A 72089-nucleotide genomic window follows, 5' to 3' on the forward strand; every position below is an offset into this window, starting at 1 on the left:
AGCAATACTAAAAGTTTGATTGGGCTAAGAAAATGAATAGGCATTACTAAAAAAAATGAACTTCTCATTTCATTATATCCGTAATAAAATGAGCAACTATAAATAATTGCAAGAGATAATTCCACAAAACCTCGTTAATAAGTCAAGAAAGTTAAGGCATGTTTGTTTGGGTGGATATGAGCTTGAGATTGGACTAAGAGTCCAATAAAATTATTAATCCGATATTTGGTTAAACAATTGAAGTACGGATAAATTATTTTAAACTTGACTATTAGTTAAGATAGAATACATAATCCAACGGATTCGTAGTCGTAGGACTATTAGTCATGGGAATACTAATCCAGTCCGCCCAAACAAACATGACCTTAGGTTACAGCCAAGCAAGACATATGGTTAATTGGTTTTCAATTATTGTGTTCTGAGCGTAGGATTCACCACACTCCTCAATTTGAGTACAAGATTCATGGTTGGGCCAGTGATTTTTTGTATAAGAATACTAGTGGTGATATCAGTGGATGGTGATTCTCGTTTGGGGAAGATGACATATTGTGATGGAGGTTGGGGTAGGTGGCGAATGGAAAGTTTGGATTCAAAGTCAACTTTACTATTTTTTAAAATATATCAACAAATTCTATTAATTGGTTTGAGTTTTTTGTTTTTAATTTTTTTTTTGTTTTTAGTGAATATTTTAAAAAATTTAAGCATTTTTTTTTTTACTTTTTTAGATACACATTACTTAGATGTATCTAAAAAGTAAAAAATTTATGAAATAATATTTTAAAAAATTAATAAATACATAAAAATATGAAAAATATACTAAATTCTGGTATTTTTTTGTATTTTGTTATTTAGTGAATTTTTAAAAAAAAATTTTCACAAAAATTATACTTTTTATGTGTATTTATATTAGGTGTGTCTAAAAATTAAAAAAATTCAGTAAAAACAACAACAACAAAAAAAAAACACAAAAAATAAGAAAGTAAAATTTTTTAAAAAACCAAAAACAACCAAAGTCAATTTAAAATTTTGAAGAGCAATATGTGTTTCTGGGGACAGCCTAATCTCCTAATTTAGTTTAATTGGTTGGACTCTGGATTTGTAAGCTACTTTTATTATAATCTAATTATATAAAGGAGAAACATTTATTCCTGTTGAAGGGAATGTTTTCATGTCCTTTTTCCCGGGAAATCTTATGGTTTGGAGTAAAAAATTTTGCTAGGAATATTCACTATTACTAATAATTTGACACAATAAATTGAACATGGGAAGTTCCCCAACTTCCTTGATCTCAATTGGTTGATGGATAATTAACATTTCCACAAAGTCAACTACTTTTGAGCTACCCAAATCTAGTGCTGAGTAATTATTTAGGGCTTGTTTGGAAGTGAGTTTTTTTTTTTTTTTTTGGTAGCTTTTTAGTTAACATATGAGGTGAAAAGAATTGAAATGTTTGGAAATAAATTTTTGATTTTAAAAAAAGAAAAACGTTCAAAAAGTAGAAAGAATGTTTGACCTTTTTATATGATTTTTAGTTTTTTTAGTAACTTTTTGACTATTTTTTCATCTTCTCAAATGATCCCTTAGTCTTTTCAAAATATCATGTTGACTGTGTGTCTTATGTATTTACATGACCTACAAAAATAAAAATAATTGGGTTAAATCACAAAATATCATTGATACTATGCGGTTTTAAAAAAGATTGAATAACTTTTGTTTGTGTTGGGACGAGACGAAAGTATTTGATTTACTACGATGATGACATTCAATCGTAATACTCATTCTTATGTTTAATTTGATAAAAATGAAACAAATTTTTTTTGAAAATAGAATCAATATTTACCAATTTAAAAGAAAAATCTTTTCATTTAATTGTGACCAAACATTGAAATGTGAGTCATATAAATTAATAATTGCAATTGTACGTTATAATCTATCCAATCAAATAGATCGTAAAAGAAATGGTTTCCAATGCCTCCTCTGCAGCAACAAAGCATCCCATCTTTATTTTCAAATAAATGCAAAGTAGATGTGTCAACAAAACTACATCATATACACACGTTAATGTTTATTAAGTACATGAACATCTTGGCTAAAACTCATATATAACCTTAACAGCCAAGACTCACTTTGATCAACATGTACCTCCCTCTAGCAAGTCAAATGCCAGAGTTTTGTAAAATGTACAGTATATACATGACTCATTACAAGTGACAAGTTAAATTCACTTTTAATTTCTATATAACTATTGACTTAATTATATATCTAAAAAATCATAAATGACCCAATTATTCCAACTCTTATTATTCTAGGACCGGTATATAATGTCCTGGTTGAAATGGATCTTGCAAAATTGTCGAAATCAAATCCAAGATTGAATTGAGTAGTTGCATTTGAAGGAATTGACACCACTGATATGAGCAAAGATATCTGATGAATCGACCATGTATTCTTCTTCTTTCACAACCACCTGCAGAGACTGGAGAGCAAAATGAGCTAGACTTGCAATTGATATCGTTTTCAAGAACCGTTTTCTGTTCTAAAAGATATTTAAAATGCAGAATGAAAGGATGATTTTTTTTTTTTTTTCAAAAAACACCCATTTTGGAGAAAAACCTTTTAAGTTGTTTTCTAAAATTTGGAAAAACTGTTTTTTTAAGAAAATAAAAATGAAGGGTATATTTGAATTTATTGATTGTTTTTATTTCTTAAAACACAGAAAATGAAAACGTAAAAAACCAAACCAAACAAAACAGAGAACAAGCCAAGTAGAACAATTTCCATTATGGAAGGAGCTAGCTGCTGGGACTGGGGAGAAATGTGAAATCATTGTAGACTAGGATGCATGTTTGGTATTGTTTTCAAGAACTGTGTGATGTTCTAAAAGATTTTTTTTTTTTAAAAGGAGAATGAAAGGTTTTTATTATTATTACTATTATTATTATTTTCCCATATCAGAAAACACCCATTGTCAGAAAGCCCATTTAAGGTGCTTTATAAGTTTTTGAGAAACTATGTTTGCACGAAAAAAGCAATGATGGGTATTTTTGAACTTAATAGATTGTTTTTATTTCTGAAAACACGAAAAATAAAAACATCAAAAAGCATACCAAACAGGCCAATTAGAATAGTTATCACATTATATTCTGCTATGTGAATTGTATGTAAAGTTCATAAATATGTGAGTGAGAACTTACATCTTCATCAGTGTCCTCTTCATGATTGCTATAACCTCCTTCTCTTGGTGTCTCACAGAATTCATCGTTCTTAGCAAACCTTCCTCTAACTCGAGGCCTGCTGTCTGCCAGTGTTTTGCGGCAGGCATACTGCACGTTGGATTTCAATTTTCGTAAGCAATTGAATGTTCAAACCACCAATTTTGGCTAAAATGTATGTAGCTAAGGGTATGTTTGCATTTTATGTATGTCTACAGAGATCGAAGTAATGGCAATGTTGTGAACGCAAAGAATCATTGAACATGTAGCTACTAGGTTGGATTTTTGCAACTTGGTCTCAATTTGTTTTTCATAGAACAATTGTAACAAGGCATGCCTAGACACTAAATGATAATATTCACCATAATAAGGATATATATGTGTATGTGTCTATGTGTGTAAGTACACGTGCACTGGCATAATTGAAAGCAAACTTTTGCGCACATGTATAGTAATCCTACATACCGAGAAAGTTTTTATAAAAAATCATACAGACTAAAGTGTGGCAGCATTGCATTCATTCTGATAGAGTGTAAATCCTATCTAAAATAAATACAATGTTATCAGTGCAACATTCTGGACACTTTTATAGATCTGTTTTGTTTTTTTTTACGCAACTTATGTCATACTATAAACGTATGCATCATATGTACAAACACATATATATGTGGATGTAGAGAGAGAGAGAGAGAGAGAGAGAGTACCTTTATTTTCTTGCTAAAATTCCTCTCATTCCTTTTCTTCATGTATCTATGTATCTTCTTCTTCCTATCTTCAGGTGAGAGTTTGCCAACCTTGAATGTTGAATCCTCCAAACTTGAGATATCAGAAGCCAAAGGAGTTGAACTCCCACCACCATTCACACCTTGTTGACTCTCATTACTAAGTGCCTTTTCAAACAATTATCATCATGAACAAGTACAAAAAAAAAAAAAAAAACATTAAAATATTTCTGTATTTACCAACAACAAAAAAAGACACCAACAATCACAGTCCTAAAATAAAAAAATCCCACAAAATTAAAATAATAAAAAAAAAGACAAATTCTGCTCAAAATCACCTTGATTGATCTTTCTAATTTTTCATTTCGATTGCTTTTTGAAGCTTATTTATTCCAAAATTTATTTATGTCACAAGAATTCTATTGAATCTCAAAAACACAATCAAAATGTTTGGTTAGGTGCCAAAGATGCGAACTAAAAAATTCATTTATTTTTTTTAATGAACGTGAGAAGGGTTCAAGGCACGGATTGTTGGTACTAGTACCTGCAGCTCACTAGGGTTGTAAATCCTTGGCAGAGTGTCGGGGCAGAAAATTCCACCGTCAATATCTCCCTCAAATTCCAATTCTTGACTCTGCAAATCACTGCAATTATACATACTTCCACTGAAAACACCAGAACTATCTCCAGACAACACGGTGCTCAAATTTCCTGACAAGTGTGGTCCTATTGAGTGCTCAATGAAAGAGCAAGGCGGCGAAGAAGAGCTCAAAGGCATGTAAGAAGGCATCAAAGACAAGCATTCCTCTTCAAAAACCGAAGGCAGTGGAGGGCCCATGAGAGGGACTATAACAGGCTCAGAAGGGTACTGTGAAAGCCCATGAGGGGCGGTTTCTGATAAGGAAGTTTGGGATTGCAGAGAAGACAGATCAAACTGGCCTTCTTGGGAAATGAGGAAAGGTGGGACTAAAAATGGAGTTGATGGGGTGAAATTTATGGATGCTGAAATGTCATTCTGATCGATTTCTTCTGTGGAGTCAAAGATTCTGGAGAGGTTATTAATGTTAATAGTGGTGGTGGCGCTGAAGGTGGTGACATTTTTTTCTATGGTGTTATTAGGAGGGTTGTTTATGTCAGGATCAAAGGGAAGATTTGTGGTGGCGTATGAAGAGTTCTCTTCATAGCAACAATTATTAGGACTAGAAGTAACTTCAGAGTTTTGAAGTGCTTCTGGGAATAATTCAGGATCATATAATTCAAAAAATTGAGCACTCAACGGGCTCGAAAAGTCTTCCTGCAAAAGAAAAAAAAGACAACTAAATCATGAAATTTCATCTATATATGCGTGTGTATATTTGCTATGACAATACTAAAGATCAACTATTATTCTTGAAAAATAAAAATAAAAACTTTTGTAAGTAAAACCACCACCATGACCTTTTCTTGTAGCAAATGTGTGGCATGGTTCTTCATATTTTAGGTGTACTCTTATGGTACTGCTCTTGAAGATTTATGATTTTATAAGAAAACCAAGTAACTAACACATGTTCCCTAGCTAGCTAAAGTACTGATTTTTTTTTTTTTTAATGAATAAAGCATATATGAATCACTTTTATATATATAATATAATATAATATATATGTATATGTATATCAAGGCGAATTATACTCGTGATCTTTCTAATTTATATCTGGTATCAATTTGGTTCTTATAGTTCTAATTATATTATTGTTGTCAATTTGGTTAAATTGATAATATTCGTTAAGAAATTTTTTTTTAAAAAAAAATCAAGGAGAAAACGGTCTATTTAAAGGGGAATAATTTATTTCAAATTAAACGTCGATCCTTTAATCAATTTGAGAAGAGTGAATAAACTATTTTGCCCATTAAATTTAGTCTAATTTTTCAAAGGATGTTTCCAATTGGACTAAAATACAATATAAAAAATACAAGGACAAAATTTATGCAGTTAGAACTATAAAGATTATATTGACGCAAAAAGTAAACAACATAAAATTCAAGTGTAATTTGTCCTATATAATCCATTTGTGATATTAGGAATCTCCTAAAAATATGTGAAGGGCTGCAAAACGAAGAACACTACCCGAGCTTGAATTGTATTAAACTCGTTAAAAATACATAAATTAGGTTATTATGTAAACAAATCAAATTAACAAATAAAAAAAAAATAAAACTCATTAATCTTCCAAGCTTAGGTCAATGAACTTATTCTATACAACATATAAAAAACCATACCACTCAAATTAACTTAGATGTGATTGGCTTGATTAAAATTCTTTTAAGGTTGACTCTAAAATTAAATAAGTAAACTTTCAACTCTTCTTAAAACTTGTTAAATTTTTAAATCAAACTTGAACACACTATTCAACTCAACTCTTCTCATTTAAAACCCTAATTATGATTTGAAAATTTAACCATGCTTTACATACACTACTTATACTTCAACATATAAGCATTTTAGAGACAGTCACCTTGATTGTTTCCACTTTTCAGAAATTTTATTTTTTTATTTTTCATTTTTTTTTGTTTTTATTGAATTTTTTTAATATTTTAAGCAATTTTTTTACTTTTTTGACACACCTAATATAAATACACTTAAAAATTAAAAAAATTGTAAAAAAAATCTTTAAAAAATTCACTAAATACCAAAAATACAAGAATTCAGTACATTTTTTGTATTTTTATGTATTTATAATTTTTTAAAATATTTTTTCACAAATTTTTTACTTTTTAGATACATCTAAGTAAGGTGTATTTAAAAAAGTAAAAAAAATATTTAAAATTTAAAAAATATTTACTAAAAACAAAAAGACACGAAAATAAAAAAAGTCAGTTTTCAAAAAACTTAATTCAGAAAACTCAAACCAAACACACTGAGTTTTTTTTTTTCTCTAAAAATGTAAATTTTGTTGCAAAAAATATTTAGAGTCTAATTTCAGTTGTCACGAGGATAGTCACTAAAAAGTTGTTCCGAAAAGTCAAAAAATGAGTTTTTAAGAATAAAATTTTGGAAGTGTAGCTAATAAATGCACTTTTTGTCATAACAAAAGTTTATTTTTTGAGACAAAACTTTTGATCCCAGAAGGTTAATAATTCATTACTAAATATCAAATTTTGCTACAAAAAGTAAAATTATAACACTTATGGCGACAAAAATAGTTCACTTTTACTGTGCAAGTAGAGAAAGATGTGTAGATATTTGTTGTCCATGTGGGATGTAGGTGCTAAAATACCCAATAAGAACAAAAGTTCAACAAACATTGGCAAAGAAGGAAGTTCATTGTACATCAATAGTGTGCAAGATTTAGAAATATCCCAAGATTGGATAGACAATTAGAATTTAATATCACACAGAACCCTCCATAAGGTCATGCATGTGAAGTGCTGCCATTAGGTTCCTCCATCAAAAAATAACTGAATAAAAGAATCAATATTAGAAAACTCAAACATTAAGCATGAAAAAAATCTAAATATTCCACAAAAATCTAAAGGAAATTAACCATTAGGAGGAATTCATGATTAGGTTAGTGCAGGAGATGAAAGTAGCTATTGTAAATTGACACTTTGGTGGGAGCATAACTTTACTTAAAATTAAAATTATTGTTATTATTATGGGCAATGAAAAGAAATATACCTAAGAATCAACACATGAGAGTGGCAACACACATTTAGTAAACTTTTGTTCCACAAGAAAGAATGAGAAAAACCAAAACACTTGGAAAAATTATTGTTCTACTCCACTTTGAGACAAAATTAAGTGAGTCTCTATTTCCACGTAGTGGTTTTTTTTTTGTTCAATTCACACACTTAGGTCTCGTTTGGCAATCTTCATTTTTAGCTAAAAAGTCAAAAAGTTACTAAATTAATCAAAAAGTCAACAACCTATACAAAAAAGTCAAAGATTCTCTTTTCTCTCTACTTTTTGCACATCTTTTCGTAAAAAGCTAAAAAGTCATCCCAAACATACTAGTTTTTTTTAGCTTATATTTTAGCTAAATAGCTAAAAAGTTACTAAATTAGTCTGTTCTCAAACGGGGCCTTAGTGAAACTTCTTTTAATTAAATTTTATCTTAAAATAAAACAAAATGCTCTTTTTTTTCTCTTTTTTTTCCATCCCAAACCCTAATTCACAAACCACCACAGCCACCTACCCGCACCCAACTACATGCACAATCGCTCACCACCCCATGGACATCTCCTGCCATCATCATCCATTTCCCATCCTTCTCCCACTGCGTCGCTGGCCTCCTCAAACCCTAACCACACTCTTCCTCACTGTTTGGACTACTAGCCCTAAACCAATCACTGTATTGTTCAAATATCAACCATTGAACCAATAGTGTTTGTTTAGATATCAATTATTGAACCAATAATATTTACTTAGAAAACTGCCGTTGAATAGATCTGGTATTCTAGTGGTGGCTGATATGGCAACTTTCTAATACTTGAGCATGTCACGTATACGAGAGAGAAGGGAAAGAAAGGCAACAATGAAGGGTAGAAGTGAAGGAGGTGCCAAGGGTGGAAGGAAGGCGAGTGGTGGATGGGATTACAGGGTTAGGGTTTGAAGGTTGAAGAAGGTGGGTATATTTTTAACATAGAAAATGATATACAAATCTATTTATTAGACTTACTTTTTAGACCCAATAATGTGTAAAAGAGGTGTTTGGTTAATTATTAGAGAAGATGTGAGATAGAGAGTTGCTTTAAATATTATAAGAAACTATCTAATCATTATGTTTGAAAAATTGATCTAATTTTTGAATTTGAGTAGCACTACTCTTTTACGATAGTGGGAAACAAAAAAATTCAAAATTATTTAGCTGTAGGAGATAAAATACCCAATAAGAACAAAGTTCAACAAACATTGGCAAAATAGGAAGTTATGGTGTACCAATAGTGTGCAATATTTAGCCAAGATTAGATAGACAACAAAAATTTAATATCACAGAGAATCCTCCATAATGTCATGCATGTGAAGTGCTGCCATTAGGTTCCTCCATCAAAAACTAACTGAATAAAAGAATCAATATTAGAAACCCCAAGCATTAAGCATGGAAAAAGCTAAATATATTCCACAAAATCTAAAGGAAATTAAGCATTAGGGGAATTCATGATTAGGTCAATGTAGGAGATGAAAGTTGATATTGTAAATTGACACTTTGGTGGGCAATCTTCAGATACAAGATTAAAATATCTTCTCAAAGGTGTCCCATGGGATCAGAACTTTACCTAAGAGGAAAACGAATTTGTTCACATAATACACACAATTTCATTGATTCAAAATTGTGAATTTCATATTCAAAAAAGTGTATTAATTCCACTTAAACTTGTGGATCCAATCAAAATATGTGTTTTGTTCACACGTCTTGTCAAGTGCGAATTAAATGGACTCTACCTATGAGTAGAACTTTACCTAATTTTTTCTTCTTCTTCTAACCACTAATGAAAAGAAATATACCTAAGAATCAATACATGAAAGTGGCAATAAAATTGTACTATACTATATTTATAGCTAGAAGAGAAAATGAGAGGAAAAAAAAATACTATATGAATCTTTTTTTTAATAAAATTTTATTTAAAAATAAAATTAGTAAAATATCATTATCTTCTTCATCCAAACCCTAATCCAAACCACCACGACCTCCTTTTACCACCCCAATTATACCCACAATCGCCTATCACTACATCATCCACACTCACAAACATTGACCACCACCCCATCGCTCTCTCTTGCCATTGTCATCCCTCTTCCACCCTCTGGAATCACCAGCCTCCCACAAATCCTAACTACTTGAACTATCAACACCGAACAAATCATAGTCGTTCAGATATCAACTAGCAAACCAATAGCATTTGTTTGAATACCAAACTATCGAACCAATGATGTCTGCTCAGAAAACTACCACTAAATAGATCTAGCATCCTGGTGGTAATTGATATGGCAATGATCTAATGGCTTAAGCATGTCACATATAAGAGAGAGAATGTGGAAGGTAGAAGGTGGTGGTGGAGGGCAAAGGTGACGGAGGTGGCAAGGGGTGGGAGAGAGGCCAGTGGTGGCCAGAATTGCCAGAATGATGTTGGCCAATGGTGGCTAGGGTTAAGGTTAAGCTTTAAAGGTTGAAAAACGTGAGGGCATTTTTGAGATGGTAGGTTTGTATTAAGCTAAACATCAAATTTCAAGATCATTTCAAGATTCTCTTTTGCCGAAAAAAAAAAAAAAAAATTCAAGATCATTTAGTGTGTGTATGAGAGAAGATATCTATTGAGAATTTTTAGTGTGTGAAAATCAAATCAATCTAAACTTAACTAGTGGGGCAAATTGTTCCACTTGCACCATTTTTTTCGATTTCTTTTTTTCACATGTAAGTACTTTTTTAAAAAATAATAAATAAATAAATCTAGAGGGAAATTGCCCTCACTAGTCCCTATGTCAGTTCGCCTTCAACACATTCTCATTGATACTATCTAGGAACCCAACTTAGCCTAAGCTGAGCATGAAGCTTTAGAAATTTTATCATTGACCATGAAATTTGCATTCCAAGTTTGAGGGTGTGAAAACTCATTTTTCTTCTTCAAACATGTTGGTTTAGAAGGTGAAATGCAAGGACAAATGTGGTTTCTTTTCAAAATATTACAATGACTTGCTTAAAAGCACGTTAGTGTTACAAATTGAAGTGTAAACTTTTTAATTTTTAAAAAAAAAAATTCCAAAAACATCAAAAAAAATAAAAATAAAGTGACATTAACAATAACAAGACATTAAAAAAACATTAAATGAAGAATTTGGAAACGAAAATAACAAAAACCACACACATCCTAAAAGAAATAAAAGATATGCACAAAAATGGGTGAATTTATCAGTCAAATCGAGCTCATTAGGAGACTTACGCCATAAAAGTGTAAAAATTCTTAATACTATAAAATTAAAAGGAGAATAAAACAAGTTTAACATGCATGCACATAAACTTGGACATAGCATGAATTAAGTAATTGTAACTAACATGCATGAAAATGAACTCTTTTTCTTTATTTTGTTGGGACATGAACATGTATGAATATAACCTTAGAAAAGCTTTAGAGTTCAGAACATTACAATAAGAAGTTGTTCTCGAGGATTAACTACGTCTCGCAACATCATTATTCCTCTCAAAGAACCTTTAATCTCTATATGTATCCTAGTTACTCCCTAACACAAACATAACATAGCTTCTCATCAATACCACCATTTCTTAGCTCTAAATCTAAATGCATGAGTGAAACCAATGAATGAAAAAACTCCATAAGAATGGAGACATTTAGAGAGAAAATGAGAAAAAGTTTTAGAAAGAGAGGAAGAGAGAGATGAAAGACTAAATTTGTCTTAAAGGACAAGAAGTACGTTACATATTGGGACTCATAGGGCAAATCCGAGAGTTTCGTTGGACCATTCATTCACTTTGTGCCAGCATGGTGACTCTAACTTGCCCACTAGAGAAGTGACATGTGGAGGGTGATCCTAAGTGGCACACTGTTGACATGGCAAGTCCAATATGATGTTGGACTTTTAATTGGAATATCGTTGCTTGGTATAACTTCTATAGCAAGAGGTTGAGTGGACCAAGCCCTAACCCTATTAATTGCCTATTTTTTAGAGGCCGTACTACGTACATTGTGGGACGAAAGAGTACGTTTTTAGAAAAATGAAAAATTAGATTGTAAAACCCCTAAACTTAGCCAATCAAGTTGACTTTCTCACATTCTTTTGACAGAGAAATAATGTGAAGGTCAATATATTAGAATTGAGGAGTTTTCACTTTCTTTAATCCGATTCGTCTCTCTTGAAGCCATTGGCTCTTTGTGTTTGGCTTTAGTCTATCCCCTATATCTTAACCTCAAAAAAGATAATGTCAAAATTATCCTCCACTACGAAGGCCATTGGCATTTTAGATCAAAATTGAATCTTTTTTTTTTATTTAAATAAAAAAAAAACTTTCTTCTTTCGATTATTTTATTTTTCAAGTGAATTAAAGGTCCAAAAAGCTTTTTGTTATTGCATGCCTTTGTGGGGACCCATTGTCAATGACGGTAACAATTTTTTTAAATGTTGCGATTTAATTGACTTGAGATAATGTGTAGTGAATTTACAGGTCATTTGATCTATATAATTCCAAAAGCGTTATCAAATGAAAGTGTGGGGACATAATTTTTTAATGACAACAAGTGGCTGAGATGTCGTCGAGGTGTCGTCGAAGTGCCAGCCGAGGTACCACGTGTCCTGGTCATGACGCCGAGATGATCTCAGCTAGGCCGAGGTTATCTGTGAAAAAACTGGAATCCGGGACAAGTGGATAAGGGACAAAAGTCCTAGATTGGCAGAGCACTTCAGTTTGGATAAAGATAAGACTCTTAGAGAATTTATCTCAATCCTACTGAGAGCCCAAGATTAGCAGTAATCCTAAGTCCATTAAAATTAGGCTTCTACTAGGGCTATAAAAGAGAGGCACCCTCATGGGTTTAAGGTATGTTTTTTATGCTCTAAATAGTGAGTTAAGTACTTTTGCTATCTTTGAGAGACAACTGACTTGATCGTCGAAGTGCCCCCGGGTGGACGAACCACCGCTGGAATCTCTTCTTTTTGTGACAGGCCATTCAGGCTTAATCTATTCTGTTAGTGTTCTCCAGCTGAGTGCTTGATTGGCAGTGTGGTCGAAAATTGACATACACAATTTGGCGCCGTCTGTGGGAAAGAAAGGAGAATAGATGGCCAACGACAGATAGAAACAGAAGGTTGGGGATGACACTCTTACTGGGAGTGGGAAACATATTGACCTTGATGTCAAAGAAGACAACTACAACAAAGAGACTCGTGATAAGAATCATAGAGAAAAGGACGTCGGCCAGGAGGGCGACGTGCCAAAGAAGTCAGACCGAAGTGGATATTATAACGAAGACGACTTCCAGGTATAGAAAGAAAGATGCCTACGAAGGGATGATGAGGTGAAGGGAATAGCGAACAAATTGGCGGACTTGCAAACGGTCATTAATTTCATGATGCAGAACAACGTCATGCAGTCACCATTCCCTTTACAAGATACGCCGATTCCAGCGGCCAAGAAAGATACCCAGAAAGGGGGGCAGAACACAGTTCCTACAGTCCCTCAGCACGACAGGGCAAAGGGGCATTCTCATCGGCCTTCACGGGAGGTCGGGCATGGAGAATCAAGGAGAGGAGAATCCTAGAAGACATGACGAACCAAAGAAGACTGCACCAAAGAACATCGGGATGTTCAAGGGAATGAACTCTGTTTCGATGTAACCGATGGAGGGAAGTCCAAAAGGACTCACAATGACACTGGAAGTAATGCACCAAAGAGGCTGAAATCTGGAGATAGCCGAGCTCCTAGATGGACCAAGGAGGATCTGACGAATTACCTCTAGAGGAAGCGATAAGATGCCGAGGTGACTTCCCTGGTTAAGCCGAAAACACCGTTTTCGGTAGAATTGGACAAATTCGAGGCCCCGAAGAGGTTTCACATGCCGAGGTTCCAGATATACGACGGTAAGTCAGACCCAAACTTTCACGTCAATTTGTACCTGAACTCGATGGCACTATACACCGGGAACGAGCCGTTGCTCTGCAAGGTGTTCCCCTCGTCCTTTGGAAAAATCGCCTCAGACTGGTTTCACAAGTTGTCAAAAGAAACTGTGAAAACCTAGAAAGGCCTGGCCGAGATGTTTGTGGCCAGATTTGTGACAAACAAATTACAGTCGTTAAGGGTGGACTCCCAGATGGCTCTGAGAATCAGTGAGGATGAAAGCCTCAGGGTCTACACCAAAAGGTATTATGAGGTGTTCAACCGAATACCCGAGTGCAACCAAGAGGTGGCGGTCGTGTCTTTCAAAAATGGCCCGAAAGATGATTGTCCGCTTTGAAAGTCATTGGCAAAGACATTGACAAAAAATATGGAGGAACTCATGGCCAGAATTGAGAAATATGCTAGAGCTGAGGAAGATACGCCGGGGACTAAGGCGACAAAACAAGAGAAGGAAAACAGCTCGCTGAAGCGAGGCCGAGGTAACAATGGATCCAACAAACAAGAGACCAAGGTCATGTTTAACACTTGTTGAAATTTCAAGAAAAATTTACAAGTTGAAGTTAAACCAAGGTCATATTTAACACTTGCTGAAATTCAAGAAAAATTTACAATTTGAAGTTAAACTGAGGTCATGTTTAACACTTATTGAAATTTAAGAAAAATTTACAAGTTGAAGTTAAACCGAGGTCATATTTAACATTTGTTAAAATTTTAAGAAAAATTTACAAGTTGAAATTAAACCGGGGTCATGATTAAAGGAAGGAATGATATAGGTTCCATCATCTCAGGATGCCGAGATAATAGAACCTAGAGGGCAGTTATGGGGACATAATTTTTGAATGACAACACGTGGCCAAAGTGTCACCGAGGTGCCAGCCGAGGTGCCACGTGTCCTGGTCATGACGCCGAGATGATCTCGGCTGGGCCGAGGTTATCTGCGAAAAAATCGAAATCCGAGATAAGCGGATAAGGGACAAGAATCCTAGATTGGAAGAGGACTTCAGTTTAGATAAAGATAAGACTCGTAGAGAGTTTGTTCCAATCTTACTGGGAGTCTAAGATTAGCAGTAATCCTAAGTCCATTGAAGCTAGGCTTCTATTGGGACTAGGTTTGTGTTGGCTATAAAAGAGAGGCACTCTCATGGGCCTAAGTTTTGCTTTTTATGCTCTAAATAGTGAGTTAAGCACTTTTGCTATCTTTGAGAGATAACTGACTTGATCGTCGGAGTGTTCCTGGGTGGACGAACCACCGCCAGAATCTCTTCTTTTTCTGACAGGTCGTTCGGGCTTAATCTATTCTGCCAGTGTTCTCCAGCTGAGTGCTTGATTGGCAATGTGGTCAGAAATTGACATACACAGAAAGTATTCATGCAATTCATTTCGTTGGGACAATTGTATTTATGATCACAAAAACTAATTTCAAAATGAATAATGTTGTGCTGATCATATTTAAGTATCATATTTAGATACTATTTGATATGACACTTCACAAAATAATAATTACATCATTTGAAGAGTCTAATAGAATATTAATATTAGTGTTTTCTAGATAAAAATGAAACTAGTTATGCAATTAATCAAATATAAAGTATCGCACCAAATGACAATCAAATGATAATTGTAGCTCGACTTTTCGTGCCCCCTTTCAGAAGGCGAATAGCCCTATAGTATCGGACTCCTGCAGTTCTGAATCTGATTCCACAAGTGCAATGCGAAATAGATGAACACCAAAGAGTCCAAATCCAGTAAATTCTTTAGAAAATCGATTTTGAATTAAATTGTCAAAAATCGACTACTTTGCCAGATACAAAGTCGCCATTTAAATATTTTTTAGAAATGTAGGAAACTCATAACTCGTGCTAAATGCCATGTGTTCGTCATCACTAAGATTGTCTCTGCTTGGGAACTTAGGTACGAGAGGGAAAGGTCATGAATTGAGCACCCCCGCTTACCCGATCAAAGATCGGCATCTACTAATCATGATATGAATCTTATCTACATTATATGCTCTTGTTTCAATTATTAGGCAAGCATTACTATGTGATGCGCGCACACACAAGTATAGACTAACTTGCAAAAATTAGAACACTTGATCTCATGTTTGTTTGCAAAATTGTTTCGAATATGTACCACTTGAAGAAGTGATCACATATAAACATTACTCAAATTATCCCAATTCAAGCAACTAGCCTTCATCCACAAGCATTCAAATAGTTTATCATTTAAGCAATTAGCCTCATGGCAAGCATGCTAAACATGACGACAATCACATTCATGCAATATGCTAAACCACAAAAGAGCTCACCTAGTACTCTAAGACAAGCCAAAAGAAAAGAGTTAGAAAAATGTATGCTCTAACTAGTGCAACATAACTAATACAACACATGCAATATGCAATTACTAGGCTCAGCTACTAATATGGCATATAAATCAATTTGATAGTATGCGATCTAAGCACGTTTTCAATGAAGTATGTAAACTAACAATACAAGTTAGCATGATGTGCCAAGCCTCAATGCATGGAATACAAATGGATACGAACATGGAGTATGATAAATAAAACAGGATGCTCTAAACTAACCAATCATAAGCTAGTAAATAAAAGGGAGAAAGACGTGGGGTTAGAAGACATACACATTATTACAAGTTTACGCCCTCACGCAAAAGGGTCTGAATAAGCTAACCAATTAAGCTAATTACTACGAATTAACTAATTATTACAAAACGAATTAAACTATGCTAGCTTAATTATTATAACATCACAACTAATTAACTATTCTAACTAATTATTCCAAATTGAAACTAACTAATTTCTAATTAGTTAACTAATTAATTATAACATGAATACAACATGAAATAAAGTAACTAAATTAACTAATTAGCCCCGAGAAGTGAGTGATGCACATGCATGCGCGGATTTTCACCCGAAAAAACCAATGTTCTGCTTCCAGGAAGCCTCTGTTGAACAGTAGAACACTTGTACTGGTTTTCACCTCAAAACTAACTCTGTTTTGCTAGAAAAGTACACTGCTAGGTTTTGCAAAAGTGGTCGGCAGGCTAGAAGTGGTGGCCTGCCAGCCACAAATGATGGTCTGCCGTCCACAAAAGTGGTCTGCCGGCCACTGATGGCTGGTTCCTCCTGCTGCAACAGAAAACAAACAGAGCAAGCACAAGGTATTCACAAGGGTTGTTTGCGCAACTTACCCCTCATTATCATCAAACAGCTCAAATGAGTAGTAAATTTGATTTACAAACCATCAATGGATGCAATTTCATTGCATGATGGCCTATGAACCAAAGGGTGAAAGTTCAACAAATACAACAAATAAAGACTCTCAAACCCCATTTCCCTATCATGGATTGATCAAGGGAAGTGGTTGACAATGACTCTTGAACCGTTTGCATCACTAGCAAGTATGAAACAATCCAATACTCAAGGGTTCAATTAACGTCCAATTAAACCCAACTAAGTTATTATCTTGCATCATTTTTAGTCTCCAATTTTATTACTCCATTTTAAATTACCAACCATCCCTTAATCAATTGAATCCAAAAGTGAGCTTTAAGTCTTCTAATGGAAAGAAACATTAAACCAAGAGTTGTTTAAGGCATGAGAGAAGCTTCATGCCGTTGGCAATGAACCCCCAAAAGGATTAAACTATTAAGTATAAGACCTTAATCTCATGCTTTAAACAAGTAACTAATTTGAACCAACTTTCAAAGCAAAGCAAAAGACAAGAAAAAAGGGAGGTTGTAAAAGTGATTAGGGGTGAAAATAAGTATGAAAAGCTATAAACAAATGCTATCAACTCAAATAGGTTGGTGGCTAAGGCCTAAACTACCAAACCTATGAGGACTATTACGCTATAAGCATACAATACAAGACTCAAATGCAATGAATCACTAAAAATAGTCCTCAAACAATACTAAATCAGTTAGGGATGGCAATGGAGGTTAATGGGGTGAATATTAATTCCCCATCCCCATTCCCCTATAATAAATTTTTCCCATTCCCCATTCCCCATTCCCCATGGGTACCACTCTCCCCATTTCTTAATGGGTTTGGATTTTCCCCAACCCACTTTAATCCCCATTTTTATTTTATTTTTATTTTTTATATTTAATGTTAACAACAATTTTTTTAAAAAAAAAACAAAGTTGCACAACAAAAGCTAAAAATACCTTCAATCTTTTTTCTTTCTTTTTTAATATATTTAATGTTAACAACCTCCCTTTTTCTTTTTCTTTTTTTAAGATTTTAGCTAAATATACCTTCAATCTTTTTTCTTTCTTTTTTAATATATTTAATGTTAACAACTTCTTCTTCTTCTTTTTTTTTTTTTTTTTTTTTAAAGTTCACAACAAAAGTTAAATATACCTTCAATCTTTTTTCTTTCTTTTTTAATATATTTAATGTTAACAACTTTTCTTTTTATTTTATTTTTTTAAGATTTTAGATAAATATACCTTCAATCTTTTTTCTTTCTTTTTTAATATATTTAATGTTAACAACTTTTCTTTTTCTTTTTATTTTTTTTTATTTTTTTAAGATTTTAGCTAAATATATCTTCAATCTTTTTTCTTTCTTTTTTAATATATTTAATATTAACAATTTTTTTTTTTTTTAAGGTTCACAACAAAAGCTAAATATACCTTTAATCTTTTTTCTTTCTTTTTTAATATATTTAATGTTAACAACTTTTTTTTTTTTTTTTTTTAAGGTTTTAGCTAAATATACCTTCAATCTTTTTTCTTTCTTTTTAATATATTTAATGTTAACAACTTACTTTTTTATTTATTTTTATTTTTTTAAGGTTCACAACAAAAGCTAAATATACATTCAATCTTATTTTATTTTATTTAGTTCAACAACAAAATCAAATACACATTAATTAATTAATTAAAAAATTTGTTTTATAATAATCAAATATATAATTTTGAGACAATCAAATAAGTTTTAGTAATTGAAAAAAAAAAATGTGGAAGAACGTGGAAGATTAAAAAAAAAAATTACAACCATCTCTCACTCTCTCCCCTACATGTTATAAGAACTTGTTTACAATGTTATAAGAGCCTATTTGAAGAAATAAAATGTGAAAGAACCTGTTTGAAGAAAGTGTTATAAGACCAATATTAAATTGCATCAGGGCATAAACAAAGAATTGTTTATTGATCTCTTAGACACGGACATTTTAGACATTAAACCATCTTTCTCTTAGCAAATTTGAACCATTCATTTTAATTTATCCAAAATCTAATTATACCTTTTAACAAATTTGAACCACTCATTTTAAGATATCTATGCCTTACCACACTCAATCCATCCTCCATCTTCTTCCTTTAGTCCCCCACCAATTTTGTTGTTTGTTACTTTTAAAAAACAAAAAATATTTTTTCAATTAAATTTTTACTAATTTCACAACACCATCACCACTTTTCTCACCTTCACTATCACACTACCATCACCATACCCACTACCATCATCACTGCCGCCATCACCCCACCACTATGTCACAATCTCTACTTTCACCTTCGTTCCATCACCACCACAACCAAATATAAAAAAATATATTTTTAATTTTTTTTATAAAAAATATTTTTCATTAAAAAATATTTTCTATCTAAATAAATGAAGCATAACATTGGGAAACAAGCCGATTTCAATTAAATCTGTTCATAACTAAGAAAAATTCTTTTATTTAAAAAAAATTATTTAGTAAGACTTTGTATCCCCTTTTTGTTTTTCCAGCAAATAAATCTTTGTACCCACCCTTTCTAACCAATCACGACTCATGCTTGTTTCGATTCTCTACAATTTCCTTATTTTCAAATACATTCATATATATATATATATATATATATATGTTGTATGAATTGTGTGATAACATAAAACAAATAGATTCATACTCGTTAATTGAAATTTTAGAACAAGCAAACCATTCTGAAAATTACAATACATAACAAAATAAAATAACATAGAAAAGCAAACCGAAACCTGCACTACACAGTGTCCTTAATTTTTTTAAATAAATTTAAAAAATTCGAGATATGCATAAAATTTGACAAGAATAATGTGACAATGTCAATTAATGTGTATTTGATTTTATTGTTGAGCCAAATAAAATAAAATAAGATTTAATATATATTTAGCTTTGGTTGTGAATCTTAAAAAAAAATTAAAAAAAAAAAAAGATTGAATGTATATTTAATTTTGGTTGTGAATCTTTAAAAAAAAAAAATGGTTGTGAACCTTAAAAAATAAATAAATAAATAAATAAAAAACAAAAGAAAAAAGATTGAATGTATATTTAGCTTTGGTTGTGAATCTTAAAAATTAAAAAAAAAAAAAAAGGTTGTGAACCTTAAAAATAAAAATAAAAAATAAAAAATAAAAGATTGGATGTATATTTAGCTTTGGTTGTGGATCTTAAAAAAAAAAAAAAAAAAAAAAAAAAAAAAAAAAAAAAAAAAAGTTGTTTGTGAACCTGCATAAATAAATAAAAGAAAAAAGATTGAATGTATAATTAGTTTTGGTTGTGAATCTTAAAAAAAAAAAAAACATATGGGAAAATTAGTGGATACTCGTCCCAACCCATCCCCTGTGAATATTTAAAGAATATCACTTACCCTACCCAATGAATAAGAAAAAAAGGGAAAAACCCATGTATTTGGGTTGGGTCTCCATGGATACCTACAGGGTAGGTTATCCATTGTCATCCCTAAAATCAGTCCTAAAACATGTTGGAATTAAGACAAAAATTGCTAGAACAATAAGCTAAAACATAGAGCTATGTAAGCTAGTAAACAAAGCATAAGGAGGGGAGGCTACCCCCTCTATTTTTGGACCTCAAAACATGTTTCTAGCTAATGAAAAAGCTCTGAAAATCAATATTTAAAAGATCAAAAAAAATGAAAAAAGAGATGAGAAACACAAGTGTAAAGGCTTAGGGGATAAGGTGTAAAGAAGGGTGGACCACCCCTCCACCCTTTGAGGCCTTTGACCATAAGTTTCAGCCTAAAAATACAGAGTTTATAGAGCCCAAAAACAATAGAAAAACAGTAGGAAAACTAGCAACTAAAGCAAAGCAACAAGAAAAGCTTTATACCTCTTAAAGAGAAGACCAATTCTAGGCAACAAATCAAGGCTTACACACCCTCAAAAGCTCAAACTAGGCTCAAAGGTACCTGAGCTCAAAGTTGGTAAGGTTTGGTTTAGAATGTATAGGCAAAAGCTTACAAAAAACTAAGAAATTACAAGAGAGAGAGAGAGAGAATTTTTGCTCTAAAAATTTCAACCTTGAAAATGGAAAGGAAGGCCTCCTATATATAGAAAACTATGCAACTCGCTCAAAAATATCAATACATACATGTGTAAGAAGGTGCATGCATATGTGCCAACAGCTAACACAGCTGGCAAAAAAATATCTGCAAAACACATTTGTGGCCGGCAGGCCACTAATCCTGGCTGGTAGGCCACACCAGTGGCCGGCAAGTCACAAGTCTGCAGGCTTGAAGAACTCTGGTTTTAGTCCAAAACAAGGCAAGATGTGTGTAGGGTTTGAAAGGCTCAAAGTTATGGCGCTCCGTTGAGGATTTCCGAGCACTTAACAAGCATATACACATTTATGATTGGGTGTGCAAGTGGTGACGTCCAAGTCGTAAGGACGATAAAAAATGAGGTGTCTACAATAATCTTTGACAATCAAAAGTGAACCAAAATGAATTTTTATTATAACAATCAAATGACAATAAATGGTATACCTCTTGATCAATACATCAACATATTTAGAATCCAAAAAATGTTATGTACTCATAAAAATAAGTATTCAAAAAAAAAAATGTTCAAAATTTAAATGTATAGATTTAAATTTAGTGTAATGTAGGTTATACTCATAATGAATTTAATATATTGCAATTTGATACTACATTCCTATAATGGTAAAGCGTTAATGTCATTTGCATGCAGGAAAACACCTCAAATAGCTAGTTATTATTAGAAAAAGTGAGATGTTAATATCACTTTATTTCAAGCTGAAAAACATGAGTCTACATTGGCATTGCCTTACAAAACACAATGAAAATGGCAAAGATAGAAAAGTTTTGAGGCTTTCTTCCCTTTTTTCCATAATCAGTTTTGTGTGTTTTTGTTTTCTTAGGAGGAAATATTTTCGTTTAAAAAAGAAAATCAGAAAGCAAAAGGAACTTCTGCATCTAAGCAGAAAAGTATTGCGAGTAATGTTATATATCACATTGTTTTGGGGGGGAAATTTAGAGAATTTGCTCTAACACTACTACCAAAAATGGTTAACAAACTAGCATAGCACCAAATTCAAGTAAAGCAAAATAATCATATATGCAACAAATGAAATAAAAGAACACAGAGTGTTTGTCTATAATTCTGTGAGGTATTAATCGTGCTATCCTAACAATCAATGAACAACTTTGAGATACAACCCAAATCATTGTTAGAACTTCAACATTCACGTACACTTAAAGGTCTATAATGAAAGTTGTCTAGAATTTATATGAAAATAAATCTTTTTACATGAGAGGCAAGTGTATTAATTCTTGAAAACATGTCTTTTGGGTACAGTATAGTTGTAGAAAGTTTTGAAACTTTAAGGTAAGGTTTGGTAATGTTTATGTTTTTTATTTATATTTACAAAAAATTTATAAATTGATTTTTATCGTTTCTTTTTAGAAAAAACTAAACTACAAACGAATTTAGTTTGAAAAAAATGTTTGAAAAAAAAAATTATTTAAAAAACAATTAATTGAAAAAAAAATTGTTAGTCAAATTTTAAATTTTCTGTTTAAAAACTAACGTTACGTTTCTTTTTCAAATTTATAAATTGAGACAACCATTTATAAATCAAAAAAAATATCAAATAAGTTTTTATGACAGTTTTTTAAATTTTTGTAAATATAAATTGAAAACTAAAAACGAAATGGTTATCAAACAGGCCCTAAAAATTCCAACATTTTTTTTTCACCATTATATGAAAAATTATTATTCACCTTTGTTAGGTCCCTTTATTGTCAAAACAGCGTACAAACTTTGTTTTGATAAAGTTGTAATTTTTCCTAGTTTTTTTGTCTCTCCCGCTCGAGCGGGATTATTGGCGCTCGAGCGTAATATGGGATGTCTCTGTAGTTTGTCAGGTCTATAAAAATACTGAGATGTGTGATTTCGCAATCGAGCAAGTTCTCCAGCGCTCGAGCGGAACTCTGTTTTGTCACACGCATGTTTTGCTGAAGCCGCTCGAGCGGGATGTTTGGCGCGCGAGCGGAGATCGCGGACTTTGTTCTCCTATATATATCTGTTTAGGTTGATGTTAGGGTTTACTTTTCTTAGATCTTAAAAGAGTCTTAGGTTTTTGTTTAAGGTTTTCTTCTGAAAGTCTTGTGAGTTTTCCTTGATGTTTTGAGAGAGTTCTTCACTCATGATCTAAGACACATACATCAAGTAGTTTGTTACTTTAAATTCAAGAGAGTTCTCTTCGATGGATTCCGAAGATTCAAATGTGGAGTTTCAAAGAAGTTTGATTATGTACGTAGTCGTTTATTCGACAAACGAAGTTGTGGATTCAACTTTAGGTCAATCAGTTCCAAGACGAAGGCGTGATGAAAGAGTTACAGAAGGTTTGAAGACAAATTGACTGAGTTGGGCAATTTGTGTGTTATCTTTGTAATCTTTCTTTCTTCAGTAGTGGATTGATTAATGGCGTTTCGCCCGTGATTTTTGATTACAATTGAAGGTTCTTCAATTGTGGTTTTTCCACGTAAAAATCGTTTGTGTCAATTTATTGTTTATTCAGAAAAACAACAATCTAAATCACTTTCGTAAGTGCTTGATGATTTAGATTGTGTGTTTGATTCTGTACGTAGTCGTTTATTCACAAACGAAGTTGTGGATTCAACTTTAGGTCAATCAGTTCCAAGACGAAGGCGTGATGAAAGAGTTACAGGAGGTTTGAAGACAAATTGACTGAGTTGGGTAATTTGTGTGTTATCTTTGTAATCTTTCTTTCTTCAGTAGTGGATTGATTAGTGGCGTTTCGCCCCTGATTTTTTATTACAATTGAAGGTTCTTCAATTGTGGTTTTTCCACGTAAAAATCGTTTGTGTCAATTTATTGTTTATTCGGAAAAACAACAATCTAAATCACTTTCGTAAGTGCTTGATGATTTAGATTGTGTGTTTTGAATAATTGGGAATTGGAATAGTTTATTCTTGATCAAATCACGAATCACTTAGAATTTTCAACCTTATCATTATTTTTTAATAATTATTTCTAAATTGGTTTTCACTTTTTTCCTTAACTTTCTCTAACTGGTTAAAACACATGAAATCAAAATGGTGAAATATGGAAAATGGTAAAGAAAGCCATTTTTCTTTTGAGTACTAATATCCAAACTAATTGTGGTATTATTGGTAAAATTTAGCTTTTGGAATATTTTCTTTAATCTAGAAAATCTTTAAACCGACTTGCCAAATCCACCTGGCCCGACCACATTTTGGGGGACGCGAGACATGTGGCGGACAGGTGCAAGTCCAAATTCTGTGTTTTCGCAAGTTCGGGTTAGGTGGCGGTTGATCTACCATTTTACCTATTGAACCCGACCCATTCACCACTGTCCATTTTTTTTTATTATATCTTTTTTTTCGCCCTCAGCCAGCTCTTTTCTAATCTCATCTCACACTTAGCCTTTTTCTTCACTCTTTCTCTCTCTCTCTCCCCTTCAAAACCCTACCCATCTACTGACAGCGATGGCGATCTTCTCCATCGTTCGACCAATAGCAAGCAACGATTTACAACACTGAAAGGCGATCAACCCATTCTCAACACACACACACACACACTCTCTCTCTCTCTCTCTGTCTCTCTCTCTCTTTCTCCCTCCCTTCCCCTAAAACCCTACCCATCTACCGACGGCGACAGCGACGACGACGACGACAATCTTCTCCATCGTCCGACCAACAGCAAGCTATGATCTACACTGAAAGGCAATCAGTGATCGAGGAGGTGAGGTGAGTTATTCTCTTATCTTCTTCCTTCCTCTTCTTCTCTTCTCCTTTTCTTTTTTTCTTTTGTCTTCTTCTCTTCTTTTTTTTCTCTTCTTTTTTCCTCTTCTTCTCCTCAATCTCTAATCTATGCCTGGGATTGCTTTTTCATTATCCTTGTGATACTTGTTGACCCTAAATATGCCGCCTCTGAACTAGACAATTTTTTTTTTTTCCATTTAGTGGGAATGAAATCATGATTGTATAGAACTATGGAAACTGATAAGTAAGAAGCAAGAAAATTCAGGAACAGTTGAAGGCAGCAGCATTATGATGTTTTTTCTTAATTTATTATTGCTTTTCTGATCTTATAAGGAAAAATAGAGCATTATGATGTTTTATTATTACATTGAAGGCAGCAGCATTATGATGTTGTCATTCGAAAAATATTTAATTTCAATTTGAATATATTTTTTGAATTGAAAAAAATAAATGTATTATTTATCTATATTTTTTTGTTTTTAAATCTAACTCTAAACATAATAAATAAAAAAGATGATATATGCTAGTTGGTTTTTATTTTCAAAAATATATATAGATGTAACAATACAAAGGCATACAGTCTCTATTACTGTTCTGTTCATAGTTTTGGTAGTTTGAATTGTTTTTATATTTTAAAAGCAACTGATTGTAATACTTTATATGAATGAGACGTGATTGTAGTATGTGGATGAGGCATGCAATGATTGTAATATTCTAAAGTTTCAAACTTCTTTTCTTTGGATGAAACATGCAATGATTGTAATATTTTTCAAGTCATTGACCATAATACTCTTTTTTTTTTTAGGAAGTACGCATGTTTAATTATGTTGAAAATTTGTAAAATTTTAAACCGCCAAATCGATTCGTATCCATCCGCCAATCCGTTGAATCCGCATCCGCCGAATTAACAAACAGATACAGATTAATTTTCTCCAATCTGCCAATCTAGCAGGCGGATGATGGATTGGAAATTTCATGATCACAACCGACCCGCACCCACCTCTAATCTTTATGATATTCCTTTTTGCATTCATTTCATACTTGAAAAGAGATTTATTTATTTATTTATATTTTTGGCAAAAATATGCTAACGATATGTACTTACATGTGAGATTAAATTATAGCCATCACAATATGAACTAGGATTACGACAAAGAGTTTAACTAAAATGATTACTTATATAGCGATCTTGATTTTTCGTAAGCCTTTATTTATTATTATTATTATTATTATTATTATTTTAAGCTTTATTAATTGTGTGATTACATGAGAATTTAATGTGATATTTAGTTAATTTAATGTGTTAGTTAGTTATATATAATTAATCTGAATATTTATATTTATATATTTGTATATATATAAAAAAAAGAAATTATTGATATAGATTTTATATAAGATATTTATATTTATATGTGTTGTATTTAAGTTGTATTTGTAAATTATTATATAATATAAATGTCAATAAGGTTAATCATAAGGGGGTTGCCATTAGAAAAAAAAAAACAAAAAACAAAAATAAAAAAGAACAAAAACACATAGAGAGAGAGAGAATAATCAAAGAAAAGAGAGTACTGTGTGTGGCGTGAAAAGAGCGGTGGGAAGGAAGAGGAAAGAAAAAAAAAAAAAAAAAAAGGTTAGGGTTTTATTTTGGTGGTTTCATTAATTCTTCAAATATTTGTTTGATCTTTAAAAAAATAATTTTGAATACAAAACCCACTTCTCTTGATTTATATTTAATTCGTTATTTTTATTTATTTGATGTTTATTTGATTTTGTATTTGCATGTAGATGATTGATTGATTTTAATTATTTTGATTAGTTGTGTATGTAAGGTTTAGGATTTTTAGATAATTGATTGATTTTAATTATTTTGATTAGTTGTATATGCAAGGTTTAGGGTTTTTATATGGAATTATTTTGTGGTTGTAATCACATTCATAGATATATGAAATTAAAATAAACTTGGAACCCATAGATAAATTCCATACTCTCCACCATAACTCCATAGATTGTTGTTTTATTTGAGTGATAGTGAGAAAGAGTGTATAAAAAAAAAGTGAGAATTATGAGATTTATTCAAATGCCTTAGGCTTGACATTGTTATATTTGTTCTCATGAGTGAGATGTTGTGTATATATATTGCTGCCTCATTCTCATAAGTAGACAAGTGCTTTGATTTATGCACGTACGTATATGCAAACCATCCGGGGAGTGTAAGTCAAACTCGGGACGATATCCCCGTGCAAGTTTGGCTTCAGAGTGGTGTTAGGTATATGGGAGGCACATGTGATATATGTGTAGACTAGAAGTGAAGGGTCGAAGTGGTGAAATTAAGGTACAAAGAATTTAATTATAAGTTTATTGTTATAATGTGAATTGTATTGATTTGTATATCTTGAAAAATAGTAAACGATCTCGATAAATTATGAAATTTGAGTAGAGACATGTATACGTGATTCTACACAACTTTTGTGTTTTAACTTTTTATGAAAAAAATCAATTAAAACTTATAATTGAATGATCTTGGCTATTGTAGTTTTGATTCATTTTAGTAATACAGATTTTAGAGGCTGTTTTAACCCACGAAATGAGCTCATTTTTATTGGTTACACGTAAACTGAAGTAAAACATTATTAATGAACACTTTTTGTATTTTGAACTTTTCCAAAAAAAATCATCTTACAGCAGTTTCTTTTCATTTTCAGTTCCAGATTTTTTGATCAAATTTCGTTTAGGATTTTCTATTAAGTTTTTCTCTCAGCCTGTTCAGTTTCTACTAAATTCGTTCATGACACCTTTTAGGAAATTTGATTCTGTACAACTTTTGTTCTTTAATTTTTGGTCAATTCGAATTATTTAAGCATGAAACGGTGCATTTTTATACTTCTTTAGTAAGTTACTTATGATTAAATTATACTAACTTTATTTTTTTTGCAGGATAGTGAGTCTTACTAACTTTTTATGCAGGGCTGACCCACCATATTTTTATTTTTATTTTTTTTTATTTTATACTCAATTTATATTTCGTTGTGTACGAGCAAGAAATTAAATGCCGCCGTATCTCGGGAAACTACCCATTCGTCTTGGTGCAAATGGAACTACTTGTCTTGTCCCGTAATAAGAATTAAATGTATTTTTGTTTGTGCCTGGTGGACACGTGAGTGTTAAATCTTGTACTCATACTAGTATACCTGTATATTGACCTGTTTTGTCTCTTGGCAACTCGGGTGTGTTTTGTTTGAGCGCAGCCGAGCTTCCTTTGCAAGATTAGTTAGGGCTACGGTGGTGATGTGGAATAACTATAGTTGTTAGACATATTGTTTAGACTTCTTTTATTTTCTTGAGCTTAGGGTTGATATTAGTTTATGTATTTATTATTTTTTTTATGACTTTAGTTTTTGGATAATTTGGCATGGTTTGTAACCTTACATTATTTAAGTTATTTTGACTATTTATTGTTACTTTAATGTTAGAGGTATTGGATAGTTATGAAATTATGGTGGATAGTTTGGTTGACGTTTTGTTAGTTTTTTTTTTTTCTTTTTTTCCTTTGTAATCTTTTGAAGATGGAAATTTACGTAAACCCTTTGGAGATATGAACGTTTAGATCTTGTTTCACCCCTAGGATTTGGATGATGGAATATTGATTGGGGTTTAGTCCTAATTTAATATTTAATTGTCTAAATTTTGGGACATGACAGTTTGGTATCAGAGCTCTAGGTTACTCTAGACTTGTAAGAATTTAGGTGATCATCGGATTGTGGAAACATGGGTTAGCTGGTTTAGGTTGGTAGTTGAATTTATCCTAAGTATTTATGAACGAATTTTTGTGTGTTTAACTTGAAGGTGATGGCCGGAATGTATAATTTGAGAAGCGTTGAGCCCAATGGCACAAGGGAATAAACAACTGCTAACACGGCGGCAGCGGCGGCTGCTACCGAGGCAACCAATATGGTATAGGTTAATGTGGGGGAGATGATGACTCAGTTACTTCAGGTTGTGCAGAACAATAATCAAGGTCAGCAAAGAGATCCCTTTGCGAAGAGAAACATAGACTTTGGTTCTTTGGGAGGTCAAAAATTCTCTGGAGATGGACGACCTGTTGCAGCTGACGCTTGGGTTCAGAAATGTGAGATGGTATTTGGTCGTATGCAGCTCATCGAGGTCCAAAAATAGGAGTTGGCGACACATTAACTTGAGGGAGCAGCCCTATTTTGGTGGAACTCGTGGAAAGAAGGTCTAGATTTAACAACTTTAGCTTGGGCAGATTTCAAGACTCGTCTTGACCGGAAGTTTGTTCTTGCTGCTATTCGGTCTCAACTGAGTGATGAATTTTCAAAGTTGACTCAAGAGGGTAGAACAGTGATCGAGTATGTCACCAAGTTTAATGAGTTGTCTCATTATGCCCCTTACTTGGTCGATATACAGTAGAAAAAAAATGAGAAGTTTATTAAGAGATTAAATCATTACCTGTCTAAGTGCCTTATTCCCTTTGATGCTGAACCTTTTGACAAAGTTCTTGACTTGGCACTGAAGTATGAGGAAAATGAAAAGCAATTTAAAGAAGTGAAGTCCAAGGTCGGAGAGATTTCTAGAGAGAGTCACTTCCAGCAGCGGGATGGGAACAGATACCAACCCTATGATCAAAAACATAAGGGTCAGCAGTTTCAGAGGCCACAGCAGCAGGGTAGTCAGGGAAATTTCAGACCTCATGGTAATTTCAGGCCTCGGGGCAATTTCCAGCCCCATGGGCACTATTATCAGAGACAGGGTGGTTTGCGCCCAAAAGGTTATCAAGCACAGCAGCAACAAGTGCCACAGTTGGGTTATCATCCTCCCATACCTCAGTTAAAGGGACCCCCACCTATCAGAGCAGTAGCACCTCAACCTATCAATAGGAAGTGTTTTGGGTGTCAGCAGTTGGGATATGTAATCAAGGATTGTCCTCAGAGACAACAAGCGCGACAGGGTCAGGCAGCTCCAGCCAGGGCATTTTCAGTGATGTCAGGAAATGACAAAGTGCAAGGTACTTTTAATCTTTTTCAAGAACCCATTAGAGTAATTTTTTATACTGGTGCCTCTCATTCTTTTATATCTAGGCAGTTTGTAGAAAGAGAACATATTGTAACTACCCCCTTGTTTAGACCTATTCGTGTTGAGACCCCTTTATGAGAGGTAGTTACTCTTTATGAGATGTGTAAAGATTTTGAGATTGACTTTGTGGGTAGAGTCTTGTATGCAGACCTAATTGTGTTAAGGTTTGAGGAGTTACAATTATTTTAGGTATGGATTGGCTACAAAAATACTTTATGACTCTAGATTGTACTGGAAAGACTATAAATATAGATATTCCCGTTATGCCACGGCTTACCCACACTTTTAGCAATGAAGAAGAGTCGGTGATGACGAGTTTTCTATGCTCAGTAGAAATCCCTAAACAGGATATTAGTGAGGTAGATGTGGTGCATGAGTTTGAAGATGTATTCCAGGAGATATCTGGACCTCCACCTCGATGGGTAGTAGAATTTTGCATTGACTTAGAGCTAGGAACTGCACCAATTTCTAAGGTGGCATACAGAATGACGTCTAAAGAGCTTGTGGAGATAAAGAAGCAGTTGGAAGAGATGCTTCAGAAAGGGTTCATACGTTTAAGTAACTCCCTGTAGGGAGCACCTGCGATCTTTGTTTCCAAGAAATATGGCACTCTCCGTATGTGCATAGGTTACAGAGAGCTGAACAAAGTGACTATCAAGAACAAGTATCTGCTACCTAGAATTGATGACTTATTTGATCAGTTAAAGGGGGTAGCCATGTTCTCTCAGTTTGATCTCAGAACGGGTTACCATCAGATAGGTGTGTCAGAGGAAAGTATACCGCTTACTACTTTTCGGACTCGGTATGGGTTGTACGAATTACCTGTAATGCCTTTTGATTTGACCAATGCTCTTGCTTATTTCATGGACTTGATGAACAGAATTTTTCAACCGTATCTAGATAAGTTTGTGATTATCTTCATAGATGATATTCTGGTGTATTCTAAGAATGAAGAAAAACACAGAGAACACTTGAAAGTCGTGTTGCAGACTTTGAGGGAGCAACAATTATACGCTAAGTTCAATAAGTGTCATTTTTTGGAGAAAGAAGTTCGATTTTGGGGTCATGTTGTATCTAATCAGGGGATATCGGTAGATCTTGAAAAAGTTGTTGCAATCAAAGAATGGAAACAACCCACGAACCTTACAGATGTGAGAAGTTTTTTAGGACTATCCGGTTTTTACAGGAGATTTATAGAGAAGTTTTCCACTATTGCAGCACCCATAACCAAGTTGACACGCAAGAATGTGAAGTTCATATGGACAGATGATTGTGAGAGAGCTTTCCAGGAGTTAAAGCAGCGGTTGAATATAACACCGGTCTTAACTATACTAGTATAAGGGGAAAAGTTAGTAGTGTTTACTGATGCAAGTGGAACTGGGTTGGGATGTGTGTTGATGCAACATCAGAATGTTGTATCTTATGCTTCTCGACAGTTAAAATCTCATGAGAGACGATACCCTACTCATGACTTAGAGTTGGCAGCAATTGTTTTGGCGTTGAAAGTATGGCGACACTACTTGTTTGGGGAGTGCTTTGAGTTGTACACAGATCACAAGAGCCTCAAATATTTTTTTTCTCAAAAACAGTTAAACATGAGGCAACAAAGATGGGTTGAATTCATCAGTAGTTATGATTTCGAGATCTTTTACTACCCGGGGAAAGGAAATGTGGTTGCAGATACACTTAGTCAACAACATGGGATTATAGCTTCTTTGATGATTCAGGAATGGAAGTCCTTGGAGTTAATTTCGATGTATGATGTTCAACCAATAGAGAGTGCTGAGAGGACATACATTGGTAGTTTGACCGTGAAGCCGCCTTTACTGGGTAAAGTTCGTCAGATGCAGAATTTAGATGGGTTTTTCGTCTGCAAGCTCGATGACCTTGTAATGGATTTGATCGATGATTGTCCTACTGATTGGTCTGTGGACTCAGATGGGGGATTGCGATTCAAGGGCAGGTTGTGTGTACGTAACATTGTTAAATTTAGGAAAGAGATTATGGATGATACCCATATGTCTCGATATACCATTCACCCTGGTGGGACTAAGATGTATCATAACCTGAAGAGGACGTTTTGGTGGGAATGTATGAAGAAGGACGTAGGAGAGTATGTTTCTCGATGTTATGTATGCCAACAGGTTAAGGCAGAACATCAACGACCGTTTGGACTTTTACAGCCTTTCGAGATCCCTACTTGGAAATGAGAGTGCATCTCTATGGATTTCGTAGATGGATTGCCGCGTTCTAAGCGAGGCAATGAATTTATTTAGGTGATAATGGATCGACTCACCAAGTCTGCTCATTTTATTCCATTCAGTGTTCATCGAACTACGGATAAACTAGTTAGGTTGTATATTCAGGAGGTGGTGCAACTTCATGGCGCACCAATTTCTATAGTTTCGGATCGTGATCCGTTGTTTGTGGCAGAGTTTTAGGAAAGCTTTTAGCATGCTTTGGGTGCTAGGTTAGACCTGAGCACGACTTATCATCTTCAAACGGATGGGCAAACTGAGCGGGTAAATCAGATCTTGGAGGATATGTTGAGAGCTTGTGTCCTCGATCTTGGTGGTAGTTGGAAATAACACTTGCCATTGGTGGAGTTTTTTTATAATAATAGCTATCACTCTAATATAGGGATGGCAACTTTTGAGGCTTTGTATAGGAGGCCATGTTGATCACCTGCTTGTTGGATGGAGGTAAGAGATACGCCATTGTTAGGGCTAGAGTTGGTGAGAGAGACCACGAAAAAGGTGAACATTATTCGGGAACGTATTAAGACTACACAGAGTCGTCAGAAGAGTTACGCTGATAGAAAACGTAAGGCGGTTAAGTTGAACGTTAGAGATTTTGTGTTTTTGAAGGTCTCGCCGATGAAGGGTATCATACGGTTCGGAAATAAAGGAAAGTTGGCACCTAGATTTGTGGGACCATATGAGATCACTGAAAGGATTGGTAATGTAGCTTACAAATTAGCTCTACCACCTGTTTTAGCTATACCACCTGTTTTAGCTATGATTCACAATATGTTCCATGTATTCTTATTGCGGAAGTGTGTGCAAGACCCTTCCCAAGTAGTATAACCAGAAGTGTTGGAGATTAGTGACGATCTAACGTATGTGGTGCGACCAGTTACTATTCTAGATCAGGATGTAAAGCAGTTGCGGCGCAAGAAAGTGAATTTGGTGAAAGTGCAATAGAGCGAGGATAAAAATGATATCACTTGGGAATTGGAAGAGAAAGTTCGGCGTATGCACCCGGAACTTTTTGCTTAGTACTCTCTCCTATCGAATCTCGAGACGAGATTATTTTGAGGTGTGTATATTGTAGCGACCCTGATTTTTCATAGGTCATTATTATTATTATTATTATTATTATTATTATTATTATTATTATTATTATTATTATTATTATTATTATTATTATTATCATCTTATTTTATTTTTGGCTTTATTAATTGTGTGATTACATAAGAATTTAATGTGATATTTAGTTAATTCAATGTGTTAATTAATTATATATAATTAATCTGAATATTTATATTTATATATTTATATATATATATATAAGAAATTATTGATATAGATTTTATATAAGATATTTATATTTATCTGTGTTGCATTTAGGTTGTATTTGTAAATTATTATATAATATAAATGTCAATTAGGTTAATCATAAGAGGGTTGCCATTAGAAAGGGAAAAAAAAACACAGAGAGAGACCACAGAGAGAAAGAGAGAGAGAGAGTAATCAAAGAAAAGAGAGTGCTCTGTGTGGCGTGAAAAACAGAGGTGGGAAGGAAGAGGAAAGAAGGGAAAAAAAAGGGGTTAGGGTTTTGTTTTTGTGGCTCCATTAATTCTTCAAATATTTGTTTGATCTTCAAAAAAATAATTGTTAGTATAAAACCCACTTCTCTTGATTTATGTTTAATTCGTTATTTTTATTTATTTATTTGATGTTTATTTGGATTTTATTTTCATGTAGATGATTAATTGATTTTAATTATTTTGATTAGTTGTGTATGTAAGGTTTAGGATTTTTAAATGATTGATTAATTTTAATTATTTTGATTAGTTGTGTATGTAAGGTTTAGGATTTTTAAATGATTGATTGATTTTAATTATTTTGATTAGTTGTGTATGTAAGGTTTAGGGTTTTTAGATGATTAATTGATTTTAATTATTTTGATTAGCTGTGTATGCAAGGTTTAGGATTTTTATATGGATTAATTTTGTGGTTGTAATCACATTCATGGATATATGAAATTAAAATAAACTTGGAACCCATAGATAAATTCATTACTCTCCACCATGACTCCATGGATTGTTGTTTTATTTTAGTGATAGTTAGGCTTGGCATTGTTATATTTGTTCTCATGAGTGAGATGTTGTGTATATATATTGTTGTCACGTTCTCATGAGTGGACGAGTGCTTTAATTTACGCGTGTATGTATATGCTAACCATCCGGGGAGTGTAAGTCAAACTCGGGACGATATCCCCTTGCAAGTTTGGCTTCGGAGTGGTGTTAGGTATACAGGAGGCACATGGGATATATATGTGTAGACACCCCATTTTTGACCGTCCTCAAGACTTGGACGTCATCGTTTGAACAGTCGATGATCATCCATGCTCGTGTTCGTTTTGAGTTCTCGGGGGTCTCGACTATGCGCCTTGCCTCAAGATCTCTTAACTTATCTGTTTTGTGCTTGGTTGTGGACCAAGCACTTGAGTTTTTGCCTCTGAGGACAGGGAATGGCTTGTTGGCCATCCCCACACCTCACCGGCCGTGGCTTAAGGCCACCGGCCCTATTTTCTTGCTACCGGCCAAAGGTGTTGGCCGGTCGATAATGTTTTTGGTCGGCCGGCCATTGTTTTGATCAATTGACCACTTTTTCTGGCCGAGACCTTTTCTTGAGGAGGTTTGAACCTTTTGAACTCTTGTTTTAGCTTCTTGAGAAAGCTTGAACCTTTTGAACCCTTGGTTTTAGCTTCTCCAAGAATCATTGACCCTTTTGCTCTAGCTTCTCCAAGAAGCTTGACCCTTTTGTTTTGGCTTCTTAGAGAAGCTTGAACCCTTTGCTTAACTTCTTGAGGAAGCTTGACCCCTTTGCTCTAATTTCCTCAAGAAGCTTGGCCCTTTTGCTACAAGCTTCTAAGAGAAGCTTGGCCCCTTTGCTCCAAGCTTCTCCAAGAAGCTTGGACCTTTGTTCCTCTATAAAAGAAGAGCTCCTCTTCCATTGCAAGGGTTCCAAAAATTTTGCTAAGGCAAACAATATACGTCTCTCTATATCTCTCTATTTTGAGCTCCAAATTGTTGGGTTCTTGACCCCTTTGCACACCAACTCTTAGCCTAACACCTCCATCATCAACCTAAGCATCTTGGAGGCCATTTTCAGAGGCTAAGGGACTGGTTTTTGGTCCAAGAACCTACTGGTTTCACAGCTGTGCATCAAGGGTGAGAAACACACTCTTTATTCCCCATTTTTGCATAGACTTTTAGCCTATCTTGCATGATGTTTTGAGCTTAACTTATAACTGATAAAAGTTCTATTTTTGCATACTTTTAAAGTTTATTTCAAATCACTTTTGTGTTTGGGGTTGTTTACCCCCTCTTAGGCCTTGTTTGGCCTCATTTTTGTGTCTTTTTTGTGAGCTTCGGGACCACCTTGTATTGGCCCTCTCACCACTGAAATCCAGAGGGATTTTAGTGGTGGGGATGGTGTTTTGAGATCCTAAGAAGGAGAGGGGTGATCCTCTCCTTTGTTGTCTTGTTTACTAGCATATTTGGCCTTCTAAAGGGGTCTATATTTGCACACTTCTTGAGCATGTTTCAGGCCTTTTTCAGTAAGTTTTAGGGCCTGCATGACCCTTTTTTAGAGTTGGTTTTGCCATGTTAGATGTCCTTTTTGCATGTGTAGAACAACCTCTTGCATGGCCTTCCAAAGGAGCACCTCATTCTAGCATGTATTGGACACATTTCAGTGGGTATTTGGTCATATTTTGGCATGCCATGAATCTGTTTTTGGCTGGTTTAGTGGCCCCTTGAATGCTTCATATACATGTAGTGTAATCCATGCTTACTAACCTATGTTGCATGTTGTTTTGGCCCTCCATTCTAGCATGTTTTGGCCATACTCCAAACATGTTTTGTTCATATTTTGGGCTACCTTAGCTCTTTTTTTAGGCCTCTTGGTCGATTGGTGCTTGCCATGCATGCTTGTAGTGTAATAGCCATGCTTAGCTTTGAGTTTTGAAGCCTATTGCATGTTTATATCGAGGTGTTTGCATGTTTTAGTATCATTGTGTATGATATTTCAGAGCTTAAACTTGTGCCATACTCCCATATTTTCCATGCTTTAAATGTGTTTGAGAGTTGTGCTTGTATGCCCCATTTATAAGCCTTTGCATGAGCTTCATTTAAATGCATTTCGAGCCACCATCTCATATCATTTTGCCACTGTTTTAGGGCTGCATAAGGTCTGTTTGGGGTTGGTTTCATCATTTGAACATAGCTTTGCATGACTATAATGTAATGGACTTCACTAGTCTTTGGTGTTTGAGTCTTCTAGCATACAAAGCATGAGTGTTTGCATGCTTCAGAGTCATTTTGGAATCATTTAGTATGCCATTTCAGAGCTGGAATGTATGCCATTGTAGGCCATGTTTCATCCTTGCATTGCTCTTGAAAAGTTGCATTTTGTGCCTTCGGCTTGGAGCCCTTGCATTGTGCATGTTTGCATGATTCTTGGGCCTTGTTCTCATCTCATATGGCCACTGGTTTAGACATGACTGAGGCTTTTCCATATTAGTTTAAGTCCATCTTTTGCATGTTGCTAAAATGTTGTTACATTGCTTCATGTTTGCATGCTTTGGTTGCATCATGTCTTGCATGCTCATTTTTTGAATATTGTCACATGCTTGCATGTTTGCATGTTTGTCCACATGTTCATGTTGCATACTTAGCTCGCATGCTTAGGTTGCATAACATATCATAAATCTCTTGCCTCTTGATCAAACCATAATAGAGGTTGGAGGCGTCTTGTTTGTTTTGTGTGCATTTCATTTGACAATGAAATTGCACACATTGGCTTCTCGGGCCATGATGCATTGAAATGCGTGATTGGTGATCCGAGGACTAAGGGCTACACTCTCTTGAGTCCATAACATGATGGGGAGGGTGGTTATGCAAACATTTGCTTTAAAAATATATTGCCATGCCTTGTCTGTCCTCTACTGCTGTCAAACAGGGTTCTGCAGGAAGAAATGGCCGACCAACCACATTCAGTGCCGGCCGGCCATGCATTGTTGGCCGAAAGCCTCACAATTGGTCGATGACCACTTTTCCATGGCCGGTGACCATTCCTCTTGGCCAGTGACCTCCCATAGTGTTCAGGGAGTGTTCCAGAATTGACCTTGGGACTCATGTAATTTTCAGAGGCATAAAGTAGTACAAACAGAGGCAACTGTGGCATGGCAATGGATTTCCTAGCGGAGACGAGCATGCATACATTCATCCCTCTTCCCGAGGCTATTTTACTACTTTCAGTAGCTTAATTAATTTGTCAATTAGTTAGGTGGTTTTGTAATTGATTAATTAGCTTGTTAGTTGATTAATTTGTATTATTCATTCGTTCCCTCCGAGAGATGGCAAATTGTATAATAAGCGTGCGTGTGTGTGATGCATGTCTTCCAACCCCCACTTCTTTCTCCCTTTTATTTACTACCTTAGTTTAGGGCATGTTTCAATTAGCATACTTATGCTCGCATGTTTGCATTCATTCATCTGTCTTGCATGCACCGGGCTCAGCGCATCATGCTAACTGCATTGTATTGCAATTCCAAATTGAATACATGATTATCTGTTGCATCTCATATGCCATCTTAAAGTAGCCGAGCCTATCTTAAGTTGCATTTTTGCATGTGTTGCATTAGGCATCTCAGCATAGTTAGAATTCATGCATGATTTCTAATTAGCTTCTCTTTTGGCTTGGGGTACTCGGTAAGCTTTTATGCTTTAGCATCCTTGCATGTGTGTGAGTGACTGCCATGATAGCATGCTTACCATGAGGCTATGTGCTTATGTGATATAACTGCCTGAATGCCTGTGGGTGAAGGTTGGGTTTCTTGAGTTGGAATAATTCATTGAAATCCGTATTTTAGCCTACTTGCGAGTAGCAAAACTCAAACCATTTTTCCGAACAAACGGATATGCAATTCTTTATTCCAAATTTGGCGATCTAGTCTATACTTGTTTTGCTGCGCGCATCACATAGTAACTCTAGCTAATTAACCGGAATAAGAACACATGTGTTTTCAAAAACAAGATATCATGTTTAGTAGTGGCCGATCTTTGATCGGGCGAGCGGGGGTGCTCATAGCTGACCTTCCCCAATCGTACCCAAGTTCCCGAGCCGAGGCAACTTTGGTAATGACGGACATGTGGCCTTAGGCAACAAGTCAAGGTTTCCTAAATTTTCCAAAAATAAAATATTTAGGTGGTGACTCTATATCTGGCAAAGCAGGCCATGTTTGGCACTTCTTTCTAAAAATCTGTTTTTCAAAACGATTTGCCGGATTTGGACTCTTTGGTGATTTATCAATCTCACATCGCACATTGTGAGATCAAATTAAGAACCGTGACAATTTGAGTCCGAACTGTAGTGAGCCCCAAATGAACAAAAAGGGATTCCCTCCTGGGACGTTCAAGGACGTCTACAATATGTAAGCCGGAAGTGAAAGGCCGAAGCGGTGGAGTTAAGGTGCAAAGAATTTAATTATGAGTTTATTGTTATAGCGTGAATTGTATTGATTTATACATCTTGAAAAATAGTAAACGACCTCGATAAATTATGAAATTTGAGCAGAGGCATGTATACATAATTCTACACAACTTTTGTGTTTTAACTTTTTATTAAAAAGATCGATTAGAACTTATAATCGGATGATCATGGCTATTGTAGTTTTGATTTATTTTAGCAATGCAGATTTTAGAGGCTGTTTTAACCCACGAAACGAGCTCATTTTTATTGGTTTCACATAAACTGAAGAAAAATATTATTATGAACACTTTTCATGTTTTGAACTTTTCCAAAAAAATTCATCTTACAGCAGTTTCTTTTCGTTTTCAGTTCTAGATTTTTCGATCAAATTTCGTTTAGGATTTTCTATTAAGTTTTTCTTTTTAGCCTATTCAGTTTCTACTAAATTCGTCTGCAATACCTTTTAGGAAATTTGATTCTGTACAACTTTTGTTCTTTAAGCTTTGGTTAATTCGAATTATTTAAGCATGAAACGGTGAATTTTTATATTTCTTCAACAAGTTACTTATGATTAAATTATACTAACTTTATTTTTTTTGCAAGATGGTGAGTCATACTAACTTTTTATGCAGGACTGACCCACTATATTTTTATTTTTATTTTTTTATTTTATACTCAATTTATATTTCATTGTGTACGAGCAGGAAACTAAATGCCGTCATATCTCGGGAAACTACCCATTCGTCTCGGTGCGGATGGAATTACTTGTCTTGTCATGTAACAAGAATTAAATGTATTTTTGTTTGTGTTTGGTGGATACGTGGGTATTAAATCTTATACTCATACTAGTGTACCTGTATACTAACCCGTTTTGTCTCTTGGCAACTCGGTTGCGTTCTGTTTAAGCGCAGCCGAGCTTCCTTTGCAAGATTAGTTGGGGCTACGGTGGTGATGTGGAATAACTATAGTTGTTGAACATGTCGCTTGGACTTCTTTTATTTTCTTGAGTTTAGGGTTGATATTAGTTTATGTATTTATTATCTTTTTTATGACTTTAGTATTTGGATAATTTGGCATGGTTTGTAATCTTATATTATTTAAGTTATTTTAACTATTTATTGTTACTTTAATGTTAGAGGTATTGGTTAGTTATGAAATTATGGTGGATGGTTTGGTTGGTGTTTTGTTAGTTTTTTTTTTTTTTTCTCTTGTAATCTTTTGAGGATGAAAATTTATTTAAACCCTTTGGAGACGTAAACATTTAGATTTAGTTTCACCCATAAGATTTGGATGATCAAATATTGATTGGGGTTTAGTCCTAATTTAATATTTAATTGTCTAAATTTTGGAGCGTGACAACTTATTGCTTAACTTTACTTAGCTGGCAAAAATTTAAGAAATTGCGTTTTAGGTAATTTTACATTTAATTATAAGTACTGTGAATAGCCATGGATGTTAATGAGTTCATGGTCTCATGTGCACTATCATGAAAATAATAGTATGATTAGTAGTACGGGAATTAATAATAGGGCTGGTTTTTTTTTCAGTTCGTGATCGGATTAAAGGGTATTATTGGATTCGTGAGGGTTCACTATAGGTCATGTTTCGATAATCCGAACTGTTTAATATGTAAAACTCATCGAGTATTATATATCTATAAAAAATCACATTGATCGGATATCAATAGCTATCTTATCGAATCAAATTTCTATCAACCGTTTTTTATTTCACCATCCATTTTTTTTTATACAAAACTGATTTGATCATGTAACTATCGATATCCGATCAACGTGATTTTTTTTAGGCATATAGTACTCGACGAGTTCTACACATTGCACGGTTCAGATTATCAAAACGAGACCCAACATGGACCCCCACGGACCCAACAGCACTCTCCAGTCCGTACGAACTGAAGAGACGCCATCCCCTTAATAATATATAAGTTTAGTATGGAATTGATTATCTGATTAGATTAGTGAGATAAATAATCTCATCTTGCGCATGTTTGATTTGTAATAGATATAAAAATATATAATTTCAATTATATGTTTGTTTTGCATTATTAATTGTAGGATAAAAAAATTCATTAATTTTGTTGGATAAAATGTCCATCAAACTCTAATATATATATATATATATAAGTAGTTTTTTTTTTTTTATGTAGCACGTTTTAAATATTTACTTTTTTTATAAAAAAAAAATTACATCAGCATGTATTTTCTATTTACATATAAAGTTTTACACAAATTCAATTTCAATTATAATAACTAATTTTATATAGACTCAATTTGAGAAATACTTATTTTTCATATATTTTTCATCGCGTATTCAGTTCTGTCTAGGGATGGCAATTTGAAATCGACCCGACGGAGACCCGATCCTCCGACCCCGATTTGAACGGGTTTTTCTCGAAAAATACCCCCGACGGGACGGGGATGGTATTCAAAAATTCGGGCCGGGGACAGTGATAAGTGCCTAAACCCCGACCCCAGCCCAGCCCCACCCCCTGAACTGATATATATATATATATATATAATATACTTTTTTTATTAACTGTTTTGTTTCTCTCTCTCATTTCAGTTCATAAAATATATACATATATATATATTTATATAATATACTTTTTTCATCTTTTTGTTTCAGTTCAGATCTACTCTCTCTCTCTCTCTTTTCCTCACATCTCTCTCTCTCTTCTTCACACCGTCTCTGATCTCTCATTTCATATTTTTTGTTTCGTTTCATTTCAAATCTACTCTCCCAGAATTGGCGCCACCCACCGACAACAACAACAAGCAGAGAGCAAAGGGAAAGAGAGAGCACTGAACATCGTCGTTGAGCGCCACATCCTCCTCCTCCGGCCTCGGTTCCCTCCGCACGGCAGATCTGAGCAGATCTCTCTCTACTCAGATCTCTTATTCTCTGATGTTTATGATGTTGTTGTTGTTGTTGTTGTTGATGTTGTTGATGATGTTGTTTGTGATGTTGATGATGTTGTTGTTGATCTCTCTCTCTCCTTGTTTGGTTTTTTTTTTTTTTTTTTTTTTGTCCAGGGAATTTCAGGGTCGGGGTAACCCCGATCCCCGTTAGGGGGCGAGAGCGGGAGCAGGGACGGGGATGGTGATAGATTCCCCGTCGGGGATCAGGATTGGGGATCGGGGACGGGGAGTGTGATCCCTGGCCCCGCCTCGTCCCGTCCCGTTGCCATTCCTTGTTTTGTCGTTGTCAAATTTCTTTTATATAATTGATATTTTAATTTAATTATTATGATATTTGAAGAAAAAAATATCACGATATACAAATAAATAAATAAAAATAAGACAAAATGTGCTTAATTATATGCATCGCATTGATCAAATTAAGTTTTTTACATTTTTTAATTTTTGTCTATCTTATTGATGTCTTAATATTAATTTATATTTAATTTTTTATTTAACATGAAATTATTTATTACAAAACATTTATGTTTAATTTAAATTTTATGTACCTATATATAATATGTATCAATAATTCAAAAAGAATATTAAAGAAAAAATTAATACTGTATATAATTAATTTATGCATTTTCTTCTTAATCCAATCACAACATATTTATATTTAATCTTTTAAATAAATTTTGTGCAATTCTATTTCTTCATATTTTTATTTTCTAAATAAATATAAGAATTAAAATAAAATTAAATAATTAGAATCAGTTTTAGTTTTATATTACTAATTCTCTGTCTAATTTAACTATTAATTTTAATATCAAAATGAGTGTTTATTTTACTATCTTATAATTTAATATATATCATGAGAGGGAAATTTATGAGCTGGATTGGGCCGTGGTAATGACTGGGCAGATTATGGGCCGAACATGATGTGGGCCGTGGTAGCTTGGGCTTAGCCGGAGAGGGTTGTGCTTGGTAATAGCCCAGGACCATGCTAGGACCAAGCTACTTGGCTTGTTTATGTGGGAACCGAGCTAATTGGGTAATTTGGCCGAGATAATGGAAGTCGATCATGTTCCCATGGTTCGCGCTTCCAGCCCGGCTGGAAAGGTCTTCGGTTTATCAGCTCGACCAGTTTCAACTCGGCTATACCGGAATGTAACTGAGCTCGGTCGTTATTGAGCTCGACGAGGGGAGCACTCTAGCTTGTGCGACACGGCCGTTGGCAGCCGAGATGATGCAGCCCGGTTGCCGAGATCCCGGTATTGTGGGCTGGCAGTTTGGTTAGGTGATGATCAGTTAGATTTGTGCTGACAGATGGGATAGCAGCACCACGTGTCGAGAGACTAATGAGAGTAGATTTGGGGCGTAGAATGTATATAAGCGAGTCTGCGCCCCCCATGCCTAGACGAATGAACATTTGGTGAGATATACACTTACACTTAACTCTATCATCTCTATCTATCCCTGTGTGTGTACTAACTTGATCGTCGGAGGGATTTTCCGGCCACACACCGCCAGGTAGCTCACCGCCGTTGTGCTCGCAGGTCGGTCGGACAGACAGGTGCTTGGAAGAAAGGAGTACGGGCTTGCCTGAATATTTGCTCCCCGTACATATCATATAAAATCATTATATGATAATTACATTTTTATAGCATAATAGAATTAAAATTATCAAAATAAATAGATAATTTAACTAAATTTATTATATATAAGTATTCAAGTAATACATTTATAGAATAATAAGGCTAAAATTATTAAAATAAATAATTTAAATTTTATTTTATTTTATTTTGAATTTAAATTAATATTATTCTTTTGTAAAACATGTCATAATATAATACACCATGAATTATAATAGCAAATTTGTTTATATTTGACTCTCAATTGTTAAAATTTTCTACACATAAAGTATTAAAACTCAAAATTAATTTTTTATTTTACAAATCACTGCAACAAATTTTTTCCAAAATGTACACATTTTGTCACCCAAACTAATTACGACGAAAAGTTTTTGTCACCCATTTTGTTGCCAAAGCGTCATCACTAAAGGGTCTTAGAGATGAAAAAATAAATTCGTCATTGAAAAGGATAAATTTGTGACGATTTTTTTTGTCTCCAATACACTCTATTGGGAACATACTTGTAAGTAATTATCGACACAATATTTTGTCATTAAAGGAAAAAATTAGAGATAAAAGTATTTTGTCATAAATATAAAAAATAGAGACGAAATAATTTTGTCACGTTTAATATAAACGAAGATGAAAAAAAATTGTCGAAGAAGCTATCAATAGAAACAAAAACAAATTCACCATTAAAAATGGTGAAATAATGTCAAAAAAAATTTGTCACATATTGAGAGTAATAGTGACAAAATGTGACAATATTTTTCAACATAACAATTCATTTAGCGACGACATAAAGAATTCATGACAAAATTAGTTAGCCACCAAAACCAAATAAGGGACAAAGAAACCTTCTTTAGGGATGAAAAATTTTGTCACTAATTCCATAATATTTTTTTTCCACATTATATACTTATTTTTATCAAAATTTGAATTTTAGTTCAACAAATATAACCTTATTCATGTTGAAACCTGTTTAATATAACAATTTCATCACAACTTAACCTAACTTGCTATCAACACATTTACGAAATAACAAAATGAAAATAGCCATTCATCATTTCAAATAATTTCATCCTAATACAATAAAATAGTGCAATATCCACAAAATATCCAAAAGTTATAACTAGTGCAATTTCACCAAACATCCAACAATAACTAGTGCAACTCCACAAAGTATGTACATCCTTATCAAACAAAAATGAATATTCAAGCAAATTGCATCATTGTTGCACGTCAAAAACGTCACCCCGATCCAATCTGCAAAAAAATAAATTAAAAACTTTAGTAATTAATCAATTATACAAAAGATTAAAAACATTAGCAACTAATCAATTTACAATTAGATCAATTATACAATTTATCCCTCTAACAGACTTTTTTTTCGAGATTATGGGAACAAAAAAATAATTTTAAGGCTAATTCACAAATGGTACATCCCATTAATATGCCATAAGTTCATACCACTTATATTGGTCCCTCTTAAGGTGTTTCTGTTGGTTCCTGTTGGTTCCTGTACAAATCTGTGATTGTGTGATAATTTAGCTTTTCGATGCCCTTTTTTGAAGCTTTAAGTATAGAGAAAAAAGTATTTTTTTAGACTAATTCACAATTTATACATCCCATGCACCTGTACAAATTAGATATCCTATGCATGTTTCCGTTACTTCCTAATTCTTGAAACATATATTCTTTTATAAAATTTGTTATATTAAAGTTAATATACTTTACCAAGAAGTATGTCCACTTGTGGATGAGTCCCCCCACTTCCAAAGTATCCAGTGAATCCTTTGGTGCTCAAAAAGTTGACAACATCAACTATTATCTCCCCTTGCTTCTTCTTACCCTCTTCAAGATCTTCTATTTTATTGTTCTGCATTTGTATTTGTTCCTTGTATGTCTCTATTTGCATCTCAAGGCGCTTTACATGATCATTTGTTTCAGCATATGTGGAAGTGGTCCTCCTAATAGAGGATGAAGGTCTCGTGCCAAGTCCCTTTACATAGCCAGACCTTGGCTTTAGGACTTTCATTGACAGCTCTTCTACAGTCAAATAGGTTGATCCCGGTTATGAGAGGTGATCAGCCTGTGTCTGTATCATATTTTCCTATCAAATATTAAAAAATTAAATAATTATTAGAAAATTAAATAAGATTATAACAAATAGTATTCTAAAATTTTGTTAATAAAAATTGCAATATATTCTCACATAATTACACTGAGCTTTAGATGAGATCCATTTATGTGTTTTCTCATTATAATGAGTTTCCTTGTAAAACTTTGCTAGATCAGGTAGCATCTTCTTTTCTGGCGCCTAATTTGATAGACCAAATATTTAATAAATAAAGCTAAGAATCTAATATAATTCTTAAAGTGCAAGGATACGTACCAGTTTTTCTACTCTAACAGGGATTGACCTAAAACCACACCTATGTTTTGTATTCATCTTTTCTCTGTTCGCGATGTTGGCCTTTGATTGTTCCTATAAAGAAGAATGACCAATATAACAATGAAATGTATCATTAGTAAGACAAATATGTTGGCTTTTGATTGTTCCTGTAAGGAAGAATGAACCAATATAACAATGAAATGTATCATTAGTAAGACAAATGTAATGCTTGATAATAAAAGAATTGCATTGTTCCTCTCTATCCTTTTCCTATATATCATTTCAACTTAAAAGATATTTCAAATTATTCACTAGTATCATTCAATTCTTTGAAAAATATATTAGAGGACTACTTGATAGTTCTTCATAAGATGGTTTTTCTGGGTGAAAAAAGAAAAATAAATAATTTATACCGTTCACAAATAGGGGGCATATAAGCATGAGCAAGATAGATTGTGAAAAAATTCATTTACATTTCACAAGATATAGAACAATTACTGATACCAAACTCATAACCCTTTCTTTCATCCACAACTCTATCAAATCTAAATTTCTGTCTCAATACCTTGCATTAGTTACTCAGCTAGGTGCTTACCATTATCATGAAATTTCAGACCAAACCGAAGAACAAACAGGAAATACAATCATAGAAACTGAAATCTTAGTTCTTTATTCTAAGATGTGAAATGTGCACGTTAAGAAACCATAAATTAATTTCCTATTATGTAAGCCTTCCAATCCATGTTTATTAGTTTTTTTTGGGTGAATATGTTTACTAGTTTCCCTTTCTCATTTTCCCACTTATTTGGTTTTTATTATGTTCCACTTACGTGCCTAGAAGATAAAGGGAAAATAATACATATGGAATTTCACAGCAAATTTATTGTGTTCTTTCTAATTTTTTTGGAATCTCTCCATATTCTAATCAAATTCTTTCTTCACTGCTATAATAGAAAAGATGAAAATGTTACCAGAAATTCTTTAGTGTTCCACTTTTTATCAATAAGATCTATCCACTTGGTAGGATCGACATCCTTCGGTGGTTGGTTTCTTGTATATTGCTCCCCTTTAGCCTCCTTCAGCCCCATGAATTGTTTGTGCAGCCTATAGGTATGGTTACTCAATCTGCGCCCAAATTTTGTGTTCATTGCCTTCTCTATATCAACAAGGTCTCCTTGTAAATCAAATTGATCCTGCAAAAAAATAGATAAGTCATAGATAATTCTTATAAAAAAATAATAATAATTGCGATAAATAATTAAGATTTCTAACCTATTATAAAGATGAATAAATTGTCCTATAATAGAATAGACAATGAACTTACATTCAAGCGTTGAAACATCGCCTCCTTAACAGAGGCATCAACATACTTCCACCTACGAACACTTGGATTTGGTAATACATCACTCTTTGAGGCTAGTTTTGAGGCATAGTCCTCTATCGGTGCACGAAATTCTAGAGGGATAGGCACGTTAAGCTTTCTATCTCTATCAACAAGGCCTTGAACCTCTTTGCCTCGAGTCAGGCCACGAACATGCTTAGCAGCTGACATTGTGATGCCATAATATTGAAATAATATGTGAACAAATTTAATTAAGATCTCAAATCAATGTAAATAAGAGTGTGTCTTACCAATAGTATTACCAGCAGTCACCTCAAGTTGAGGCTCCATATTAAAAGGTGGTGACGGATGGCTAGCCACTTCAGGATGTGAAGAGATATCCCCCTCTTCTGATGCGTGGGTCAATGCCTCAAGATGAGATTGTGAACGGGCTCTTGATGGTATCTCTAACAACTAAATAACATAATAAAATATGAATATATGTACAAAGATATACATGTCTATGTGTGTATGAATTGCAAGTAACAAGAAAGAATATATTTTACAATGCATAAATATATAGTACCTCATGCTTAAACGAATCATAGGATTCAATGTCATTGCCATCTTCAGCCTCTAATGGTCTATAATCATCATCATTTCCCTTAATTGGTATTTGTTTTTCTTTCCTCAATTTCTTATGTTGAACCATAGCCTTCAAACAAGTTTTTATATTCTTCACTCCTAGAGCATTCATTCTCTCACGGTTTTTATTAATTGTCTTCATTCTTTGTTTCTCATAGTTCGTTACTTTCTTAGTAGCGGTACTTGGTTTGATCAACTATTTTTTTGTAGTATCCATTTTGCCCAACTATAAAGCATAATTGAACATTTTTTTGGTGGATAAGCATTATTGAACATTAGATGTAAAGAAAAGATAATTATATATTGCTATACATAAAGCATAAAGTAACAACAATCTCAACAAGTAGGTATGTCATATAGGCTCTAAATCATTGGAATATGGCTAGAGTGAGATGGATGATTTTTGTTTTTACCTTTTACATGTCATAGAACAAATTAATTATAAAGCCATCAGATACATAATATGACCAATCAACGATAAACTTACATAATAGTGGATGAACCCCACAACTAAAACTCAACTACATTAATTAAGAACAATGTTCATATAGAAAACTACAAATCCTAGTTCACATCAAGATCCATACCATAATCCACATCAGGTTCGTCACACTCTTCATTTTGTTCGTCAGCTCTATTTTCTATCATTATTTCATCAGATGACCTAACCCTTGTAACAACTTCTACTTCAACACCATCTCTATAACATTGAACATTAGGGCCGATGTCAATTGGAACAACATCAGTAATATTTTCTTGTTGGAATACGTCGTTTTCTTCTGGTTGATTCGATGATTCTCCATCACCTACCTCTGGTACATCAAAGACACCCCTATGTTGCACTCGTTGAACGACTTGCCAAGGTTGTCCCCATTTGGTATCGTTTAGGTAAAAGACTTGCTTAGCCTAGCTAGGTAAGATGACAGGGTCGTATTGATACCACCGACTTGTGACATCAATATTTATGCAATAATCATCGGTTCGCAATGTTCTACTTCGACCTGTGTTTCCTATGTTGTACCATTCACACTGGAACAATACAACTTTGTTATGACATGTAACGCCCTCAAAATAATAGCATTAAACCCATTAATTAAGAGATTCATTAACATATGAAATAACCATATTCTTCCATTTCTACAGAGTCTTATTACATAAGTATTACATGTTAACAACAAAAGTAAAATGCCCCACGGGCTTACAGCTTTCCAAGTTAACACTTGGTTACACAAAAAGAAGTACTAACTCATACACATTAAGCCCTTGGCTTGTATTCACATGTAATACATCAAAAAGTAAAACGACAACATTATGTCCGTCTCTAGCCTCCCAAGCTATGTCTTTGGAGGTGGCATGCTTCCTGCACCTGAAAATGATATTCCCATATAGGGTGAGCCACAGCCCAGTAGAAATACACTAAACCAACCATGAACAATGACTAAAATATTAGCAATTGATAGATGGCCAACACTGATACAATCACATAAATCACATATTTATGTCATACGACTTATGAGTCCAAGATTCCTTTCATTTTCCCTTTTTCAACGGATAGGCATATAAGCACTAACCACATTATCAACAGATATGTATAACAACAATATCCACATTCTCAGATAAGCAAATAAGCTATATCCACATTCTACAACATATATGTGTAACTACAATATCCACAGATAAGTATATAAGCTATATCCACACACCACAAAGATAAGTATATATAAGCTCTATCTTCACTTCTTTAGACAAGCATATGAGCTGTATCTACGGAGTTCATCCCCTATCTTCTCCCAACACTATCCGGTTTAGAGGTACATCCCCTATCTTCCCCTAAACCGCGGAGTACATCCCCCATCTCCTCCTCTACACATAACGTATACAAACACATTGGTTCTATATACAATCACTCAATACATATAGTTAATGTATTCTATCAACCGTCAAGTTCCATGACACACTTCATTGATTAGTTTCAGTTTGCTTAATCATCATGCATTGTCTACAACAATCACGACTATCCTCCACCGATAGCCCAAAGCAGTTATTTCTATACAGAAAATAAATGCACAATGGATATTCAATCAACATTTCATTTCCTCATTCCTCACAATTAATTATCCCAATTAATTAAACAATGTAATTAGGTCAATTTCCATAATTAACATTTCAACCCTTAGGTCCCATTTTCATCAATGATTTAACATTTATGCCATTTCTCTACTCCAAACATGCATCTAGGTTTATTATGAATAAAACCCAACTTTTGCAAAATTGCACAAAAGTCCCAAACTTTCACAAAATTACCAAACCAACCCCAACATCTCAAAATACCAAAATTTAAAGACAAAATCCATAGAGAGGAGTAGGATATCCCTACCTCGAAGTTTGAGCCAAAAAGGAGATGAAGACTCGAAGATCAACGTGTTCCAAATCCAAACTTTTTCAGATTAAGTCGAAGCTCTCAACGCCCTCTATCTTTTTAACAAAGGCATTAGGCTAGATTCACACTCTAGGGAGATCAATTCTTAGAGAGAATATAAGTGTAGAGAGAGAGAGTCTCGGATCTAGGGTTTAAAAGAAAAAGAAGGTGAAAAAGTGATGTTTAAAATCGCTACTGTCCGCTGATATAAAACACGCTCGCTCGAGCGAAGCCTTCGTCGCTCGAGCGACCAGACACAGAAAACTCTCGCTCGAGCCAAGAAGTACTCGCTCGAACCAAAAACTCAAAAGTGCGCTCGAGCGAAGGAATGCTCGCTCGAGCCAACAACTCAAACCATCAGGTCTGTAACCAGAAGCACGCTCGAGCGACAGACCTCTCGCTCGAGCGAAGAACAAACCAGACCGCTCGAGCCAAGAAAAGATCGCTCGAGCCAAGAAACACAACTCTCAGGTCCAGAACCAGACGCCATCGCTCGCTCGAGCGAAGCCACTCTGGCTCGACCCACCAGACACAAACTCAACTCTCGCTCGAGCGACAAACTCCTCGCTCGAGCGAAGGTCCAAAAATCTGGGCAGCAACACTAGGCTCCCAAACACAACCAACTTGAAACAAACCTGCCCAACACATCCTATAACTCAAATACGAAGAAAAAGGATGCAAACAAGATAATAAACGACTACCAACATTCACGGACACATGTCCGGATCACCGTTCAACAAGGATAAACCCGGGATCGCTATATGACACATGTACTCCAATTCCCAAACATTGCACAAGTGACCATAAAATTTATGTGCCACTCCCTCATGATCCCCTTCCGTAAGCACACCACTATTCTGACTCTTACGATGATTGTCTACTTCTCTTGTATGGAACCGTACGCCATTGATTATGCAACCTAAGTACTCTTTTACTAGCAAATTTGGGTCATTCGCTAGCGACTATAAATCATCAGTTGCCTCTGGTGACTTTTCTTCTCTTAATATATTTATCTACAATCACATATAACGTACATCAAGATAGTAAAGATAAATTAATAAATAATCAAATTTTATACAAATTTTTAATCATGTCTTAAAATTGAAAATGCCTTACCCGCTCTTTGAACCACTTAGGAAACTCTTGTTGTTGTATACGGGTTATGTCTTGATCAGATGGAGTCCGTAATAGATTTTTGTGTATCCTACTCAAAAGAATGTGATTATTATGCATTGCTAACTACATTAACAAAGCTAAGAATACACATATTTAAATAAAAAACATACTCTAGATACTTCTCTATCTCGGGGCTATTGTTCAACAAGAACCAATGAGCCATATCACGATATTCTTGTGACATATCAGCATCCCTTGTGATTAGGCCAATAGGACGAGCAGTTTCTATGAATACAGTCAACCCTTTGCAACGTTCGCCACGATCTTGATTTCGTTCGGGTCGATTATGCACTGTTTTGATCCAATCAACATACATTGAACAAAAAGTGATGCACTCTTTGACAATGTAAGCCTCTAGGATTAAGCCTTCTGGTCGAGCTTGGTTTGTAACAAACTTTTTTAAAGCTCCGAGAAACCTTGAAAAGAGAATTAGTTAAGAGCAAGGTTACACATGCAACATATAATTATGAACCTTTCAATTTAACAATTACCTTTCAATCCAGTACATCCATCGATATTGCACCGGTCCTTCAAGAATAGCCTCACGCGGCAAGTGAACGGCCAAGTGAACCATCACATCAAAGAAGGCTGGAGGAAAGATCTTTTCAAGCTTGCATAGTATGTGTACTATACATTCCTCTAATTTCTCAAGTTCATTACGGTGCAGTGTCCTTGAGCACAAATCTTGGAAAAAGCTACCTAACTCAGATAGTGTTTTACTAATCTCTTTGTCTATGTAACCACGCATCTTAATTGGAAGAATCCGTTGTATGAGTACATCGCAGTCATGATTTTTCAAGCCTGTTAATTTACCATTTCTCATATTCACTAATCTTGATATGTTTGCAACATAGCCATCTGGATTCACTAATTTCAAGAATTCAAATAAACCCACCCTCTCTTCAAGGGTCAATGAAAAGATTGCCCTAGGCTTGACATAAGTTCCATCAGGACGACATGTTAACCACAACTCTTTCCTTATACCCATATCTTCTAAGTCCATCTATGCTTTGTTGGTGTCCTTGTTCTTTCTATCAATGCCTAACATAGTTCCAAAGGTATTTTCACTAAAATTCTTCTCGACGTGCATGACATCAATGTTGTGTCGAAGGTTTCATTTCTTCCAGTATGGTAACTCATACAAGATGCTTACTTTTGTCTAATTTGGTGCCTGATGGAGCCTTTTCTTGTTTCTTGGATGCTTCTCATATGTGACGCATGTCACTCTGTCCAATTGCTCCAATATCTTTTCCACTAGTAACTCTAAAGATCTCTTTCGCTTCTCATGCTTAACATTGTAAGCCTTACTTTTTCACCTTTCGGGGTGGTTTTGAGACAAATAGCATCGATGGTTAGTGTATGCAGTCTTACCTCTCAAGGATTGAAAATATGGTTCATCATTGCAATTGTAGCAAGAATAATAACCCTTTGTTCTCCACCCAGATATGTCACCAAATGTAGGCCAATCATATATAGTCCACATCAAAGCTGCACGCATCTAGAAAGACTCACCAGTTAAGGTATCATAAGATAATGCACCATTTTTCCACAACTCATTTAACTCATCCACCAGAGGTCTCATGTAGACATCAATATCGATCCCTGGTTGTGATTCTCCAAGAATAAGTAATGACATCATAAGAAAGGGATCTTTTATAACCAACCAAGGTGGCAAGTTATAAGGAATGAATACAACAGGCCACAAACTATATGAGTTGCTCATGTTCTACAGTGATGCTTCCTATAAGGGTTTGGGGTGTATACTAATGTAGAATGGGAAGGTGATTGCATATGCTTCTCGGTAATTTCGACCACATGAAAAGAATTATCCAACTCATGACCTCGAATTGGCAGTTGTGGTTTTTGCATTGAAAATTTGGCGCCATTATCTGTATGGAGTGACTTATGAAGTGTACACTGACCATAAAAGTCTGAAATATTTCTTTACTAAAAAAGAATTGAATATAAGGCAGAGAATGTGGCTGGAATTGATCAAAGATTATGACTTGCAAATTCTGTATCATCTAGGGAAAGTAAACACTGTTGCGGATGTGTTGAGTAGAAAGTCAATTGGGAATTTTTCTTGTTTGCTCATCAGTCAAAAAGAGTTATTATGTGACTTGGAGAAGAATGAGATTGAAATTGTGTTGCATGAACAGGGCGAGATTTTAGCCGCCATTTTCGTTCAACCTGTAATTACTGAGGAAATTAGAGAGAAGCAGTTGCAAGATGAATTTTTGAAAAGAATTACTGATGAGTTTGACTCAAAACCAAGGCCAGGATTTGTGTTTAAAAACAATGTGTTGAAGTTTCAAAATAGACTTTGTGTACCGGATTGTTCTGACCTGAGGAAACGATTAATGGCTGAAACTTACAATTCAAAATTTGCTATGCATCCGGGGAATACAAATATGTACCATGATTTAAAACAAAATTTCTAGTGCCCTGGAATGAAGAAAAGTATTGTCGATTTTGTAGCAAGATGTCTACATTGCCAACAAGTTAAAGTTGAAAATTAATGACTCGCGGGACTATTTCAACCGCTTCCAATACCAGAATGGAAATAGGAGCATATCACGATGGACGGACTTCATTATTGGACTACCTCGCTCTTCTCGAGGTATGGATTCTATTTGGGTTATTATTGATCGTTTAACTAAATCTGCCTACTTTTTGCCTGTTAAATCTTTGTATAATGCGGATAAGTTGGCTAATTTTTATATGAATGAGATTATGAAATTGCATGGAGTTCCAGCTTCCATAGTATCTGACAGAGATCCCAAGTTTGCTTCAAAATTCTAGCAGAGTCTACAACAGGCTTTGGGGACTAAACTGAGATTTAGCAGTGCTTATCACCCACAGATAGACGATCAATCTGAATAGACCATTTAAACATTAGAAGACATGTTATGGATGTGTGCGTTAGACTTCCAAGGAAATTGAGAGACTCATCTACCCTTGGCTGAATTTGTATATAACAATAGCTATCATTCAAGTATCGGAATGGCTCCTTATGAAGTATTGTATCGTAGGAAGTGTTGTTCTCCAATTTGTTAAACTGAGGTAGGTGATAGACCATTGTTAGGACCGGTACTTATGCAAGAAACAACTAAAAAATGTGAAACTAATTCAGCAACGATTGAAAACTGCACAGAGCTGCCAAAAAAGTTATGCGGAGGTCTGGAGAAGAGATAGAGAATATGAAGTTGGGGATCACGTGTTTATTAAAGTAACCCTAATGAAAAGCCAAATGCAGTTTGGAGTGAAAGGCAAGTTAGCACCAAGATACGTTGGGCCATATGAGATCCTTGGGAGAATCAATCCAGGGACATATCGGGTAGCCTTACCACAGGTCATGGAGCATATGTATAATGTTTTTCACGTATCTATGCTTCGAGAGTATTTGAGAGATCCATTCCATATGATTTAACCAACTCATGTGCTTTTGAAAGATGATTTTACTTACAAGGAACGGCCAATACAGATTGTTAATCGCCGAATCAAAAGACTAAAGAACAAAGAAATTCCACTGGTGAAGGTTGATTGGCAAAACCATGGAGGGACTTATGCGACTTGGGATACCGAGGAAGATATGATGAAGAGATACCTATATTTGTTCCCTCTAGACCCGAAATTCTTCCAAAACGAAGATAATTCAAGTTTGGAGGACCAAACTCTTTTAAGGGAGGGAAGACTGTAATAACCCCGACCTATGATTAATCGTTAAACCATGATTAAGAATGCTTAATGAGTAATTAAGATGAAATTCTGAATTATTTGCATGTGTGTTGCATTATTTGTATTTCTATCTGTCTATCGTAGAAAGATCTGTTTGTATTTCTGTTTTGTTCTGCAAATTGAAGGCCTTATCAGCATCCGAACACGAAATTGACTTGGTTTATGTGATATTTGGAATTTTTAGAATTTTATGGTAGGTTGAATTGAAACTCGATTCGGAACGAATTAAGTTAGACTAATTAATGCTCTTTGGGTAGATTAAGCCAAGGTTAATTAAGCTTAATTAAGTCCTCTTAACTACACCTATATAAGGCTAATTTGACTCCATTAGTTCATTTTACACCCTCATGTCATACTCTTTAAGCTCAAAAACATGGAAGAGAGAGAGAGAGAGAGAGAGAGAGAGAGAGAGAGAGAGAGAGAGGAAGTTGTGATCAAAAGCTAGAGAAATGAAGAATTGCTAGGAATTGTTGGAGAATTGAAGGGAATTTGGGGGTCTAAGCTTCTACACTTGTGAATTTAAGATTCTAGGTAAGAATTTTGTCCTTAAGCTTTGTAATCAAGACTTTAGTGCAAGAATTTTAGAGAGTGAAGTGTTTAAGCATGAGAATTGAGAGAACGTAACTCATACCATACATGCATGCACACTTCATGGATTTCAAGTGTTGATTTTAACTATTTCTCGCATGCAAGGACCTATGTTTGTTCAATTCTGGGAACTCATTATGGCTTTGCACTTTAACACTTCATTTGTACATGTTTTAGAAGCTTTGAACCCAAGTGAATACATGCATTTTATGTTTTCCAAGAATTGAGTTTTGTTTTGCATAATTGGCAAGCTTTTGGGCCATGATTTTACGAAATGATTTTGAATTTCCAATGTTTTTTAAGTTCACACATGTTTCCTTAAGTTTTTGGCCCAATAGGATGAGTTTTGATGTGTTGAATTCAAGTTTTGAGCATGGAAGAACAATCTAGAAATTCCAGATTCTGTCTCTCCGCTCGAGTAATAGAACCTGCGCTCGAGCGACCATTCTGTATTTTGCACTCTCGCTTCCAAAAGTTGGCTCAAGCGTAAAATGCATGCTCCCAAAAGTTTACACATTTTGTAGACCGCTCAAGCGACGAGAGTTGCACTCGAGCGAGGACCTCAGTCTCACGCTCAAGTGATCGTCGAGCGTGCGTCAAGCGGAAAAATCAAGCAACCAGTACTTTTGCAAAGTTTACAAACCACTCAAGCGAAGGAAGTTGTGCTCAAGCAACTACTCACATGTTTGAACGTCCACTCGAGCGAAGAAAGTTACGCTCGAGCGAGGCCCTTGTTTCCAGTATATTTAACTAAATGTTTTCAAGTGCATTTTAGCATCCTCATTGCATCCTAGGCATTCCTAGGTCAAGATTAAGACATAATAATGAATATAATAATAAGTATAAGACTTAGAAACGCATGAAGAATGAAATGACCTAAGTTAAGTTCGATCCGGACGTGTGTTTCAGTATGTGTATCTGTTACGTTTGTGTAGGTCACACGCCGTAGCTATTGATCCATTGGTTGCTATCAAGCTATCTGTGCCAATTATCTGTGAGTAATAACTTAGTAAAGCTAGGTTTGATATGAACTACTTTATAAACATTATGATATGATATGAATTGTATTTGAATGATACAAAAGGGTATTTCGTGATTCCATGAATGATGATCCAAATTTTTAAAATATATTTGTGGTATCCTTAGTAGAGGCCCTCGCCTAGGGAACATAATACTGTAGATTATGGTTATGAGGCCCTCGCTCGGGGGAAACAATACCGTGGCCCATGTATGAGATATGTTACCCGGTACCGGAGGTTCCTTTATGGAACTTGATATGCTTGACCAAAGAGATATGTTAATGCTAATAGATGTACCACGTATGATTTGAATGTGAATAAGAATATGACTCTGTTTCTGATACAAGCATGAATATGATTCCAATTTGCTATGAGATTTGAAAATTGTTCTGGACATCATTCATAAAACTCTTTACTCTCTTATTATTCACTGGACTTCCGTTCACTCTATTATTTATATATGTAGGTAACCAAACGCGTAACCAAGCTCAGAGTTGATTGCCTGGACTTCTGTTTTGTCGCCCACCCTTTGTGTTTCCCGAGGAGGTTCCGAAAAAAGTCGAGTGGTCATGTTTGTAAACGTTAAGACTTTGTTTTCTTTTTGGAATATGAACAAGTTTTCTGTTTATCTGTATATTGGGCTAAGTCCCCTTCTGACTATATCTGTTATAAATGTGACGTGAGACTACTGTAATTATGACATCACGTGTATGTATATATAAAGTTTGAAATTTCTGTCTCATGTATGTCTGCACAGCTCATTGGAGGTTGTATTTTGTATATTTGCTTCCGCTAGCCCCTTAATTCTATGCTATTCTGTACACAGGCCTTTGGTAATCCAAGGATTATTGGCCGGTTACGATGCTAAACCTGTAGGGGCGGGTTTAAGTCGTAATGGTTTCAATCCAATCTAGGTAAAAAACAGTGGCAAGCAGTCAAAAGAATATTTAGATATTTAAAAGGTACTAAGCGTTTGAAATTATGTTTTGATTTGTGTGATCTAGACATAAAAGGATACACTGACACGGATTTTGCCAGAGATGTAGATGACAGAAAATCTACTAGTGGTCATGTGTTCTTGTTTGGTGGAACAATAGTTTCTTGGTTAAGTAAGAAACAGAGTTGTGTTGCAAAGTACACTATGAAAGCTGAATACATAGCTTGCAGCACAACCATTAGTAATGCGGTCTGGATAAAACGATTTGTTGACAGTTTACAATTAGATATACCTGCCAGACCGGTCAATATGTTTTGTGACAATCAATCCACCATCTCATTAATAAAAGTGGAGCACATAGCTCTGAAGGAAAACTTATTGATGTAAGTTATGACTATATTCAGGATATCGTGGAGAGAGGTGAAATTAAAGTCGACTATATACCCTCAGAAGAGATGGTGGCCAACTCTATGACCAAAGGGTTATCTTTGGAAAAATTCAAAGAATATGTAGCTAATATGGGATTGAAAAATGCCTAGCTAGGTGGTTTAGCTACTTATATAAGAGCATAGTCGGATGACTCTGGGGATGCCTGGATAATTGATTTTATATGGCTCTATCTTGCATGGAAACATGTGTTTGGTCAGGTAATAAGGTAGAGGAACTGACAAGGTACGGACGTCATAGTTAGTATGAGATGTAAAGTCCATAATATGCAACATGCTAACTAGATGATGTTGTCTGCTTGATCAGCAAAAAGTCGCTGATAAGGTGTGTTAAGGAAAACTTTTAGGAATGGGCCTTAAAGGAAGTACTTAACAATAATTTCGGTGTAGGTCGACACATGAGAAATGTGTGCGGCTAAAGTCGTCAATGGTGATTGGGTATGGACTATGAACCTAGCACTGAAAATTGATGTCGTTCACATGAAATATAGTGAATTGAAGACATTTGGAATGTGTTAACAGTGAAAGAACACATTTGTACAAATGCGGTCAGATTGATGGCAAAAACGTGTGCATGTATGGCCAAGTCACAATCGGATATCTATTTATGAGATAAATTCATAGATGAAAGTTGGCATGAGGCAAAATTTTGATACCAAGGTAAACATGCCTAACTCAGGTTTTTATTATCAATATTATAGTGTGATCAAGTGGGAGATGAAGGTGTGAGAAGTGTTCACACCATAATATGGTAGGTTTTCTCACACTAAATCATAAACCAATTGGTGGTAATATAGAACCTTCCCGCAGGAAGAAACAATCTGGAAATTAGTTTGGTTTGAATTTGAAATGCAAAGACACAATGCTTTGAAGCATTCTGACTCTTGGGTAAGAAGACTCAATACCAATGGTTGTAACCATTGATAAAGAGACACCATGTAAACTATAAATACATGGCCATTATAATGGATTAGACCACTGAAAAACTCTCTCTTTATCCTTACATTCCGGATTGTATATTCTTGTGTGATAAATACCCCCACGGGGAATTCCAATTTATTTACCATTGTTAGTTGATCTTTTAGTTAGTTATTGTGATAACCTTGTTCTATGTTATGTTAATTACCCTTGATTATGATTGTGATTATGTGCTTATGTGATTTTTGGTGATAATTATGTGATTAATTATGTTTTTGAAATTATATCTGTTCATTCTAGAAAAATCTGTCCAATTTACTGCTACAAGTTGAAAATTGAAGGCCGTAGAGGTGACAGAAACTGGAATTGTCTGTACCATTGTGATTAACATGATTTTTATAGCCTCTGGTGAAATTTGATTAAAAATTGATTCAGACCAAATTAATTAGATTAAATTGTTTGAATTAAGCTTAATTACTTAGGTTTAATCAAATTTGATTAGGCAAGTATATATATGAGCCTAATCACACTTATACTCCTTCTTTTGGGAGTTCAAAGATTGAAATATACACCTTAGAGAGAGAGGGAGACGGATTTAGAGAGGGAAAGGGTTATAGCGATCCCGGTTGCTCCTTTACTATTCTGTTGTATTCCGGACTCGGTTCCGTGAAGTTGGTAGTTGTATCTATCTTGTTGTCATCCTTTAATTCCACTTGATTGAGTTTTAGGATGTTTTGGGCGGGGTTGTTACAGGTTGGTTAGGCCTTGGTTTCAATTCCTTGTTGCCCAGTTTTTAGACGGTCCGCTCGAGCGGGTCTTCTTGCGCTCGAGCGGGGATTGTACACCTCCAGTATTTCGTGTTCCTGCAAAACTTCTGCAGGTGTGATTTCTACGCTCGAGCGAATTTCTTTACGCTCGAGCGGTGGCGCTCAAGCGGGTCCCTTGACGCTCGAGCGGGTAGTACTTTCTGGGTATAAGTTCTGGGAGGGGGAAATCTACACTCGAGCGGACTGGTTTTCGCGCTCGAGCGGATGTGCTTTATTTTTGTGTCTTGGCGCTCGAGCGGGTCCTTTTGCGCTCGAGCGGACCTAGTTTTTGTTCTTGACGCTCGAGCGTTGTGTTTTCCGCTCGAACGGGAATGTCGTACATCAGTTGGCTGTGAGGCAGTTTTAAATCACTTTTTCTCATCCTTTCTCTCTCTTACTTTTCCGAAAAAGCCATTTGAGAGCCTCTCTCTCTAAAACCTTGCCTTCTCTCTAAGTATTGATCTAGCTAGGGTGCTTTCCTCACCTTTGGCCTTTACAAAAGAGTTGTTGATCGTCGAGGGCTATCTTTTGATCCGAGAAACTCGTGGTTTGGAGCAAGTTCGTTTTCATCATCATCTTCGTTGGGTGTCATCTTTTGAGGTAGGGGTTCTTACTCACTCTTATGGTCTTTGATCTAGATTTTAGTTGTTTTGATAGAGTGTTGAACTTGGGAAATTTTGGGACTTAGGGTTTCAAAATGTGTAAAAAGGGTTTTGTGATTTTGGGCTCATAACTTGTATTTTGGGTTTCAAAGTGATGATATAGTTGTTGGTTGGTGATATTGGAACCTTCGGGTTAATATCTAGAGTTGGGGGTGCAAGCCCTAATTTGTTGTTTAAAATTAATTGGTATAATTAATTTGGAAAAATTGTGAACTTATGGAATTGAGTTGGAAATGATGAAATTGGTTCATTATGTTGTGAAATGATGGAGTTGGATTTATAAATCGCTCGCTTTTGAAAATATTGATATTTTATCTGTTGGAGCTTTTATTATCTGTTTAGAAATAATTGCTTGGGCTACCGGTGGAGGGTAGTTTTGATTGTTGTAGACAATACATGATGATTAGGCAAACTAAAACTAATCAATTGGATATGTCATAGAGTATGACGGTTGATAGAATACATTAACGTTATGTATTGATTGATTGCGTATATGACCTTTGTGTATATATGTTGTGTGTGTGGGAGGAGATAGGGGATGTACTCCACGGTTTAGGGGAAGATAGGAGATGGACCTCTAAACCGGATGTTGTTTGGAAGGAGATAGGGGATGGACTCCACTGATACAACTCATATGCTTGTCAGATAATGTGTTGATACAGCTCATATGCTTATCATTGGAAGTGTTGATACAGCTAATATGCTTGTCATTGGAAGTGTTGATATAGCTAATATGCATATCTGTTGAAATATGGATACAGCTTGTATGCTTATCTATTGAGATGTTGATACAACTAATATGTTTATCTACTGCAAAAATGGAAAATGCTTAATATGAATCATTGTCTCATATAAGTGGTTGGGCAGATTCTGAGCCATTGATGTAAATTGTGGAATTGGCAAGAAATGAAAACTGAAATGAAACATGAATATAGTGGTCATGGAATGGAAATGGATTATGGATTGGTTCATGGAAATTGAACATTTATCAATTGCTAATGTTTTAGTCATTGCTCATACTGTGTTTAGCATATCTCTACTGGGCGTTGGCTCACCCTTTATGGGATATTATTTTCAGGTGCAGGTAGTATGCCACCTCCAAGGACATAGCTTGGATGATGATGAGAGTTGAAGACTCTTCTTTTATTTATTTTGATGTATTACATGTAAATTCAAGCCAAGGGCTTAATATATATTGAGTTAGTACTCTTCCTTTTTTTTTTTTGGTGACCAAGTGTTAACTTGGAAAGCTGTAAGCCCTTAGGGCATTTGCTTTTGTTATTAACATGTAATACTTTTGTAATGAAGTACTCTGATGAATCGAAGAATGTGGATCGTTTGTATATAAATGTATGTTTATATTGATAGGTTTAATGTTATTATTTTGAGGGCGTTACAGGGTTCATCCTTGAAAGTTTTGTAAAGAAATTCAAGAACTAGGTGAATTAGCTCAAGATTTAGCTTTAGTTGGAAGAATTAAAGCTTCTAGGTGAGTAATTGAACTCAAATTCATGAGTTTAAGTTCATAACTAAATGAATTCAAAGTATACATGAAGTTAAAAACATGAATTAAGCTAAGCTTAGTAGATTTGAGATCATTGGATGCATGCATGTAGGAATTGACCATAATTTTGCATGTTTGAATGTAAATCATGTTAATCATGTTGTATTGAGGGTTGCTTGACACGTGCATGTAAGAATTTCCATGCATTGATGCTTAATTTCAAACCTTGAAGCTTGTTCATGCTAGATACATACATGAATTGTGTATGTATATAAAGTTTATGGTTTGAAATTTGTTAAATCCATGGAATTTTGAACTATGGCTGTAAGTTATCTTCAAACATATGTTTTTGAGAGTGTACTAGCATATTTAAGTGTATTATACATGAATTGGACCTATGGAATTGTGATTTGAACTTCAAACAAAATTCTAGAAAACCCAGAAATCAACCTTTTCGCTTGAGCGAAGGAGTTACCGCTCGAACGGAAAATGAAGGCAACCAAAAGTTTTACAGAGATTTATGCGGTGGCTCGAGCGTCAAACATTGCGCTCAAGCGAGGCTTGCTCGAGCATCAGAAGTCTTTCTCGAGCATAAAATGCATGCAACCAGTACTTTTACAGAGTTTACAGGCTGCTCGAGTGACCAAAGCTGTGCTTAAGAGGAGAGCCCTGTTTTAGAAATTTTGAAAGGTTGTTTTATGTTCCGTTTTCTGTTCTCATTCATTTCTAAGCACTCTTAGGCATGCATTGAAAATTGTAAATGAACTAAAAGGATAGGAAAGAAGCCTAAGAGAAATAATAAGTTAAGAACAGATTGAATTATTTGTGACCCAATGTGTTATGAAATATGTAGGGTCAAGCACGAGGGCAAATCCATCGACGGAACACTGTGAGTAATATCTTAGTAAAGATACCTTCAAGTATGCTACTTTCTAAATGTTACTTTTGTATAAGTTTCATGGATTTGTTGATTTGTGAATGAGTAGTCGTTATTCTTAATGTTTGTATAAGGCATTCAAGGAAAATGTATTGGGCCGAAGGTCGTTTGAATACGAATACGATTATGACCACGAATATGAAATGTACATAGATATGAATACGAATGAATTGGGCCTGAGGCTGTTTGCTATGAATTGGGCCTGAGGCCATTTAGCATGATTGAGCCAGAGGCCGTTTGATAAGAATGAATTGGGCCCGAGGCCATTTGATAAGAATAAATTAGGCCCGAGGTCGTTTCTTAAGAGTGAATTGGGCCCAAGGCCGTTTTCATAAGAATGAATTGGGCCCGAGACCGTTTGTTAAGAATGAATTAGGCCCGGGGCCGTTTGACAATAATGAATTGGGCCTGAGGCCGTTTGACATGATTGGACTCAAGGCCGTTTGATACATTTGATAGAAATATGGATGGGCCTAAGGTCATTCGATGTGATTGACAAGGATATCATTTATTAGAGAACTTCTATTCGTATAACCTCTTTACTTTGGTGTTATTCACTGAGCTTTCACTCACTCTTACTTATGTGTATGTAGGTGAGCAAAGAGATGTCCAACCCCAGCCTCAGTAAAGCTTGTAAGAGAAATCCAAGTTTTGTGGAGTCAACCGGGATGTCTCATGCATAAGACTCCGTTTTTGTCCTTTTGTTTTATTCTTTTGCTACCTTGGTGAATCCGTTGGATCACCTATGTATATAAACATTTTATTTGGCTAGCCATATGTATGTATGATCCTAGATGCACAGGATGGTTAATTTGGTTCTTGGTGTGAGTTATTAACATACATGTGGAAATGTTTTTGGTATGCCATGTAAGCATAACTCGATGGACAATTTTTTTTAAGATTGCTTCCGTTTGGTCTCTTTATTATGATAATGTGTGTTTGGTTTGTCAGAGGCTGCAGATAATCTTATAATTACTGGTCGGTTATGATCTTAACCTGTAGGGGCGGGTTCGGGCCATGACAGTTATGTTTAAAAATAGTTGTGGTAATGAGAAAAATTTGTATTGGCCATAATTTGGTTACGAGGAAAGTAATAAGGGTCATATCTAAATTGATTTTAGTTACATATCGAATTGGTTATATTCCAAATAAGAGAAGGGGGAACTCACATTGAGTATGTTTCAATTTAAAACAATAAATAACAATCACAATCAAACAATCAAGACAAATCGACACAACGATTTAACGTGAACAAAATCACAATTGGAGCACCTCCAATTGTGATAAAAATAAAACCATGGACTAAAGCTACAAACCAATTCACTAAGAGATAAAAAGAAAATTACAAAAGTGTACCATCAATTACCTAGCGAATCCATTCCCGAATTGAACCAATCCCAATATGCCTCTTCCACCACGTCTTTTACTCAGAATTGTCTTATCCAACGCTGAATCTACAACGCCGATGTTAAATCCACGACGATGAGCCACTCCGGAATCCACCAAAGCTTCAGGCTTAAGTATTCTGGAATCCACCGAAGAACACACCTATCTTTTATGAACGAAATAATAAGAACAACACTTGGTGTTTGACAATCTGTAGTTCGTTGATCAATCGATCATCTTCTATACACCAAGGAAACTCATATAATAGCCTCCAATAGAAAACACTTTGGTTGTGTTTGGTTATGTGTTCCGAACACATTTCCACCCACTGATTTGAGTGTGGTGTTTGTTTTGAACTTTCAAATTATAATTCCACACCCACTTTTCAAAACTCCTCTCCAGGCGGGAAAATTTGGCTAACTTGATCGTCCTCCCGGACCTCCCCCTGAACGTTCGGCCAGTTGACTAGAATAGTGTTCGGTTTTTTTTTTTTGCACCTGTTATTTTTATATTGTAAATAAAAAATATTTTCAGAATTTTTTAAATTTTTATATGAGTTTTGAATAGAATTTTAGATTGTGTGTTTGGTTATGAATTGTAAATTTTTTAATCAAATAACTTTTCTAATTTCAAAAACTCAAAACTCCCTCTAAAACTCAATTCGAAACGTTTTTCAAAACTCATAACCAAATAAATTTTTCACACTCAAATCATAATTCCAAAACTCACAAACTCAAAATGCAACTCTATTCTCAAATCATATTTAGAAAACTCTACCAAACGCTACCTTTGTTTTTTCTTTCTCTCTAAGATTTTGAACGACTTAAACCCTAAAAACAGTACTCAGGGAAATTTTATAGTAAACAGGATCGCGAAGACCGCTTACCGCTCGAGCAATGTGAGTAAAGGTGGTGCAAAATATATAGACTGATCGCTTGAGCACATATTTCACCGCTCGAGCAGTAAAATTTATTTCTCAGAAGTTCAAGCGCTCTGCAAAAGTATTGGATGCTCCTATTCATCGCTTAAGCGGTCAAACCATTTTGGCTTGGCAATACATGAAAGCCTCAAGATCACAAACTCCTTTGTATAGGCACAATTCGGGTTGAATTCACGTCTAAACACTCACATCCTCACTAAAACATAAGAGCGAATAAAATTACAGGTGAAAAGAGTTTTATCAAACGGGATTGCCAATTACAAAACTTAACAAAGTAAATAAGGGGCAAACTCACACACACCCTCATGCTTCTGTATGACAAAGAATGGATCAATACCCTTTCTTCCACTATTAAATTGAGCTTATGTTTATTTTTTCCTAGTCAATTGCAACTATTTAATTATCAAACTTTATACCTGCTTTAGTAACACAAAATCGTTTGAAAAAGCTTCCTTTAAACTTATTTTTGGCAAAATTCGATTAGCATGGAGTGGAACATGATTTTATATGTAAAATATGAAACATATTCCAAGTATTGAGGGAATGTAAGTAGTAAGGAAGTGTAAATATGAGATGACTTATACTTCTTGAGCAAAGCTTGACTCAGTCAATATCTATTTTTGATTTTTTTAACACTTAGCCTCCGTTTGGGAAGTGGGTTGGCTTTTTAGCTTTTTGGCTTTTTTGGCTATTTTAGCCTGGGCTTAAAAGCTTGGTTTGGGAAGGGCTTTTTGGCTTTTTGGCTTTTTTGAGTTTTTTTGTGAGAGAAGAATGTAATGATTATGGGTTGGATGTGATGTTTTGTTTGTTATGGCTAAAATAGCCTATTTTGTTTTTTGTGGCTAAAATAGCCAAAAAAGCCTCCAACCCACCTTCCCAAACGGTGCCTTAATAAGTCTTATACACAAAATTCAAAATCTATCTAATATCAAAACAAAATACTTGTACCAATTAGTCCTACATATTTTTAATTGTTACCAAAAACTCTTCTTTTTTTTTATCATTTTAAAAATGCTGCTACATCCAATGACTTCCATCAGACTCACTGAAGACTCGCCAGAATATCCAACATTACCAAAAAGTCGTCGGAGCATCACTGGAAGTTCACCGGAGTGTTTTAAGCATCACCGCAAGTTTGTCGAAGTGTTCTGAACGTCACTAGAAAATGTCAAGAATATCATCGAAGACTCACCGAAATATTCAGAATATTGCCCCCCCAAAAAAAAGAATAAATAGAGACATTATAGTTAAAAAACAGAACAACAACAAACAACTAAGCAAATAATCTGTAATATTGATCAAACTGAAAAGTAAACTTTGAAATTGTAAAATGTTACAGTTTCAAAGAATTATTCTATTAAGCTGGAAAATATGTTATGAAATTTGAAAATTTTACAATTCTAAAGAATGTAATGAAATTGCAAAATTTTGCGGTTTTAAAGCATAATTCATTTCAGCACAAAAAAAAGATGAAATTGTAAAATTTTATAGTTTTCATCGCCTGTAATTAAAACTTAAAAACAACTTATTCAGAACTTAAAATTTTTCTCTATTAAAACAGAAAAATAGACGTGCGTAACAGAGAAAATGTAGAAAAATTGAGAAATCGAAGAAAAGAATAGATATAGAAAGAATATTGTACTCCGGCAACTATTTTTTGTTTGGATCTAGTCGGATCTCATGTAGATTTACTCAAATCTAATGTAGATCTGAATAGATCTACTCATCTTCTTCGTCGTCGGTGGGGATGAAGTAACGAGTTGATATCGATAGTTGGTGGTTGCCGGTAAATGGTTGGTGGTTGCCGGTAAACCCCAATCAATGGTGGTCGTCGATCACCGATGACTATATATTAGAAAGAAAAAGAAAATAAGGAATGTGTGATCACTGGTCGTCGGACATGACAAAGAGAATGAGAGGAAAACGCAGAAAAAAAAAGAAGAGGAAAACATAAAGAATGAGAAAAAACGTAGAGAGAGAGGAAAATTGTAGGACTTTTGGATCTACTTAAAAAATTGTAAGATTAAATAATGTACACATATTTCAAACAGGACCTACGGGTAATTTTTCTAAAAAAATTTTCGAAGTGTCTCTCTCAGTCAATCTATTAGGAAAATTTTAGGTTGCGTTTGATAGAGTTTTGTAAATATGATTTGAGAGTATGAGTTGTGTTTTGAGTTTGTGAGTTGTGAAATTATGATTTGAGTGTAGAAAATTTGTTTGGTTATGGTTTTTGAATAGAGTTTTGAAAGTTTGATTTGACATGTGAAATAAGAAAATTTGTTTAGTTATGAGTTTTAGAAAGAGTTTTCAAACTTAATTCAAATTGCTATAACTCATAACAAAACACACTACTTTCACACAATTGAAAATTCTGATCAACACTCATAACCAAACTCTTTTTAAAATTCAATTAAAAAAATTTATTATTAACAGAAAATAACATTAATCAATTTTTTAATTGAAAATACTACAAAGGAAATAATTTCTTTTCAAAATAAATATTCAAAAAATTTAAATCATAAATATTTAAATAATTTAAATAATCTAAAAAATTTAATAAGTAAAAAATTAAAATAAATATTCAAAAAACTTAAATCGTAAAAAATTAAATAATTTAAATATTCAAAAAATTTAAATAATTTAAAATGTTAATATTTTAATTTTAAAAACAACACTATACTCAAATCGTAACCAAATACATAAAACAAAACTCAATTAAAAAATTATTTTTAAAACTCATAACCAAACACATAACTCGAAACTCCATACTATTTTCACAACTCTATACTCAAATCATAACTAAATACATAACAACAAAATTAAAATATTTAAAAATATTTTTATAAAATAGAGTTTGAATTTATTTTTATAAAATATTTTAAATTTAAAAAAATTAAAATCGTAATATTTTGAAATTAAAAGATTTAAAAATATTCAAAAAATTAAAAAATTTAAAAAATCGTAACATATTTAAATATTTAAAATCTTAACAAAATTAAAATATTTTTAAAATATTTAAATATTTAAAAAATTAAAATATTGATTTGAATTGAGTTTTGAAAAGAGTTTTAAATTATGTGTTTGGTTATAAGTTTTGAAAAGTAATAATTATATTTTGAATTGAATTTTGAAAAATGAATATAAAATTATGATTTAAAAGTTCAAAACAAGAATACACTCAAATTAATGAGTGAAACTATGATTCGAAACTCTTACTAGACGGCGCCTTATTTTTTCTAATTGTCTCAAATATATATATATTTTAAAATTTATTAATACAAAAAAAAAATAAAATAAATTTTGAGACCCATAAGCCCTAACAGAGAGTGTGGGTTGGGTTAGGTTCAGCTCGGTTGCATAGCCCTCCGCCCCCTCTCTCTCTCCCCCCTGTAACTTTCTCTTTCTTGATTACCAGTTCTTACTTCTCAACTGCAGCGAAGCACCAAAGAGCTCAGAGAAACTCTATCACTCTTCACCATGAACTGCTCAAGTCTCTCTCTCTTTCTCTTCATATATAATATACATATACGAATATATATATATATATATATAAATGTTCTTGTGGTTTGTCTGATCTCTGCTTTTCCTTTGCAGTTTCCGGTGAAGTGCCGGAGGAGCCAGTGGTTTCGATGAAGTCTGGACTTCTTTACGAGAAGCGATTGATTGAGAGGCACATATCCGTATGTTTGCTTCCTCTCTTTCTTGATTCTAGGGTTTTAATTTTTTTTCTTCTCCATGTACTCTGTTTGTTTACTGAGAAAATGGTAAATTGAAATTTTTGGATAGTAAAGGTTTTTATATTTTGGTACTTCAGAAATTTTAAGCAAGAAAGAAAAAAAAAAAAAAAAGATTCAATGTTATCTTTTATTTTCCCCAATTTTTGTATGGGGTAAGTTTGTTTACATTTGAACTATGTTTGTACCTTTTATTTGTCATTTTTCTTTTGAATTCTATGGTTATTAGTAAGAGTTTCTGATGTAGGGTTTTAATTTGTTTCTTGCCAATGTACTCTGTTTTTTTCCCTAGAAAATGCTAAGGAAAAAAATAGAAGTGGAAATTTGGGTAGTGAAGGTTTTCATTATTTGAGGCTTCAGAAATTTTTGAAAAGCAAGAAAGAAAGAAAGGAAAGAATGCAATCAACTTAGTAAAGCTTTTTGGGTTAATAATTGTGAATATGAAACGGAAGAGTCAATGTTATCTTGTATTTTCCCCAATTTTTATCAGCAATACATTTGAAACTCTGTTTTTACCATTTATATCACATTTTTCTTTTGAATTTTATTGTTATTAGGAAGAATTTTCAATGTAGTTCTAAACATTCTGAATTTTGCATTTTTGTTTGTTCTTTAACTAGGAGTATGGAAAATGCCCTATTACTGGGGAGCCTCTGTCTGTGGATGACATTGTACCGATCAAAACCGGCAAGGTTTGCTTCTGTTTACTTGTATTTTTATGCAACTTGTTGTCAGTGTTTTCAGTGCTGAGTATGTTTTCTTGTAGCTTAATCATATAAGAATTCTGTGCAGATAATGAAGCCAAGACCAGTACAAGCTGCAAGCATTCCTGGGATGCTTGGAATGTTCCAAATAGTATGTGTTTCCAATCCCAAGTATCTTGTTTATTTAGAGTCTACTATTAAATATCTCTTCATGGAATATAAAACATTACGCCAGTCCTGCTGTCATGTCGTCTCCCCAGAAACATTGTGATTGTACCTGATTCTTAAGGTTGTTTTCCAACTCCAAGCCCAAATTTATTCATCATCACAGTTGATTTTGTTAATATTGGCTGGAAGCCTGGAAGTTCCTGGTTGAAATCAGTTTGATCTGGTGTTGTCTGCCCATTAATGATGTATATGTTCTTCACTGAGCTTTTACAAAAAACTGGAAAATGTCTTCTTCCACTTTGAATGGACAAGTTGGAAGCAAAGCATAGTAAAAGCAGCTTCTGGTTCATTCGTTGACAATTAAGATTTAGGATATTTTTTGAAGGTCCATTTATTATACATATATATATGTTTTTAAATTTACCGTACAATCTTATTTAGTGTTCGAAATCACTGTGACTGAAAAAAAAAATGCTAGTACCCAAGCGTGCCACAACCTTAGGTCATGCACTTGGAAATGCAATACACTTCTTTTATTTTATGTAATAGTAAATATTCAATGCAAAGTTTTTTCTTTTCCTTCGTATTGCTGCCTTTTTTCTTCTTCTTTTTTTCAATGAAAAAATTATAATTAATGAATCCAAGCGATCCTTGTTAACCTGGATAAGCTTGTCTCCCTTATCTTTTCTTTTTTTGGGGTAAGTGGCACAGTGCATACCTGTTCCCCTTCTGCTTAAGCAATGTGGTGGTCACCCCCCACTCCTTCCTTCTTCCCTATTAAGTTTTGATGGTCTTAACAGTATTTTTGGAAACAATTGTGGGCTTCATACATGGTTACTCTCAAAACATTATTTCTATGAACTGCTAATTTTATTGGTTTCATCGTTCTAGTTTTTTTGTTTTGGCTTCATGTTTACATTCACAAGAAGAAATCACCTTATATTCATATTTGATGTTCTATAGTTTTCTCTTTTAATGTAATGTTAGGAATGGGATACGCTTATGCTATCCAATTTTGCATTGGAGCAACAACTACATACAGCAAGGCAAGAGCTAAGTCATGCCTTATACCAGGTACTGATGAAGAATTTATACTCTAAAGTTTGGATGAATGTTTTGCATATTTTTCTCTATCTGATTTTAAAGAAAAATATATTATATTCACTTTTTAATATTAAAATTTAGATCACATTATCCCCATTTTCTCACGATGAGCATGAACCTCAAGTTAGTATTCTAAATTTTTTGGTGTGACAGCCTTTTTTTTCCCCCGGTGCTGGATGTTTACAATTGTTTTTGGTAATATTAGAAATTTGGAGCATTAGAATCAAAAGGTTTGTGTGCATCTATGTCCTGAGGTTTAAATAACCAGCCCTACATGAGGTGTGAACTGTGAAGATATATTCTTGTATAGTCTTGAATCACAAAGAAAAATAATCAGTATTTGAACTGGGTTGCAACTGTTGACCAGAACAAGGCCTAGATATCAAGCGACCATGTTTAATGCTGGACTTTGTTCAGTTTTTGTCATTTATTTAGAAATTTTTTAGGTATGCCAAGAAATGATGGAAAAAGCATGCCCTTTTGGTTGAATTTCTTATGAACAAAATGAAAAATTGAGGTGAGACTTGGTGTGGACCCCTTTCTTAGATTCTCGAACAGTCCTTTGCTTGCTTATGATTGTCATTTACTTTGTCTCATTCTGTGAGGCATGGTTGACCATGCATACAGTTTGAGAAAAATCAAGAACAAAAGTTCGTTTTGCCTTGCATCAATATGATAACTTTTGGGGGGAATTGAGATTGTATTTAGATAAAAATGCTAATATGGAGAAGCTATGGTTAATTATTTTGGCTTTTCAATCCTATTTTTTTATTTTTAAATTCTCGTTTTAGTGTGTCCGCATCTTTTTGTATCTGTATTCTGTCTGTCCTTGTCCTTCTTTGCTTGTAAGTAGCATACCCAACCCAACATTGTTGAGCATCGCTTTTGTTTACAGTTGTAATACATAGTTGTGTTGGTAGTGCTAGAGAAGTGTAAGTGTTTGAATCCACAAAATTTTATTTTTAAAATAGGACATGTCCAAGAAGTGTTGGGCACATTTCTAAGAGTGCCTAAGAAGAGAGAAGTGTTTCACATATGTTCAGCATGGACACGACATTCCCATTGAATTATCCGTTTTAGCTCTTAATAGGTGGGGCTAAGTACAAACAATTCTAAGAAGATGATGTGCCCATCTAGAACAACCAGTAGCCATTGGACCCTTCCTGATTCGTGTTTAACACTCATCCAAACGTGTCCTAGTATTTTTTTTTTTTTTAAATAAAAATAAAATTAGACTTGAATATGCTTTAGACACTTGAGGGATACACATGTTTTTCACTTAGACACATGAGTGTGAACAAAATAACTTAGGATACAATGTGCTCTATTATTTTTTCAAAATCCCTTTAGACGCGAACATGCTTCGGACACTTGGAGGCACGCATGTCTATCGCTTAGACACAGGATTTGAAGAAAATAACTTAGGATAGAATAATAAAGAAAATAATGTAGATTTATAGGAACTAGAGCTATTTTTTCATTTATTGTTATGTTTGAATGTGATATTCATGTATAATACATATAAAAACTATATATCTTGTGCATATCCAAC

The 72089-nt window shown here is 34.3% G+C and overlaps 2 protein-coding genes across 2 annotated transcripts in view; one reads left to right on the forward strand and one right to left on the reverse strand.

The window, feature by feature from the left end:
• Positions 1-2359: 2359 nt before the first annotated feature.
• LOC114269050 (uncharacterized) lies at positions 2360-24506 on the reverse strand. Its single transcript, XM_082880606.1, has 5 exons — positions 24459-24506; positions 4479-5228; positions 3917-4102; positions 3195-3323; positions 2360-2467 (listed from the first exon to the last, which is right to left on the reverse strand). The coding sequence occupies exons 1-5, from the start codon at positions 24504-24506 to the stop codon at positions 2360-2362; spliced, it is 1221 nt and encodes a 406-aa protein (XP_082736732.1).
• Positions 24507-68106: 43600 nt separating this feature from the next.
• Positions 68107-72089, forward strand: part of LOC114261223 (pre-mRNA-processing factor 19 homolog 1) — a 14717-nt gene continuing 10734 nt past the window's right edge. The window contains exons 1-5 of the mRNA XM_028201460.2: positions 68107-68317; positions 68422-68507; positions 69182-69253; positions 69354-69416; positions 70421-70507. Of these exons, the coding sequence (XP_028057261.2) occupies positions 68305-68317; positions 68422-68507; positions 69182-69253; positions 69354-69416; positions 70421-70507 (321 nt within the window). The 5' untranslated portion in view covers positions 68107-68304. The remainder of the gene's footprint in view (positions 68318-68421; positions 68508-69181; positions 69254-69353; positions 69417-70420; positions 70508-72089) is intronic.

The sequence above is a fragment of the Camellia sinensis genome, chromosome 7, assembly GCF_055761805.1.
Source record: "Camellia sinensis isolate YWXY chromosome 7, ASM5576180v1, whole genome shotgun sequence".
Lineage (NCBI taxonomy): Eukaryota > Viridiplantae > Streptophyta > Magnoliopsida > Ericales > Theaceae > Camellia > Camellia sinensis.

Excerpts from the sequence above, each read along its gene's own strand:
- LOC114269050 (XM_082880606.1), bottom strand. The coding sequence starts at position 24,506 with ATGGAGAAGATTGTCGTCGTCGTCGTCGCTGTCGCCGTCGGTAGATGG. Across the intron at positions 5,229-24,458 it reads CTGTCGCCGTCGGTAGATGG|GAAGACTTTTCGAGCCCGTT; the intron begins GTAGGGTTTTAG and ends TTTCTTTTGCAG. Across the intron at positions 2,468-3,194 it reads AAGAGGACACTGATGAAGAT|GTGGTTGTGAAAGAAGAAGA; the intron begins GTAAGTTCTCAC and ends CAGTCTCTGCAG.